The sequence below is a fragment of the Hemiscyllium ocellatum genome, chromosome 35 (assembly GCF_020745735.1).
Source record: "Hemiscyllium ocellatum isolate sHemOce1 chromosome 35, sHemOce1.pat.X.cur, whole genome shotgun sequence".
NCBI lineage: Eukaryota > Metazoa > Chordata > Chondrichthyes > Orectolobiformes > Hemiscylliidae > Hemiscyllium > Hemiscyllium ocellatum.
In genome coordinates this window covers 28,797,881-28,869,969 of record NC_083435.1, presented here as the reverse complement: position 1 = coordinate 28,869,969, position 72,089 = coordinate 28,797,881, and the positions used below count along the sequence as shown (strand labels likewise).

The window sequence follows — 72,089 nt, the reverse complement described above, 5'->3', positions numbered from 1 at the left end:
ATTGGATTCACAGTTTCATTATGTGGGGATATGTACTGCCATACAGTCATCTGAAAAATCATAATAAAGCACAGTTAAAATAAACTGAAAAAATACGGAAACCCTCACAGAGGGAGACGAAGCAGCAACAGTACAACAACAAAGTACCAGACATCGTCCAAAAGAAACACTTGATTGAAAAAACAAATGAAATGGACTTAAAGACGCCGGATTTGTTTGCAATTGTGCATAAAAAATGCCATTTGTATTTGGATTTTTATTTCAGAGCGTAAAGCACTGGAGCAGAATTAGGCCATTCAGTCCATCTTGAAGCTCTGAATTCAGTGAGATCATGGCTGATTGCCCACTTCTACTATGTCAATGATATGTTTTTGAAGTCATTAAAGTGAAAGCAAACCTCTTGAATCATAACTTGTGTACAGGCACGAATATGCTTTCATTCGTATCTACGTGGATACACAAGCATGTAAGACAAATTTTCCAGGTTTCTCTGGCTCCTCTTGCTTAATCTTTCTATCTCTCTATGAAACAGAGCAAAATTCAGTGGACGCTGAAAATTTCCACGAAAAGCACATAATGTTGGTGATATTCAAAATTCAGATAGAATCTGTGGCCAGGATTTTGATAAGTTCTTGCTTTGGATACTGATAGGAAATGTTAGAGCACATTGCATCGAGGGAAATTTGGCACATTCGAATCACAGGTGGCTAAGAGAGAGGAAGCAAACCCTTCCAAGATGATGCTGAATTAGGATTCCTCAAGCGAAGCTCGTCTGCTCCATTTGTTTCTTTTTGTTTTCTTTTTTCACTTTTTCTTTCTCGTTTTTTGTAAAATGTGACAATGAAGATTGATGAAGGCAGAGAGTTTGTCAATTGGAAACAGGCAATAGTGGTGGAACATTACTTTTTAAACTGGAGGCCTGTGACCATATGTGTGTCACATGGTTTGGTATCGGTTTAACTTTTTTAAAAATCATTTATATAAAGGATTTGGATTTGGATGTAGGAGGAATGGTTAGTAAGTTTCCAGATAATGCCAAAACTGGCAGTGCAGGCGACATTCCCACAGACCTCCCCTTCACTGAGAATGAACATTTAGACCTCAGCAAAGGCCTCAGCTCCTAGATTAATAAGTTTGATACTCGTCGTGACCTTGAACATTTCTACTATCACCTCCGCCTCCGGGCTCACTTGTTAAATCAAGACTCCCGCCCACCAACCAAGGACAATTTCTTGGCCTTCAACACACCCCATGCACGTGGACAGCCCGTGCTGGCCTTTACCTGCTCTTGACCTCTTCATTTCAAACTGCCTCCGTGTCATCGACCGACTCAACCTGTCCATCCCGCCCCCCCACACTCCAACCTCATACCTCACAATACACAGCCCTCCACAGTCCCATTCCAACCCCAACCACAGCATCAAACCCACAGATAAGGGAGACGCAGTAGTAGTTTGGTGCACCAAACTCTACACTGCTGAAGCCAGGTGCCAACTCGCAGACAACTCCTCCTACTGCCTCGTCGACCACGACCTCCCTTCCCATCACCAAATCATTATCTCCCAAACCATCCAAAACCTCATTAGCTCTGGGGTTCTTGCATCCAGGGCCTACAACCTCATTGTCCATGAACTGTGCACTGCCGTGTTCCGACAAGAACTTTGCAAACCTGACTTCCCAGGTCGACCTAGTGTCTCAGCTTGCGCCTGTCCCACTGAATTCATCTCTGCCTACCTTGACACCATCCAGCCCCTCTTAGTTCACGAACGCACCGAGAATTTGGGAAACCACCCACGCTCTTCACTTCGTCCAAAATGTTTATTTCCCTGGTCCCCAACAGCTCATCTTCACCATAGAGACAGTCTAGGTGCACATCAATCTGCCACAACGAAGGTCTCCGAGCCTCCATTTCTTCCTGTCATGCCATCCCATCCAATACCTTTTCACCAACACACTCATCCACCTGCTGAACTGGCCCTCAGCCTCAACAAATTCTCCTTCTAATCCTCCCACTTCCTCCAAGCCAAAGGGGTAACAAATGGGAACCAGCTATGCCTACCTCTTTTTCGGGTACATGGGACAGTCCATGCTTTACCTCTTCCTCGTCTATATCGATGATTGTATCAGTGATACATTGTGTTTCCACGAGGAGGTTGAACAGTTTATCAACTTTAAATCACTTTCCATCCCTTCATCAAATTTACCTGTGCACTTCCTTCCCCTACTTGGACCTCTCCATCTCCGTCTCTGGTGACCGACTAACTACAAATATCGGCTACAAGCTCTCCAGCTCCTACAGATACCTAGACTTCACCTCTTCCCACCGCACCTCCTGTAAAAATGGCATCCCTTGTTCCCATTTCCTCTGCCTCCACCGCATGTATTACCAGGATGACTAATTCCACCTGAGAATATCCCACATGGCCTGTTTCTTCCAAGATCGCAATTTCCATTTACACATGGTTGGCAATGCCCTCCAGTACATCTCCTCCACTCCCCGCATTACCGCTCTTGAACCCCACCCCTCCCAACACAACAAGGACAGAACCAGCAATCCTCCCCTTCCACCCCAACAAATTCCGCTTACATTGCATCATTCTCTGACACTTCCACCACCTCCAAATAGTTCCTACCATAAGAGATATTTTCTTCTCCCCATCTCTGTCAGTATTCCTGAGAAATCATTCTCTCCACAACTCCCTCATCAGGTCCAACCCCCCACCAGCCCACACCGCATTACAGGCAACCTTCCTTGCAGGAAGTGCAAACACTGCACCCAAAATACTTCCCTCAACTTTGATGAAGGCCCAAAATGATGCTTCCCCATCCGTCATAAATTTATCTGTTACTCTACTAATGTCTTCCACTGCATTCATTGCACAAAATGTGGTCTCCTTTACATGAGGAGACAGGATGCCTTCTTGACAATCATTTCAGAGGAACATCTCTGGGACACCTGCACCCACCAATACCACCAGCCATACCACCCCGTGGCTGAAAACTTCAACTCCCCTTCTCACTGCGTCAAGTGCATGCAGGTCCTGGGCTTCCTCCATCGCTAAACCATTAACACCCAACACCTGGAGGAAGAACGCCTCATATTCCACCTTGGGACCGTGCAACCACACGGGATAAACGTGGATTTCAATAGTTTCCTCATTTCCCCTACTCGCACATTGTCCCAGTCCCAAGCTTCCAATTCGGCACCGCCCTCCTGAAATGTCCTTTACCTTTCCCATCTATCTGCTCCAACACCCCCCTCACCCCGATCAATCGCATTCTCCAACACCTTCATTTACCTCTTGCTTTCTCAGCTATTTTCCAGCCAACTCCACTTATTTCGCAGCCTCGTGGCCCACAAGCCTCATTCCTGATGAAGGACCTATGCCCAAAACATCACTTCCTTGCTCATCGGATGCTGCTTGACCTGCTGGGATTTTCCAGCACCACACTCTCGACTCTAATATCGGCGACAGTCAAGAAAGTTATCACAGAGCAAAAAGTGATTTTCATTAACTAGGCTATGTGTCAGCGACTCGCAGCTGGATTTAGATAAATGTGAGCCGTTGCATTTCAGCAAGGCAATTCAGGGCAGGACTTGCATTATTATAATAGGGTCCTGTGGATTTTTACCGGACCAAGAGTTCTTGTGTTTTGGATTCACAGTTCCTTGAAGGGGAATTTACATTTACACAGGCTGGTGAAGAAAACATTTGATCCACCCGCCTTTATTGTTCAATGCATTAAGTATAGGAGTTGATATAGAACACATATAATAGAACATTACAGTGCAATACAGGCTTTGATGTTACACCGACCTGTGGAAACAATCTAAAATCCATCTAACTGACACGATTCCATTCTCGTCCATATGCCCATCCAATGGCCATTTAAATTACCTTAAGTTTGCCGACTCCACTATTGCTGCAGTAGGTACATTCAATGCCCCTACAACTCTAAGGAAATAAACTACCTCTGACATCTGTCCTATATCTCTCACCCCTCAATTTAAATATTTCTGCTTTCGTGCTAGCCACCCCTATCCGACGAAAAAGGACCTCACTGTCCAACCAATCTAAACCTCTGATCATCCTGTATGATTCAATTAAGTCAACTCCGAAACTTCTTCACTCTAACGAAAACATCCTCAAGTCCCTCAGCTTTTCTTCGTAAGACCTTCCCTCCATACCAGACAACATCCTAGTCAAGCCCCTCTGAACCCTTTCCAAAGCTTCGACATCCTCCTATAATGTAGTGACCAGAACTGTACGCAATACTCCAAACGTGGTTACACAAGAGTTTGTACAGCTGCACCATGATTCATGGTTCCGAAACTCAACCACTCTCCCAGTAAATGCCAACGCACCACAAAAATTCTGAACAACCCTATCAACCTGGGTGATAACTTTCAAAGATCTATATACCTGGGCACCGACTTCACTCTGCTCCTCTACACGAACAAGAATTTTACCATTACCCCAGCAATCTGCATTCATATTACATCTTCCAAAGTGAATAACCTCACACTTTTCTTCATTAAACACCAGTTGTCACCTCTCCGCCTAGCTGTTCAGCTTATCTACGACTCTGTGCAAGCTACAGCATCCTTCATCACTATCCACAACTGTACCGACCACAGTATCATCCGCAAATTTACTAACTCTTTGTTCTATACCATCATCCATGTCATTTATAGCAATGCTAAACAACAGTGGAACCAAAACAGATCCTTGCTTACTCCACTGCTAACTGAACTCCAGGATGAATATTTCCACTCAAGCACCATCCTCTGTCTTCTTTCAGCTAGCCAATTTCTGATCCAAACCGCTAAATTATCCTCAATCCAATGCCTCCGTATTTTCTGCAAAAGCCTCCATATAAACGCATCAACTGGTTAATCCTCATCCACCTTTTTGGTCACCATCTCAAAAAAGTTTGAAGCACGACTGACCCTTCCCAACCCATGTTGGCTATTCCTAATCAACCTATTCCTTTGGAGATGATTATAAATCCTATCTCTTATAAACCTTTCCAACACTTTACTCACAATCAAAGTGATGATCATAGGTCTATAATTTTCAGGGTTTTCTCTACTCCCCTTCTTGAACAAGGAAACAATATTTGCTATCCTCCAGTCTTCTGGCACTCTTCCTATAGACAATGATGACATAAAGAACAAGGCCAAAAACACGGCAATCTCCTCCCTGGCTTCCCAGAGAATCCTAGGATAAATCGCATCTGCATAGGGGACTTGTCTATTTTTATATTTTCCAGAATTACTCCTTCTGCACCTCAATCCCATCTAGTGTGGTAGCCTGTATTTCGGTATTCTCCTCGACAACATTTTCTTTTATTAATGTCAATACTGGCAAAAAAGTATTCCTTTAGTACTCCCTGTATCCCCTCTGAGACCTCACACAACTTCCCACTACAAGGCATGATTGGCCCTAATCTTACTCTCGCCATTTATTTTTCCTGATATACCTAGAGAAAGACTTGGTGTTTCCCCTGATCCTATCCGCCAATGACTTCTCATTTCAACTCCTGGCTCTTCTTAGCTCTCTCTTTACGTCTTTTCTGGCTATCATGTAACTCTCCAGCGCCCTAACTGAGCTAACATCATAACATCTGCCTTCTTATTTCTCTTGAAGAGCGATTCAACATCCTTAGTTAATCACAGCTCCTGTGCTCAACAACGGCCTCCCTGCTGGACAGGTACATGCTTATCAAGGACCGGCAGTAGTTGGTTCTTGAATAAACTCCACATTTCAATTGGACCCACCTCTTGCAGTTTCCTTCTCCATCCTGCGCATCTTAAATCTTGCCTAATCGCGTCATAATTTCTTTTTGCCTAGAGATGACTCTTGCCCTACAATACATACCTATCCGTTTCCATCACGAAATTACACATAATCGAATGGTGCCCACGTTCACTAAACTGCTAATCGACCTCCAAATCTAACCCCTGGCCGGGTTCATTACCCTGGACCAAATCTAATGTGGCCTCACCCCTTGTTCGCCTGCCTACATACTGTGTCAGGAGACCCTCTTGCACACATTTTACAAATACTGACCCATCTAAGGCCCATGAATTATAGCATTCCCAGTGAATATCTGGAAACTTAAAGTCCCCCACAACAACTCCGCTGTCACTCACGCTCCTATCAAGGATCATCTTTGCTACCCTTTCCTCTACATCTCTGAAACTATTTAGAGGATAACAGAAAATTCCCAACAGGTTAACCACTCCTTTTGTGTTTCTAATATCAGCCCATACTACGTCAGTAGACGAGCCTCAAACATCCTCCATGCAACTGTAATACTGTTCTTGAATAACAATGCCACACCAACTCCTCTTTGAACATTTTCTCTATTCTTACTGAAATCTAAATCCCAGAACCTGCAGTAACCATTCCTGTCACTGCCATACCCATGTCTGAAATGGTCACAACATCGAAATCCCAGGTACCAACTGATGCTGTAATTTCTCCCACATTATTCCAGATGCTCTTGGCATTAACGTAGACACACTTCTAAACAAATTTGTCGTTTGCTGGTGCCTTCTTGCCATGTTGAAATCTTTGTTGACTTCACTACTCTCAACCTCTCGGATACGTGAACGATAAGTTCAGTTCCCATTCCCTTGCTGAATTTGCCGAAGAGCATTGGCAAATTCGGCCCTCCCCACTCCCCAGGATATTGGTGCCCCTCTGATTCAGCTGAAGATCATACTGCTTGTTGAGGTCCCAACTACCCCAGAACGAGCTCTAATTATCCAGGAATCCAAAACCCTCCTCATTGCACCGTCCCTGTAGCCCAGTGTTCAACTCTTCTCTCTCCCTGTTCCTCGCCTCGCTAGCATGTGGCATGAGAAACAAATCAGAGCCAACACCTCTGTCTGTTTCACCTCTCAGCTTCCACCCCAACGCACTGAATTTCAGCATTAAATTCCCATCTCCCTTCCTACTTATGTCAATGGTGCCTATGTGGACCATGTTTTGGGGCTGCTCCCCCTCCCCATCAAGGATCCCAAAAACATGATCAGAAACACCATGAACCTTAGCACTTGGGAGGCAACACACCAAACGTGAGTCTTTCTCGTTTCCACAGAACGTCCCATCTGTCCCCTTTAATATGGAGTGTCCAATGATTAATTATCTGTTACTCTTTCCCCTTCCTTTCTGAGCAACATGATCAGACTCTGTGCCAGAAAGCTGTGTCCCGTTGCTTACTCCTTTTAAGTCAACTCCTCCAACATTATCTAAAACACTGTACTTGTTGAGGGGAATAGTCACAGGTGATCCCTGCACTTCCTACGGTTCCCTTTCTGTTCCCTGACTGTAAGCCATCTGCCTTCATCTTTTACCTGAGGTGCGACTACCTGCCATTTTGAGGCTGCATTAGTTCCATCACTTTTGGAATTTTGTGTTCATCTCTGGTATCACTGCTCCAGCAAAGATGTATTTTTGAAAGATTAAAGGAAATATTGACAAATATTTTTCCCGGGCCAGAGTATTTGAGCTATAGACATAGGCTGGGGTTATCTTCCCTAGAGTGCTGAAAGCTGAGGGGTGACATTACAAATTTAATTAATTCATCAGGCACGGACAGTGTGAATAGCCAAGGTCATTTTCGCAGGATGGAGAGTCGTATTCGATAGGGACTATGTATAATCTGAGAGGGGATCTATATAAAAGCGATCGATCATTTATGGAATGAACTGCCAGAGGAAGTAATTGAGGCAGGTACAATTGCAACGTTCAAAAGACATCTGGATGCGGACGTGAACATGAACGGTCGATAGGCTGGTTATTGGACGTGATTAACTAAGATATCTGGTCAGCATGGACAGTTTAGTCCGAAGGATTTGGTTCCATACTAGCGAACTCTATGACTTTCCGACTCTCATGTGTGATTTCTTTTTCGTTCTTTCTTTTCATCGACGTCCTGAACTCATTGCTTCAGCATGGAATTGGACTCTCGACCTCAACGCAGACCTAACATCTCGAACTCAGTGTGGATGCAGTATGGAGATCACTTGGCCTGGCTTGGTCATTATCAGCTCAATGTACTGTCTTTTAGGATGGCGTGGTAACCTCTCAGTCCGGGAGGCAGCCTCCCAGCCCGGTGTGATCGTCTCTTGATGGCCCAGCATGGTGGTCTTTCAGCAGACTGGGATGGCGAAGGTTTCTCAGTGCTCAAGTGTGGTGGTCTCTCGGCGGTTCCGCGTGGTCTCAGCATAGACAACAAGCCTGGAGATGATAGTACAGCAATCAATCCAATATTCCAGCCTCAAGTCTCTCGAGGAGCAGCCCAGTGCGGTCTAGGTTCAATACCTACTTTTGAAGAGAGGCAAGGTTCAGTTAAGAATGGAGTTTGAAGGACAGTCATTCCCAACTTTGGATATTTAAAACTATTCTTATGATCTGTAGAGTTGAAATTACTATTCAGTTATTTTGTCTGTTTTTGTCCGCTGAGAATTTCTAATTAGCAATCTAGACCTAGATACATTTTCATCTCAGATAAAATATTAAGTGGCGATTTGTAAACTTTTCACAGCATTCACTTCTGTGCACGTGAAAATAAACCTAACTCTAATTCTGATTTTAAGCAGAGGCTGACGATACAGTCTGGTTTTTTCCAACTGGAAGTTTGTGCCCAGCGTTTTCCCTTGGAGGTACTGTTGATTCCCTTGCCGAGTTGGTTTATGGAAATGTGTTAGACTTGAGTATATGTTTTCACGTATGAGAAAAATAGGTGTGCTGATAAATCGTGAACAAGATAGCCCACAGGGGACAACGTTGGTTCCCTTGCTGTGGTTTATAGAAATGATTTGCACTCGTACACAGGTGGGATCATCACTAAGTTTGAACACATGGAAAATAAATTCGTGAGTTGGTACATAATGATCAGAATAGTTTTGGATGACATCAGAATGCAGATGCGCTTGTCAGATGGACCGATCAGTGGCAAATGGAATTCAATCCGGAAAAAAAGTGAGCAGATTCATTTGAGGAGGACGAGAAAAAGTACAAAGGAATAAATGAAAAAAAACGACGAGACCCTGGGAGGCAACATCGATCATAGAGACTTAAAGTGCATGTACACTACAAACACATCGACCTGGACCCAATTTACCGGCCACTTCAGCGGACAGCTGGAACTGACAACCGGAAGTGGCAGGGAAAACCAGTATAAATGCCGGAGGAAACAACACATAAGCGCTTCACAGGAGGCCCCCAAGCACTCAGGATGTCACCTAGACAGGGGACGAAACGTCTGCAACACAAATTCCCAGCTCGGCGAAAAGAACCACAACAACAAGCACCCGAGCTACAAATCTTTTCACAAACCTTGAACGGGCCATAGATTTAATAACGTGGCAGAAGTTTTAAATAAGATGCGAGGAATAACTCTTTCAATTAGAGGGTGGTGAGAATCTGACCTCATTGAACTAAAGGTTGATCGATGCTGAAATCCTCAGAACATCTAGATATTTACTTGAGTTGCAAAATCAAAACTTTTGGAGTCCATGTGATGGACAGCTATGACATAGAAAAAGCCCTCCAGTCCATTCCGTACATAGTGGACAAAAGCAACAACCTAAATATTCTATTGTCATTTTCCATCACATGAACTCAAAGGTTTTGACCTTGCCCCTCAATTAAATATCCAGGAAAAGCTCACTGGATATGAAATGCAAGCTCCGGTTCTCTTTGTCTCGATGCTGGCCCACCTGCTGAGGGCCTCCAACATTTTGTTTTGTATATTCTACTTGACCTTCCCATTATTCATTGAATTTAGATTCTAATTTTGGGGTAATCCATGCAGAAGGAGCTACAAATCGCCCTAAACTGCAGCTTTCTGCAGCCTTTTCCTTTTAAAAAAATCTTCAGCCTTCTATTCCAGCGAAAAAGCATGCCATCACATTCTCCCACTTAATTTTCAAAATCCACTCTCTCAAACTAATGCAACCTTGAAAACCATATGTTGCACAACAACTAATTAATACTGCCTTATCAAAGAGTGAGCGGGTCAATTCAAATGCAATTGTGGACTATCAGAGAATCGTAACTGAGCGATAGCTACACAGTAGAATGTTCACTAATTGTCCAAGAGGCCGGACAGAGAGTGAACTGAACTGTTAATGACTCAGTGCTGAGGGAGAGCCGTAGACTCAGATGGTAAACATTAAGTGAGTGCTGCATTGTCAGAATGTCAGTGTTGAGGCAGATGGTCACTGCTGAGAGAGCACTGCAAATTCAGAGGGTAAGTACTGAGGGTGCGCTGCTATATCGGGACTAAAAATGTACTGCCTATTCAGGATGTTTTTGGACTGAGAGTATGTCACTGCCAGACTCATCATTGAAGCAGTGCTGCGCTGCCAAAGGGCCAGTACTGAGGAACTGCTTCACTTCCATAGGCTGAGTACTGCAGGAATGCTGCACTGACATGCGGTCAGTTCTGAGAGACAGCTGTTTTTTGAGGATGTATTTAATAAGGAAGAACCAGAGGACCAATACTCAGGGAGTATTGCAGGGTCAGATGGCTAGTACTAAAAGAGTGACAGAAAATCACACTGTCAGTGTCAATTCAAAAGTTCTGCACTGTAAGGGTTTGAAGAGAATGTCAGCTACACTGTCAGATTTTCAGGACTGAGGGACTACTGCACTGTTGCTGTCAATATTGACGGACAGCTGCACGGTCAGTGTCAATGCTGAAGGAGTGTTGCACTGCCAGGCGTTCATTAGAGAGTATATGCATCGTGGTTACTTATACAGCATTCATGCTGTGCGGCGCATTCAGAACGGAAGTACTGAAGGAAACCGGGTTGTCAGAGGGTCAGTGCTACACGGTAAGATGATACCTAGTGGTAGAGGGCCAGAGGATCCCATTCTCAGAGGGTCAGTAAGAAGGCTGTGCCGCATTGTCAGAAGGATAGCTGAAATGTTGTGCTGCACAGCTAGAGGACCAATATTGAGGGACGGTTGCAATGCCGAGGATCAGCGTTGAAGGAGTGAGGAGTACTTCTCGGACAGATGCTTCGTAAAAGGAGTGTGGGTGACGGTCTAACTGACAAAGGTTCAATTCTAAAGCAGGGCAGTACTGTCGCAGGGTCTTTAGAGAGGTTGTGCAATTCTGTTAGTGTGTCAGGAGGTATGCTGCAGTGACTGAGGGGCCTTACGGAGCCAGTGCCACACTGTCGGGGGGCGGGGGTCAGTTCTTAGGAAATGCTGCACTGCCAGAGTTCCACCACGGAGTGACATCGAGAGAGACAGTACAGAGCGTGTGATGAATTATCAGAGTTTCAGAACTCAGTGATTCAGAGGCTTTCTCATGATCACGGTACTGAGGGAAATGATGAACTTTAAGATGGTTCGGAGAGAGTGTGAGTTGCACTGATAGTCTCGTAATCAGGGTCCGCCACTCTATCTGATTGTCCGTACTGGGGAGTGTTGCAAAGCCAGAGAGTTCATAGTATGGAAGCGTGGCACTGTCATAGAGTCAGTGCTGAGTGTTACACTGTTAGTAGAATGCATGAAAGCAGTGTAACCCTGTCAAGCAATCAGTACTGTGGGGCTGCCAGTCTGTCGGAGAGACAGGAGAGAAGGAATGCACTGTTGGTGAGTCAGCATTGAGGCAGTACTGCATTTTCAGAGTGTCAGGACAGAGGGAATTCTGCCCTGCCAAAACAACAGTACAGTGTGAGAGCGCTGTCATTACTCAGGGATGGTCATTATTGAGGGATGCCACTCTGTCAAGAGACCATGAGGGAGAGAATGCTGCTGAGTAATGCAGCAGTCTGCTCTGTGAAAGAGTCAGTTGTGAGCGAGGTGTGCATTATCAGAGTTTCATTACTATGGGAGAGTGCCTCATGGTCAATGGCAGTAACGAGGGAATGCCGCACTATCAGAGGGTTAGGAGAGAATGTGAGTTGCTGCAGTGTGTACGTTTGAAGAGTATTGACTCTATATGATTGTCAGTGCTTGGAGATTGTTAAAAAGCCAAATGGACGTGACGAAGGAAACGCTGCACTGTCAAAGAGTCTGTACTGAGTGCTGCACTGAGGGAATGTATTAAAGTCGTGCCACTCTGTCCGAGGACCAGTACTGAGGGAGTGCCATGTCTCTGCAGGAGTCAGGACAGAGGGAGTCATGCACTGTTGGTGAGTCCACACTGAGGCAATGCTGCATTTCAAATTGTCAAGGAGAGAGGGAATACTGCATTGCCCGAGAGACAGTATAATGTGAGATACTGTCATTACTCCGGGGGTGCTGCATTTTCAGAAAGTCATTCCTGAGGGAGTTCTGCGCTGTCAGAGGGTCAGTGCAGACGCAGGGCCGCATTGCTAGACAGTGAATATTGAGTGCACAATCAGAATCAGTATTGAGAGAGTGCTGCACAATCAAAGGATCAGTATTGCGTCATAATTAGAGAGCCAGCACTGAGGCTGTTTGACACTCTCATAACGTAAGTACTGAAGGAACGCTGCGCTGTCAGAGGGTCAGGACTGAAAGACTATTACACGGTCAGACCATACCACCAACAGAGTGACAGAGGATCCCACTCTCCGAAGACTAGTACTGAGTCTGTGCCACACTTTCAGATGGACAGCTGAAACGTTCTGCTGCACAGTCAGAGGCTCAATACCGAGGTACAGCAGGACTGCAGAGGATCAGTACTGAAGGAGTGCTGCATGGTCAGATGTTTATTACAAAGACAGTGAGTGACAGTCTGACTGCCAGGTGGTCAGTTCTAAGGTAGTGTCGCACTGCTAGAGGGTCTTTCGAGAGGTTCTGCTGTTCTGTTAGTAAGTCAGACCTAAGGGTCAATGCACTGTCAGCAGGAAAGTGTGGAGGGAGTGCTGCACGTTCGGAGGAACAACTGAGGGAATAGTGCACAATAACACCAGCAGTACTAAGCGAGTGATGCATTAACAGAGTTTCAGTCGAGATAATATTTTCAGATAAGACATTGCTGCGGGCGAACCGCTCTGTCAGGGGTCAGCAATGAGGGAGTGCCGCACTGTCAGAGGGTCAGGAGAGAATGTCCCATTTTGAGGGGATCGGGAGACAGTACTGCACTATTACGATCTAGTACTAAGACGGCAGTACTGATAGATTGTTAGCATTGATGCAATGCTCCACTGTCAATAGTTCAGGACTGAGAGTTTTACACTGTCAGACGGACAGCATATTGTCTGTGCTGCACAGTGAACGAATCAGCACTGAGGCAATGCTGCACTGTCTGGGATTCTTAACTGAGGGAGTGATGCACTGTCCGAGCTTCAGTACTGAGGCAGTTCCAGCACTGTCAGAGAGTCAGCAGAGAATGTATACTGCACTGGTACAGAGTTTGCAGTAAAGAAGTGCAGCACTGTCAGTGTATTAGTACTGAGGGAGTGATGCGTTGTTACAGTGTGTGTAATGAGAGAAAGCTACTCCACCTGATGCTCGCTAATACGGAATGTTGCAATTCCAGAAACCAGTATTGAGGGAACTCTGCACTGTCACATGGTCTGCACTGAGCGAGCACTGCACTGTCAGAGGGTCAGTTTGAGGGAGTATTGCATTGTCAGCCTTCCTGAGAACCAGTACTAAGGAAACACTGTCAGTGGTTCAGTAGAGAAAATGTTGCACCCTCAGAACGACAATACTGAGTGAATGCTGCACTTTCAGTATTGATGGAGAGCAGAGGGCAAGTATTCAGAGAATGCAACACTGCCAGCACATCAGGACTGAGGCAGTGATGTTCTGTCGGAACATCAGTGGTGAGTGAGACGTGCATGATCAAAGTTTTACTTCTGAGGAAGTCCGATTTTCAGAACTGAGTGAGTCAAAGAGCGGCTGAAAGTCATGGGGTCAGTACTGAAGGAGTACCACAGTGTCACAGGGTCACTACTGAGGAATTGCTGCACTGTCAGAGTGGCGGGAGAGAGTGTGAGTTGGCAGTGTGTATTTTTAATGGTGCACCACTCTATCTAATACTCAGTGTTGGTTTGGGTAAGCTGCAATGCCAGGCAGCCAGCACGTGGGAAAAACTGCACTATTAGTAACAGTGCAACACGCATCATCTACTGAACCTCTGATACTGAGGCACTTTTAAGCTTGAATAACTACAAGTGCAGCATTCCGGCAGTACTGACAATCTTTCTCCAGACACTCTTACAGTGCAGCCCACTCTCATTACTAATTCTCTTCAAACAGCGGTGATCACTTAATAATTGTTCTTCACCAATGCAGCACTTCCTCAGTACTGACCATCTGACAAAGTACAATCTCCTCAAGACTGGCTGTCTGGCATAGCAGCAATCCCGTAGTACTGCTTCAGATAGAGTGACACCCCTTTATTATATACACTGTGACAATTCAGCACTCCCTCAGTACTGATGCAACTGACAGTGCTGCACTTCTTCACTGCAAACTGTGTACCAGCGCAGCACACATTCTCTACTGACTTTCTGACAGTGCAGGGTTTTCTTCAGCACAGACCCTCGCTCAGTGCAGTACTTCCTCAGTTAAGAATCGCTGACAGTGCAGCACTGCCTCAGCGCTGATTCAGTAACAGTGCAGCACTGAATCTTTCTGTGTCATGCCCTCTCAAAACTAATCCTTCTGATAGATCATCGATTAATTAATAGTTTCTCTGACACTGCAGCATTCCCTCTATACTCACTGTCTGGCAGTGCAGCGTTCCCTCAGTACTGGCTTTCTGACAATGAAGCACTGTCCCAGTACTGACTGTACTTAAGGAGTGCTTCATTGTCAGAGGGTCAGTATTGATGGAGTGCTGCACTGTGAGAGGGTCAGTACTGAGAGAATGCTGCACCGTCAGAGCGCCATTACGGAGTGACTATTGCACCATTGGAGGGTCGGTACTGAAAAATTGCTGCGCTGTTGGATGTAACTCTTTTTGCTTGAAATATCAAAGGAAGTTGACCAGTCTCTGCTCAGGTCAATGTTAGTATTCTTATGACAGCACATCAAGGAAGATAATGGTACATTTCATTTGTGCACTGCTGAATATTTGTCTTTTCATTAACATCTAGCGTCATTCGTCTGATCTTCTGACATTTCCTTTGTTTTCGTGCTGTACCTCTCTATGACTCTAAATGGTGCTCTTGCTCACTGAGGAACTGTGTACATCTACAGACTTATGCAGGAAATCATAGAACAGAATACATACTCATTCCATGTGGAATGACTGAGTGGAAAACTATTTCAGGGAGGAATGTCGAAAATGATAACAGAATACAGATAATGCGCAAGCAAGAATGGAATATGACCATAACAGGGCATAATGTTTACTATACAAGTTCAAATCACCTTCATCACAGGCAACTGCTCTGTTATTGCTGGCCTCCACAGAGACAGACAAAAGAATCAAACCCACCTTTCTATCTCTGTATTCATAATAAAGTAACATGAAAACTTTCACAGACCCTCAAAATTGGCTCAAATATTTCCAACGAGAAAGTGAGGACAGCAGATGCTGGAGATCAGAATGGAGAGTATGGTGCAGGAAAAGCACAGCTACATCTGAGGTGCAGGAGAATCAACGTTTCAGGCATAAGCTCTTCATCAGAAATGATGCTTGTGGATGGGGGCTAAGGTCTGATGGGGCAGTGATGGACGGGCCTGGAGGGTGGTGCAGATTTGGCGGCTTGGGACTGGGATAATGTTGGATAAGGTGAAATGAAGAAGCTATTGAAGTCCATATTTATCCTACGTGGTTACAGGGTCTCAAAGTGGAATACGATGCGTTTCTCCCCCAGGTAACGGATGGTAATTGTTTATGCTGGAAGAGGCCCAGAACCTGCATGTTCTTGATGAAGTGGGAGAGAGAGTTGAAATGTTTAACAACGGGACTGGTGGGCTTTGGTGTCCAAGAGTTGCTCTCTGATAAAATCTGCAAGAAGACATCCGGTAGAGAAGACTACAACAGGTGTGGATGCAGTAGATGACATTGGTCGAGGTGGAGGTGAATTTCTGATAGATGTGGAAGGATCCCTTGCGGCCTTAGATGGAGGTGAAGGGAGTGGTGTGGGTGCAGATTTGGAACTTACTGCGTTGGCAGAAATATGCCAGGAGTGGCCTGTGGTCTGGTGGTGGGTGTAGACATGATGAGGGAATCAGGGAGGGAATAGTCTTTTTGGAACACTGATAGGGGTGGGTATGGAAATATATTTCTGATGACTTGTTCCGTTTTGAGGCGGTGGAAGTGGCGGTGGATGATACATTATCTGCAAAGGTTGGTGAGGTGGAAGATGAAAACTGCGGACCTCTGTCCTTTTTGCATTTGTAGCGATGGGGTTCCAGGGCGGCAGTGCGTGAAGTGGAGGAGATGTATTGGAGGGCATCGTCAACCACATGAGAAGGGATGTTGAGATCGAGGCAGAAAGAGGCAATGTGGGACTTTCTGAGGTGGAATTGGTCATCCTGGGAACAGGTGCGGCAGAGACAGAGGAATTGGGCAGAGGGATGACGTCGGGTGGGAGGAGGTGTAGGCTAGGTAGCTGTGGGAGTTGGTGTGCTTGTAATATATGTCTTTGCTTAGTCAGTTTCATCGTAAAATAACTTTATTAGGGCAAAATTAAACAACACAGTAATTTAATCGATCGATGCTTTAAACACAAAACCTTTGTTTTCAGCCCCTTTCACATAAAATTGAGACATACGAACAAACACAGTTAAGGGATAAGTAAAAGAAATTAACAAAACTGTTAACACTACTGAAATGTTTTTTTTTTCCAGAGGTGTTGTTCCAAAGACATAAAATATCTCTATCAATGTGATCTTTTACGTTCTTTTAGCTAAAAGCAGAGACACTTATGATTTAGTTTGCATTCTCTAAGCATCCAGGAGGTTAGGATGTTTTATGTGAAAGGGGCTGAAAACAAAGGTTTTGTGTTTAAAGCATTGATCAATTAAATTACTGTGTTGTTTAATTTTGCCCTAATAAAGTTATTTTACGATGAAACTGACTAAGCACAGACATATATTACAAGCACACCAACTCCCACAGCTATCTAGCCTACACCTCCTCCCACCCTACGTCATCCCTCTGCCCAATTCCTCTGTTTCATCTTAACATTGTAACACCCGCAGCCAGATAGACTTTTAAAGGAAACGTGGTCCAAAAATGGAAGTCACGCTCTGACCACACCCTGCCAGACTGAGCGTCTACCACAAGTGTTCTCATGTATCACTTAATATCTTCCATTTGTTTGAAATTAGTGTTTCTTTCAGACTGTTTGGAACAAATGATTGTGTTGTATCCTCAATAACTGCCGATTTATTTTGTTTATTTAAACACAATGCTCCTCAACAATGGTGAAGCATCTGGAGAACCTTCTGATCAGTGAACAATCTACAATTTATCCAGGCCTGGATTCGCGAATACATAAAGGCTTGTTTGGTCTGTTTTCTTTTTTTTAATGCAAGTTTTTACCCCTAAAACAAACGTCATCTTTAGCTTGCAGTTCGAACTTCACAGATCTGTACCAACATTGATTTGTAATGCAAAAACAAAAACAATGACAACCACGGTAGGGTTGGGAGTTGGGGCTGGGATGGGGGTGGGGGGGTGGGATGTGGAGAAGCATGAGAAAGACATGGTTGATGGCGAGTTTTACGTGAGGCTCACAATAACGCAAACCTGGGGCGAGTTTTGGAAGGCAGGAATGTATAACATGTCCACGTCTAATATTCAAAGACCCTAAATGTAAATTTAAATATCTATTTCAATATTTAAATGTGAAAATGAGTTCAATGGGTATACTTTAAGTGCAATTATGATCAGGGAGCTTCAGATTAAAAATATTTAGTTACTGAATTTCTTTAGATGGGAACATAAAATTATGTTGGTAAGAAGATAGATCAATGTTACCCTTTTCTTTTTTAAAATTACAGTGTCAGCCTTTCTTGATTCGCGGCAGTTCTTGATCATTTTCCTCAGTTTCTGATTATACTGAGAAGTCGGTGACATAAATTTCATTCAGCGTTCTCAAAACATTACAAAATGTTTTGAACAAACCAATGAACACACCACAGTAGGAAGCCTATTGTCAATTAACCCTGCTCAGAGTGTTGAAAATCCTCAACCAACCAGGAATGCACTTCTCAGTGATTGTAGACATCCTCAAACTTTGTTCGTAAGAGTTCATCCAAGATGCAGAGTTAGCAAACACTTCGGACTTTCCACTGAAGAACAAAGAAAGAGCAAAGAACAAAAAAAATTACATCCCAGGAACAGGCCCTTCGGACCTCCAAGCCTGAACTGATCCAAATGTACTGTCTAAACCTCTCGATCAATTCTGAAGCATCTGTATCCCTCTACTCCCCATCAACTCATGCTTTTATCCAGACGTATATTAAATGAAACTGCCGCGCATGCCTCTACCACCTCTGCTGTCAACACGTTCCAAACTCCCACCAGCCTCTGTGTAAAGTACTTGCCACCTGTAACCCCCTTAAGCTTTTCACCTCTCACCTTGAAAGCGTGACCTCTCGTTACTGAACCCTCCACCCTGGGTAAAAGCTTGTCTCTGTCTATCCTATCTATACTCTTCATGATTTTGTAAACCTCAATCAGGTACCCCCTCGATCTCCGTTTTTCTCTAATGAAAATAAATCTAACCTACTGAACCTTCCTTCATATCAGTACCTTCAATACCAGGCAACATCCTGATCAACCTTCTCTGCACCCTCTCCAAAGCATCCACATCCTTTTGGTAATGTGGCACCCAGAAATGTACGCAGTATTCTCAATGCGGCCGAACCAATGTCTTGTACAATGTTAACATGAATTACCAGCTCTTATATTCAATATCCCGCCCAATGAAGGCAAGGATACTATATGCCTTCTTGACCACTCTATCTATCTGTGCAGCAACCTTCAGGGTAAAATGGACCTGCACTCTCAGATTTATCTGCTCATCACTTTTTCCCAAGGCTCTTCCATTCACTGTATAATTCGCTCTAGAATTAGTCTTGCCTAAATGCGTCACTTCACATTTGTCTGAATTGAAAGCCATCTGCCACTTTTCCGCCCAACTCTCCATTCTATCTCTTTCCTCCTGTATTCTCTGACTGTCCATTATGCTTTCTTCACCAATCTTCGTGTCATTGCAAACTCATTGATCATCAGTGCACTCTTCCAGATTATTTATGTATATTACAAACAGCAGTGACCCCTGTGGAACACCACTGGTCAACTTTCTCCATTTAGAGAAACTCTTCATCTCCTGGTGCTCAACCAGTTCTTTATCCACCTCGCTAGAACATCCTGCACATCATATGACTTCACTTTCTCCATTAGTCTACCATGGGGAACCTCATCAAACGCCTTACTAAAGTCCATGTTTATGACATCAACAGCCCTCGCTTCATCTATCAACTTGGTCACTTCCTCAAAGAATTCTATCAAGTTGGTAAGGCACGATCTCCCCCGCACAAAACCATGTTGCCTATCCCTGATAATCCCATTATTTTCTAAATTTAAATAGATCCTATCCCTCAGTACCTTCTCCAGCAACTTTCCCACCACCAACGTCAGGCTCAGTAGTCTTTAGTTAACTGGGATATCCCGACTACCCTTCTTGTACAGGAAGACAACATGAGCAACCCTCCAGTCCTCCAGCATCTCACCAGAAAGATATTTGTCAGGGCCACGGCTATTTCCTCTCTCGCCTTCCTCAGCAACCTGGGATAGATCCCATGTGGTCGTGGGGATTTGTCTACCTTAATAACCTCTAGCCTACCCAACACATCTTCTCTACTTATGTCAACTTGATCCAGACTAATCAAACTTCTATCTCTAATCTCAACATTCATCATATTCCTCTCCTCAGTGAACACTGATGCAAAGTAATCATTCAGAAAATTGACCATTCTCTCAGGTTCGAAGGACAGCCTTCCTTCGTTATCCTTTAGTGGTCCAATCCTTTCTCTAGTTACCCACTTGCTTTTTATAGAAAAATAAAATGCTTTGGGATTCATCTTAATTTTGCTCGCTAAAGCTATTTCATGACGGCTTTTAGACCGGTTGATTCTTCGTTTAAGACTTGTCCTACTCTTCCGATATTCTGTCAGGGTCGTTCTATTCTTAGCTGTCTCGACATTATGTGTGCTTCCCTTTTCCTCTTGGCTCATCATACAGTTTCTCCTGTCATCCACTGTTCATGAATCTTGGCCTTCCTATCCTTTGTCTTCAACGGGACATGCTTATCCTGCACTACTGTTAATGTATCTTTGAAAGCCTCCCACATCTTAAATATTGGCTTCCCTTCTATTACCCAATTTTCCATCTACAAATTAATTTAATTTCAAAGCACGAGTATTTGGTGTTTTTCACTTCCTGGTTTCCTGCTGGTGATATTAACTCAATGTAACTAGCTGCCCATTCCATTTGACAACAGCACACATTGAACTTGGTAAAACGTTCTGCTAACTTGAAGTTGCGAGACGGGAAATTCATGCCACAGTGTATCACCGCGCCCTTCTGAGCTGCTTTCTGCAATTTTATTCTTAGTTGGATATATATCATGATATGACATTTCTTTAAACCGAGGATGACAAGATAGTTTCGGAGACTTCTTTGGGAGGAATGTGTGGAGTAGCATCCTAGGACGGATCGTAATCGTGCTACTTGACAAGACTCAAGCTGAGCATGTTCTGATTGTTTCGGATGTGAAAGGGTGGATCTTGGCCCCACATCGGCCTTTGACTGAAACATTATTTTTTTCTGAGGAAAGGACAACACTGGCACACGAGTTATTTTTCAACATTTACCAAATGATCTGTCTATTCACTGTTTACGTGAGATTATAGAATTTTTAAAAATGAAAATATTCACTCATGACCAATTACACAGCAATTAATAGATAATTAAACTATTAATGATTAATTAATTACAGATGAACAGCTAATTGGTCTAAGAGACCGATGAAAAATCCTAATTTAAAACGATTCCTTTTGGCAAAAGTGTTATAAGAGCAGTTGGATTTGCATGCACTTGCTGTTAAATGATCCATAAGTGGCCAGATGACATTTAACTCCAACATGTCTGAAGCCTTGCTCCTCCTAAATATTCATGTTCTTTTGTTTTCCATTTGGGCCTCCTCAGTGCTGTACATTAGAGTGAAATAATGGAAAACCCAAGAGAAACGAATGGATCTCTCAGTAACTGGACAGAGTTTCTTGAAACTCAAAGATGGAGTTCTTACAAAACGGGCGAAGTAATCTTCATTGCGATTGTAACGGGATCTCTGAGTGTGGTAACCCTCGTGGGAAACGTCCTTGTATTTATTTCCATTAAAATAAACAGGCAATTGCAAACTATTAACAACTACTTCATTCTCAGTTTAGCCTGCGCTGATGTCATCGTTGGAGTAACGGTGAATCTGTTCACCATTTATAGTCTCCTTGGCTACTGGCCTCTGGGTCCAGTGATGTGCGATTTATGGCTTGCTGTCGATTACGTTGTCAGCAATGCCTCTTCCATGAATCTTCTTATCATCAGCTTTGACCGCTACTTCTGTGTGACCAAACCCCTTAGCTACCCTGTAAGGAGGACACCAAAGGTTGCAGGCCTGATGATCGGAGCCGTTTGGGTGGTGTCATTTATTGTATGGGCTCCTGCCATTCTCTTCTGGCAGTTCATTGTCGGGCAGAGAACTGTTAATGAAGGATAGTGTTTCATACAGTTCTTCTCCAATCCTGCTGTAACTTTCGGCACTTCAATAGCTTCCTTCTATCTGCCAGTCACCATCATGGTGATTTTATATGTGTATATATCACGGGCTAGCAAAAGTCGAATAAAGGTGGATGAAAAAGAGTCTGGAACTAATAAGGAACAAGTTTCCCCTAGCTTTGAGGTGGGTAAGGTACTGAAATCGAATCAGAACAACATATCAAATGCTTCTGATAGGCTTACACAAGTGAAATTGCCAAAAGGGACAATAACTCATGGAAGAATAATTGATCATTTCGATGAAAGAGATGAGGTGTGCTTGGGTGAGTCAACTTCTTCCATTATGAGTCCATCAAAAAAAAGTTGGTAGGGTTTATCAGTGAGCATGGAAATGTCTGCACTGTGATGGATAACTGCAAAGTCTCCTATACAAGGATGGTTAATCAACGACAAAACAGCAATGACCATTGAACCACACCTGGAATCGTTGCAGATCTTCGAAGCAATAACGGGAAGGACAGGGAGATCGCAGAAACCCAGAAAACGAGTGTAACAATTCATAATACTGCTCAGAAGAGAAAGATCAATGTAACGAGAGAAATGAAAGTGACTCGGACTATTTTGGCGATTCTCCTGGCATTTATCATCACTTGGACTCCATGCAATGTCATGATGCTCATTAGCACGTTCTGTCCCATCTGTATTCCAAGCACAGTTTGGGATATCGGATATTGGATATTTTACATCAATAGCACTGTCAATCCAACCTGTTATGCACTCTGTAATGCTACTTTCAAGAAAACCTTCAAACATCTTCTCTTGTGCCAGTTTAAGCGCTATGGTGCAAAAAGTTAAAGAAAGTAAGCTACAAGCAAAATATCATGAACGCTCCATGGGAATTGATGATGATGACTTTCAAATATGTATCTAAAACTACGAGCATGTGGTGTATTTATTGTGTCAGAAAAGACTCAGGTAGACCATATTACTCGCCATTTTTGAAGCACACTTTAGTTTTATTCAATTAATTCGTAATTTCTGTTATCAAGGATTGTCTGCTGACGAGACTTGGAGATGAATTGTCCAATGTCAAAGTTGCATAAAAAATTTGAATGGTTGGTGAGAATTGTTCATTATTAATGGAAAAATAATTGATCTTTGTGGTGAAGGAAAGCAGATGAAGTTCACTATTTTCCTCATTAACCAATTTTAAAAAATAATAAATAACTGATTTCTCGTATAAATTTAGCACAGTCGGGTGGACAGCACTTAGCATTGTTAGACAAGTGTTATTGATATGGGGTTATGGACAAACGAACTCGATTAGAACCCCTTTTTATTTGATTAGATTACTTACAGTGTGGAAACAGGCCCTTTGGTCCAACAAGTCCACACCGACCTGCTAAAGCGCAACGCACCCAGTCCAATTCCCCTACATTTACCCCTTCACCTAGCACTTCCGGGCAATTTAGCATGGCCAATTCACCTAACTTGCACATGTTCGGACTGTGGGAGAAAACCGGAGCACCCAGTGGAAACCCAAGCAGACACTGGGAGAATGTGCAATCTCCATGCAGTTAGTCGCCTGAGGCGGGAATTGAACGGAGGTGAGTGGCGCTATGAGGCAGCGGTGCTAACCACTGTGCCACCGTGCACCAATGTGGAAGACTCAAGGTCGGTGTCCATGGTTTCCAAATTATTAAAAATAAATAGCATATCTCACCGTTAAATGAATAACAGTGTAAATTAATGTAACATATTTATTTAAATAATAAAATGCCTATCGTGTTTCCAGTGCACCTGACCTCTTTTATTGGGTCTTATCAGGTCCATTTAGTTTATTAGATACTAGCTTATTCATTGTTGCGAAAATAAAGAAAACGATTCCTGCTTTTAAGCCACAGATGTTTCATTTAAAGACCCAGGAACTCACTGTCGTGTATCCAGGCTGATACCAAAGCAACAAACATATGCATTTCATGTGTTTAAGATCTATGTCAGCATTGAAACATAATTAATATGAATATTACTTTGGCTTCATTGTACACTGGATAATTGGAGCCCACTGTCTTTGCGGATTTTCAACAGGTGGGATTTGACTACTTCGGTCTTTTCCACCCACATCTGCTTGGTTGGAGAGCTTCTTTTCCTCACTCTCCATCCACCACTCATTTTCTGTACAACTCGGGTCAGTGCCATCCCTCAGATCTGCAGCAGGAACATCAGGTCGGCGGATAATCTTTCAGTCTTTCACAGGTATCTTTTACATTCCTGCAAACTGTAAAGACCAAATTGAAACAGTGCAAATTGAGTACAATGTACAATGCACTGAGTAGATTTTATTCTCAAATCGGCTTTCTTAGGCACAATGAATTTCTCACACACATTCACGTTGGTCAGGTTTGTGGCCCAAACGTCTGGCAAGGATTTGAGTGATGACCCAAGAAATGTCCCTGGCCTTCCTTCATGTCAAATGGTTGAGATTTCCACAGCAACGAAGTGCTGAATTTCCAAGTGAAAGTGTTAACTTCTCAATTAATCCGAAATTCCCAAATATTGATGTGCATATTTCAAGCTAACCTGACATTCTCTCTCCTTTGACTCAACACCTGGTTCACTAGAGAAATGCAATTCAGTATCAGAAAACAAAAATGAGCCGAATTATGTTGCAGATTCGTTATTATATTCCTCATCGACCCCTTGGGGAGACATTCAATAACAACTTGCATTTGTCTCGGGTGTTTAGTGGAGTTCTAAAGCACTAAGCAGAAACAATTGCAAAATATTGTTCAGCAACATTGGACGACAGGAAAAATGACTTTGCTACCATATAGGGTAAAGAGGGATATGAAAGGGATTTTGCAGCTGGAGGCACTTTATTCTGGATTCTGTTGGGACGGGGAAATTGTGCAAGAGAGTACCATCTAGGTCGCAAATGCAAGAAGTTGTATTCCAACCGTGAAGAACACTGGCAGCAAAAGATGGAAAGGGCAACAATATCACGGCATTCACGTCTGTCCCAACAAGGAGAAATTATGTGAGCCTGCAAATGGGCTCCGCAGCCACGTTGGAACAGACTATAGCTAACTCTTCCCACACAGGAAACAGTCAAAGTAGGATAACCAACAAAACGAGGCGGTGGGAGGAGAAGTTTACAGGGTAAACACTCAGGGTAAATAATTTTCAACGTAAACAGAGTAAAAGATTGGGGGAAAATATAGAAAAGACAACATCAGTCTTAACTAATATTCCATATTATGGAACACAAGATGGGTTTCGACCAGTATCATCATTTCATATGTTAATGAGATTCATTCTTTCCATCCTTAGTTTTCTACATTGTCCTCGCCAGTTGCATTAAATAGATCTTCCGCTGCTTTTCCCACTAATCCAGATCTAGTAATACCAATATAGCCTTCCGTCTTGTTTATCCCAGCAGTGTTTCTTGCAATCTGACTCCATGTTTCCCATTGCCTCTTCTATCATTTCCAATGGCCTTCTTGCTATACAAACAAATGGGATGCGACCTCTGGCCTTTCATGCCCTTCCTTCCCACCACCCATGGTCCCAAAAGAAATCAGTGCAGTTGAAGTATTGACTGCTTTTTCTTTCTCCCATGTGATCAACTATATTTCCTGCACAAAATGGTGTCTCCTCTCCACGAAAGACATCAAATGCAGACTGAAATGATTTTTTTAGGATACTTCTATTTCGTCCTCAGTCTTTATCCTTAGCTTCCAATAGCTTTAACGTTTTGCTTCTCACTCTACGCTCTCTACCCTCAGTCTCCGATACTATTAAATCTTTCAGCTCAAATGAAGCATGCCATTTCATATTTTGTTGAATTTGCAGCTTTAAAACTCGCAAAACTCTGTTCACAAACTTCAGGTCATAATTACTACTTTCATTCTCCTGGGCGGTACATTCATTTATTGAAGTATGGTTATGCACAGCCACTGAGATAGTGGGAATGTTTTTCTGTTTTTGCAGGTGAGGATTGCTTGATGAGTTACCTGCCTGTGAGATCGTCCAGACTTCTGGAATCCACTTTTTTGATGAATCTGGGAATAGCTGGGCGTGGTTTCTGAGATGGCGTCAATAGTGAATAGGACATTTGACTGGCTGACTGGTTTGCTAATGCAGAGAAATGCTAATAAAATAGTTTCAATTTCTGGAGATTCCGAGGAATGTTAAGATTCAAGCACATTGCTGTGTATCTGGAGTCACACGTAGACCAGTCCAGGTAAGGACAGCATTTTCTTTTCCTAAATGACACACATAAACAAGATGAGTTTATTCAAGAACTGACAACAGTTTCATCGCCACCATCTGATTATTCACAACTTCATTTTCTTTTGTGATTGAATTCAAATTCAGCATCTGCGATGGAAGAATGCAAACATAAGTTCATCGAACACTACTTGGAATACATGGATCAATAGTATTTTTTTTGAATTTGTATTGAAGTCTTTAATTTACTTTTTAAATTTAGTCCTTCACACTGCATTATTACGGAAAGTGTTTTAGTCGTTTCCTCCATTCAGATAGAGACAAATTATTGGATTTGTTCTTTGACTATTTCCTTGCACCTGATTTTAAAATCTTCTGTAATGGAACCACGTTGGTATTTATTTTGTTAATCTTTACCATTATGAAAATTTATAGAGGATTTTACAATCTTTTTTAGCTAGTTTTCCCATTTGTACCATTTTACTCTATTATTTGAGAATGAGTGTCAATACACTCCTCAGGCAATCTTTGGTAACTTGAGATGACATGTTTTTGATCTGATACAATCTTCATTAGCCACAGATGGAAACTTTCCTTGTTGAGTTTTTGAGCATGGTGGAAATGTATTTTCATTGTGAGTTGTGTATTAGTTCCTTAGATGTTAACTATTGCTAGTCCACCATCAGATATTCCATTGCATTTTCCTCATCCACCATCACCACATCTCCCCTCTGATCGTCATAGCACACTTTGTTTAGAATTAATGCTGTGGTTTCTGATTTTAAACTTAGTATATCAATATTCATGTTATGGTCACTCCTTTGTAAACTATATTTTGTAACAAAGTTATCAGTTGCCCATCTTTCTTTGCATAATACACAACCTAAAACAAATCACTGCCAAGATGGTTCCCTTATGTACAGCTCTAGAAACATATTTCACATGCATTTGAGAATTTGTCCCATACAAACTGTGCTAGTATTAATTAGGGTCACGAGGTTCATATATCAATTGAAAACTTGCGTGTTTATTCTGTCATCCTGTCACAAGCACGTCGAATTTCCAAAATAAAATTTACTTTCTCACTCCTGTATGCTAATCTTTCGTGAACAGAGCTATACCACCACCATTTTCCAGCATCCTGTCATTCTGAATATCACTAATACAGATTTTCAAGTCCAAGCTTTCATTTTCTTTTTGCCACACCTCTATAATTGCAATCGAATCATGCTTATGGATTTCCATTTAACTTGACAATTGATGACAAGTACTGCAAGTGCAAAGCACAAATTTCTTAATTCAGCTTTCTTTATTGTCTCTTTTACCTTTAGCCATATCGGTTAACATACTTTTCTGTTTTCGTTCATTGTATTTCCTACTATTCTCTGACTATTATTTTAATTTTGCCTTGATCTATTACTGTATCCTCTCGCTTAAACTTATGGAACCATCTATATAGGCTCCCTTATTGTCCAAATCAGTTACAGCCTTTGTATCTACAATTCAGGTGACTTGCCCTGAAGACTGACTCCAGCACTGTTCAATTGATACCCATCTCAACAATACAGCCACATTTTTCCAGTACTAGTGTTGAATCATCACAAACTAGCAATCAGTATTCTCACATCAGCCATTGAATCACACATCAATAACTCTAAACTTTTTGATCAAATGCTATTTTTTACGTAGTTCAGTTTTTGCATCAAGGATTGCCTCATTAAAAGTTCTTTTTAGTTCTGTGGCAGATCCTCATACTTGCAATGCAAAACCTCTCTATTAGACTACCCATGTCATTGGTACCTGCAAGGAGAAATATGACTGGATCGTCTCGCTTCACCTGCAATCTCTTATCCAGCAGTAGAACTGTATATTAAAGTAATTGGATGTGCTGTTGCCTGCATGAGCAGTTGTATTGATTGAGGACTAAGACTGATCAACAGTTGTATCCATGAAAAAGTTGGAATCAGATTCTGTCAGCCTAACTCATGTCCTGAAGAAGATTGATAGTTTTCCTTGCCTTGTTAAATACAAATAAATTAGGTTTATCTTGGTTCTAATTTCGTCAATTGACTTGCAAGATTTTAACCACTGATCAATGAGTAATTTTCAAGCTTTCCCACCCCACCACTACCCCCCCCCCCCCCGCAATCCCCCGCCCCCCCCACCCCCGGCCTTCTCTCTCTTACAGTCAATCTAGTGGTAATTGTCATCCTATCATGGCCTCTCCACTTGTACAAATTACTACCTGATGGCTGTGGCAACAGCAGGTCCACTTGTCATCTTCTCTTCGATCTTATTGGATCAACTCATTTCCTATTTTTTTCCCAGTATCTTTTCTGGAGATCACTCCTGTGTATAATATCATATTTATCCTTCTTGATGTATGTACTGAATGCTCTGTCTGGTTTGTTGTCACTTTCTCACTTGATCGATTTGTAGCCATTTGTTGCCAGAAGTTGAAAACAAAGTATTGCACTGGCAAAACTGCACTTGAGATTCTATCAATCACATGCATTGTGATTTGTTTAAAAAGCATCCCATTCTACTTAACAGTTGTACCCAGAGACATCGTTGATTGTGTTCCTTAATTTTGTAAGGAAAAGGCAAGCTATTATACAGATCCTGCATGGGTGGCATTTGATTGGTTTGATACGATTTTCACACCATTGATCCCATATACCTTAATACCTTTTGTCAATGTGCTCACCATCCGATACATTTTCATGATTAGATGAGTCCGAAAGCAACTCAGGAGTACTGGAGAAAACTGCACTGACCCAGAGATTGAGAGCAGAAGGAACTCTGCAATTTTATTCTTCACAATATCAGGCAGTTTCATTTTCCTTTGGCTTTTATTTGTTATAAACTTCTCATACTTTACAATTGCAGGCAATATTCCTGAAAATTACAATTATTCCTTCGACATCTTTGCAAATGTTGGCAACATGCTGGTGGATTTAATTTGCTGTACACATGTATTTACTTATGGTGCCACTCAGTCCAAGTTCAGCGAACAGTTCAAGAGTGTTGTGAAACATTCATGTTCATCAATGTCACATTTTCTTAACTAGTGCTGGGAGCCCCATGTTTCCAGTAACATTCATCCTCGTTTAACTAGAGGTTTCCATTGGTAGAACTTGAGCAGTGTTAGTGGAGTGGGGACTGTGAGGGAGGATCCCAGTCAGGTAACATGAGTAGTGCGGATTTTGGAGGGGAAAGTCTGAACTCTCATTGAAATGATTGTGTAAAGGAGTGACTGCAGTCTCTTCTCCTTATTTATTATTTCTAATCCTTAGGAAAGAAAAGATCTGTTTAATAATGAAGATAAATATGTATGAATAAAATCACTTATGTCAACAATCTGCTGTTATTTGAAGTTATTTCTGATTATACTTGACTAAAGGTGCCTCTATTTCATTCTGTCATCTGTTTTTCGCAACACTAGCGTGGTAGGGAGTGCTAAGGGCCTGAGACCGTATACTTTGAGTCAGTCACATCCTTCTCTCCCTCTCTCGCTCTCTCTCTCCCTGTGTCCCTCTCTCTCCATCAATCTCTGTCTCTTGTCTTTCACCTTCTGACATTGTTGGGAAACATGAGCCTTGTCGGTAGTTTATGAGCATCACCAGTTTCAGTACTGATCGAAAAAACCTGGCTTCGGCAGGCTGGTAGCTTGAACTCATAATTTCGCAGTCCGTCCGCTATGGAGTGGCCTGATGCCCACAGTAGCCCTGCAGTAGGCTCACATAGGAAGCAGATAGGTCATCATTGGTGTTTGATGCTCAGTTGGTCGTCGTCTATAGCAGAGCTTCACGCGCAGAGCAGAGCTGTGTCCGTTGTTCAGCATATGTTTGAGTTCAGCACCGACAGGACGTGACGTCCTGGACACTTTTGCAGGCAAGGCCTGGCGACATCAAGAGGCAAGGTCCAACGTGTATTGCTTGAAAGGCTATATATATATATATATACACGTATTTCAAAATTTTTCCTAATATTTTGCATTTAGTTAAATGCTACCAAAGTTGTCACTGAAAGTGGCACATTTGTAAATGTTTCATTGCACTCATTTGAGAATTGCGACAATAAAACTCATTCTATTCCCACCCCCTCAGTCTCTGTTAGGAAGTGGGTTTATCTCAGCAAAGGACAGCAAAGGAGCTTACATTAACATATGAAATAGTAGAAGTAGATCATTCAGCCATGGAACAGTACAATGGCTCACTTATTTGTGTTCCAAATTCTATATTCCAACATAGCCCAATAAGATTTGATTCCTTACTAACAAGAACCTAATTATGTTAGCTTCAAAAGCACTTGTTCAATGTCTCAATTTCCACTGTTTTTCCAATGAAATATTCTAATTTTACATCGTGTTGAAAAGGGAAGATTCCTCCCATCTTTTTCCAAAAGGTGTGACATTTAGTGATTAAAAGTTGGGTTTCCCTAATTCTGGACTGCCTCACAAGAGGTCACTTTCTATCCTCATCCATGTCAAGGATATTTACGAGTCAAGAGTGTGGTGCTGGAAAAGCACAGCAGTCAGGCATCATCCGAGGACCAGGAGAATCGACGTTTTGGACATAAGCCCTCCATAAGGAATGATGTTTATGGGAACGTGTCTGAAGGATTTCATTCTCTCAGGATATTCAGGACACAACACAGTTTGATGAAGTCACCCCCCACTTTTCTGTACTCCAACGAAGAGATGTCCAGTCACCCCCAACTTTCCTCTTAAGACAACATATGTATTCCAAATATGAATGTGCAAAACCACCTTTGAAAATCCAACACGCGCATTTATATCCCTTCTTAAATAAGGCAAGTATTCTTGTTCTAACTATTCAAGATGTGGTCTTGTTACTGCTCTGTAAAATGGGAACATGACATCCTTAGATTTTTGTTTATTTTTCCGGTGATGAAGGGCGTGATGCTGAGAATGTCTCTAGCCTTAAAACTTGTCCTTAAACATGAAGATTAAAATGTAGTAATGTAGATTAAAATGGAGTAATAGAACACATTTGTTGCACACTAGAAAAAAAACCGAAAGGCAGAGAGGGTTAGACCACAAAAAGGGAGAACCCAGTTATGCAGAAGATAAAAATATCTGTTCTCACCAACATCTCAAAAATATCTCCTCTGACCAAGTTATAATTTCCAATCTCGCATTTTAAGTCTAACAGAGAAAACTGCAAAGGTTTTTTATTATTATTATTGAATTCTGGGTTTGCACTCTTAAGTTTCCTATGTTAACCTGAGGAAGTTATACTCCTTACTGTAATTCATTCCCAGCTCTTCCCTTAGATACCTAACTGCAGAGAGTCATTTGATTATTGTAATCGTTTTCTTGATTCAGTGGATCCCTCACTAGTCCATAAATCTCAGCATAAGTTGATCAGAGGTCTTTCTTTCATTCCGCCAAACATGCTGGCATTTACTTGCTGCCCAAGAATGGCGGAGCAGAGAGGACAGTGCTTTCGCTCATATTGTATCAGCACTGGATAAAGTCACTTGCAGACAATTCTCACTGCTCACTGGCATGTGACTCATTCTTTGAATTTACCTCTGCACAAAGTGTCTTCTATATCCAGGGCACATTTGATGAATTAACTCTCCCAAAGATCCCCCGAATCTTCCATCTCATCACATGGCCTGGTAATTCCAGCCTATAAATGAACATCTTGTGTTTGTTTTCATTATTTGAGCACTTGATCATACACCTCCTAGTCCCAATGCTTTTGATTGTGTATGGAAGTAATTCTCTACTCCAGATCATCAATTTTCTTTTCCAGGTTCTGTGCCAATTTCCTAATTCATTGTATTTTAAATCCAAACATAAGGCTACAATCCTCTATGTACCACACAGCAAAAACGGCGTGGCCTTGAGTCATGTTATGCAACAGAAGGATCTTGGGGTTTAGATATATAACTCTTTAAAATTTGCATCAGGTAAAGACAGGATGGTTAATAAAACGTTTGGCACTCTGTCTTTTAATATAAGTGTTGAGAGGTAATGTCGAGGTTGCACAGGACATTGATGGAATATTTTGTCCATTCTGATCGCCCTGTTAAAAGATTATTATTAAGCTGGAGAGAGTTAAGAAGAAAGTTGCCAAGATGGTGCGGGGATGAAAATTTGATATATAAAAGGCTAGATAGGTTACTTAGTTCTGCTACCTCACCGTGCCGGAGACCCAGTTTAGTTTCCCGCCTTAAGCAAATGTCTGTGTGGAGTTGGCATTTCGGCGTGGTGATCACCTCCAGGTGATCCGGTTTCCCTGACAGTCAAAGATATGCAGGTTAGGTGGATTGACGATGTTAAAATTAATCGTAGTATCCATGGATGTGCAAGCCAAGTGGGTCAGCAATAGTAAATGCAGGAATGCAGGATATGCAATACTCTTTGCAGAGTTAGTGCAGACTGATGGTCCTGGTAGCATGTATTTGCACGCTGTGCTTTCTATAAGTAAAGGGAACAACATTCTTAGAGTGTTGCTCAGTATGTCGAGTAGCTTTCATGTGAAGTTAGCGTTCATAATGTCTCTGGGAAAATCGAGGTCAAAGCTTCAAATCATTTTCAATAAGATAATTGAATTTTTCAAAGCTGTGCAAGGATTTGGTCAGTCAACAGCCCAATATAGACCTGCACGTGAATAATACAGATCATGCCACATAGATCATACATGTGTTACCTTATTTAAGTGTTCCGAACAACCCCCAGATAATTCGGATGAGAGGCATCTTACTTCACGCTATTGGAACTCTTCAACAATATTATTTGCATTGCATTCCAATCAATTTCTTCCTAAATCTCCCTTGTCAAAGGTAGTTTACGATGTTTCAATATTCTAGCTTTGCTGATGATTTTTAAATCCCACAAGTTTTCTTTTAAATGGCACCCTGCAGTTTGTTATTGTATTGCATTTGTTTGTAATAATGCATTAATTTCTCAATGGAAAACTGCATTACCTTGATCAATTGAAGATTTGAAGATCCATATTCACAAAATCACAGCCCAGAATATGGTAAAACCACGAAGTCGGAGAAAGTGAGGACTGCATATGCTGGAGATCAGAGATGGAAATGTGCTGCTGGAAAATCGCAGCAGGTCAGGCAGCATCCAAGGAGCAGGAGACCCTACGTTTGGCATGAGCCCTTCTTCAGGAATTCAGCCATCCCTGAATAAGGGCTCAGGCCCGAAACGCCGATTTTCCTGCTCCTTGGATGCTGCCTGACCTGCTGCGCTTTTCCAGCAACACATTTTCAAATTCACGAATTAGACAAGTCGGATTTGAGATCGAATTACTAACTGAACACAGCGGAATTAAATTATCCCTAACGCACTGTGATTGATTTAAACACAGACCAGGTGGTGCTTGAAACATCATCATTGCTGACAGGGCATTACTCCCTATTTTCGTTACTTATCCAATGCACGCATAAGTGCTCAATCCTTACAGCTGTCTCATTCAATCTGAGAACTAAATATATTTCACCTTAAGTTAACGTAGCTTGTATGAATCGATATCTGTTGTTTCTGTTTCAAAAGCAAGCCAAACCTGTATTGCAAGATGTTGTAAGCTGAATGTCCCTGTGGAGATCATTCAGGTATAAATTAAAGGCTGTAATTCTGTTTCCCTTCAAAGTTTTAATTAGAGAAAGTGCCTGCAGCTAAACGGGGCGGTTTAAATAATACATAATAATATGGAATTATTTCTCAATGTCAGGAAAATATACTGCATGACTCTTGCTATCGTTGGTGTCCCTGGTAAGTGATAAAGACTTGAAAATCTTGAAGATTTGCATATGAACTGCTGTCTGCTTTGACTGTGTTACTGTCACAGTTACTCACTGATCTAGATAAAACATCAGGGAAATCAAATGCCCTGAATTATTATTGTCATTTTAATTCCATTACATTACCTCAAACTAAATATTTTTGTAACTCAGAAATATAACAGGTTACTGCAGTTACGAGAATATTGTGAATCAGTTATCAGCACATTGAGGGGGTGTCAGGCAAAGTGGACTTTCTGAGGTGCAATGGTGATATTCGTGCCTTTGAGACAAGAGACCAAGGTTCAGGTTCCATCCATTTCAAATGTGGATAACAGCATCAATGAACAAACTGATTAAGAACAAATGTAGTTACTGAAGGTAGTTGGTACTTTGTGCATAGCACTGTGGAATTGTTTCGAATGCGAATCATTACTTGGCTTGAAACCTATAACCACAGTGATTATGTACGACTGGGAATAACAGCCAGGGTGGGACTGCGCTGAAGCTGACACACTAACTGGAGTAGAATTCATTGGCTTTTTGCTTTGTAAATACTCAAGGAAACTGGTTTCTCCATTCACAGTGTTATCACTGTCTGAACGTAATTCATAGGATGGAGAATAATTTTTTTTTTCTCTGCTTGTTGAAGTAATTTGTTAAAAGATTCTAAATATGAATTGGACAACTGTAAGGGTTGAGCAATTTTGCATGCATTGGATAAATATTGAGAATAGGGAACAACATCCTGCCAGAAATTATGTTAATGTTTCATGTACCACTAGTCTATCTTTATATAATCACAGTGTGCCAATGATAACTTAATTCCGCCGTACTCATTTGGCAATTCAAACTTTATCTATGTTTGTCCTAAAATGCGCTAACAGACAAATTGTAACTGTGTTATGGACAGCTGAAAAAGACGATGTATTTTTTTCTACCATTTCCAAACTTTTGTATAATGGCTCAGGTTTACACAAAGCGGACAGTCAGGGTAAACATGATTAGCTTTAACACTCATAAGTCACAGTGGCAAAGTAGTGATTTCTTTGGACCAGTGAATGAAACGGCCAGGCAGCTTTCTGGGGATGCTGCTTCAAATCAGAAAACAAAAGAATGTCGTATCGAAATTAAAATTTCATCTAGTTAAAGAAGATCATAAAACTATAATTGATTGTCGGAAATGAAAATCTAACTAATTGCTTTCCTGGAATCAGGGAAATTTGCTGACTTTGTTTCGTCTTTACTTCATGTAATTTCCAATCCACGCTGCCGTAATTGGCTCTGAAGTAGCCTTATAGGTCACTGTGATGGTAATCATGAGCAGGTGCAAAAGAACTGATCTTTCAGCACGTTCCCAGAAATCCCCTCCACCAACATTGTTCTCGTAAACTGTGACCTGGAGTGTGGGGATACGTTAGTACGGCTGATTCTGTGCTTGTATATTGTTTCAGACGTTAGCATAGCCTTTATAACAAAGGGGTCGACGTGTTCCAGTAGGATAATTCACGGTGAGGATGATCTTTATGAACAAAATGGCTGCTAAGCTGCAGAAAATGTTGGCTTTAAGCATCTATGTCTGTCTTCACTACCCATGCACAATTAAAAACCTCTTGTCAACTTGATGAAAATGGTCAGAACATTTAAACTTAGGTGCATAATGCAGACATTTAAATAGGGTGTAGGCTTTCTAGGTGCCTCGATTGGTCAACTATATCCGTCCTTATTTATAGGTAATATGGATTATTTTCCTGGCGTCCTATTGGAAACGTTTTTTATCCCATTTTCTGTAGCATCGATGCAAGTAATTTGAAATGTTTCATGTGGATGTTCACAGTTGCTTATACTGTTAAAATGGTCTCTTGAAATGCAGCTGAAAAATGAGTTGCTGGATAAGCGCAGCGGGTCAGGCAACATCTAAGGAGCAGGAGAATCGACATTTCGGGCATAAGCCCTTCTTCACTTTAACTGCAGACAGTCTCGTTAAAATGAAGTGTTCTGAAGGGGAAATAAAGGTCAGAACTCCAATGAAATGAAAGATAGGCTTTTGCCTGAGCTAACGAGGAATAGATGAGGATGGCTACAGACGACTCTAACCTATTGCCAATAAATGGGGCTCTTCCAGGTTGTTTGCCAATACAGAACAAGTCAACATCAGTGATGTATTTTGAAAGTTCAGAGATGTTGTTCCTACTAGTTGTCGTGGCTCCCCACGACGTAATTTATTTTTGCTTCACAGTTCCATTTCAGAGTCAGAAGAGGGAAGGCGTAGCCTGTGCTGGCAGTAATCAAAGAATTTTAGAATTTTGAGGCTCAAGAAACATTCGCATTGTTTTCAGTCTTTTCAGTTAAATATATATAAAGAATTTGCTGACAAAAATACTTCTTAAGCTTATATTCATCAGGGCATTGCGCAAGAATCAAATAGAAGAAATTCTACTTGACTCATAATCCGTAGCTCAGCATATCTTGCAGGTTTTGCACAATTTGGGATCCCAGTGTGACAAATTGAGAAATCATCACAAGTGCATTCGAAGTAAATTGTTTTATACATTAAGTATCCTGAAAACCTACAATAACTATTTTTCATTTAATGATCTTTCAATTCACAAGAATGAATGATACACTGCAGTTATTGAATTGCACACCATGTGATTGACTAATGTTTGGCTGACTGATAATTATCACTGATTTGGATGTAACCTACCAAGGTTTCTGTTCTACTCTCAGCGGTGCACCTCATTCAAAAAAAAACATGAGTTTCAAGAAATGGCGGTCAGTCCAGAACATTAATATATCATTTTATTAAATTGTGCATAATGAAATAGATCGTTTCGTTAGGCGACAAAGCACTTCAATATATGATGTATTTAGCAACTGGTGATCAAGACAATATAATGAAGCAGTTATTCAGAATGACATTGAATTTTAAGCATTGGATAAAACCATTAAGGCAATTTCTGACAACATACTGTTTCGTATGAATACTTCCCCATCTCTATTATTGCAACCTAGTCATCATGACATTCTACTTGTTTATAAATCATGTCTTTAACTATGTTGACCTTAAGTACATTTTTGATTCTTTCGAAGCAATTCACAGCAAGTATATGATTCTGGTAAGATCACCATTTATTGCCCTTTCAAAATAGTCCTTGAGAATGTGATGGCCAGCTGCCAGGTCTGAGAGGTTCAAGGTGGAGTGCCTTTAGAATGAAATCGTCAGGATTTTATCCGAGAGGCAATAAAAGACAAAGAGTCAGGCTCTGATATTCAAAGTGGTGTTGACATTTTCAGTGGTGTCAGACGAGCAGACATCCATGAAACTGGAAAGTATTTAATGAGTTGCGCAGTATGGACATGTTTCGGGGAGTAAGGAAGTGAGTTAAATGCCACAGAATTCCTAACTCCTAGATTTTAGCTATTGCGTAGATATATGTTAAGATTAACATTGTTCCGTTGAAGCAAGTTTTGGAAAATTCCACCTTCTCTACCTAAAGGTGCTGCTCCTGAATGCAGTCACAGATTTATTGTGTTGATCTCACATTCATTAATTTTAGAGAGACAATAAAGTTGAATACATTTTCTCTGCTGACACGATCAAAAGCTCTCACGATTTTACAAACTTCTTTTGGTTCTCTTTGCCTTCTTGGAGGCGAAAAATAAAAGCCGTAAACTGTCTGGTCAATATCAATCAGTTCAAAAATCGTCCTTGTCGTGCATTTGAAACGTATAAATGCTGCTCATGTGGAGGAAAGACGAAAGACGCTGGAATACTGTTGAGAAACAAATAGGCTAAGCTACAGATCTCAGCCCGTATTTGATCAGAGAGTCAGCACGATCAGAGCATTTAGTGAGTGCTGTTAGTGAGAATCATTAAGGGAGTGCCACGCTGTCAGAGCATCAGGACTGATGGAGTGCTGCATTTCAGAGATCAGTGTAGAGAGATGTTTGCGAGCACTTAGTACTGATGGGGGAGCCGTTGACTCAGACGGTAAACGCCAAGCGAGTGCTGCATTGTCAGAATGTTAATGTTGATGCAACTTTGCACTGTCAGGTGGTCAGTGCTGAGACAATACTGCAAAGCCAGAGGGTAAGTACAGAGGGTGCACTGCTATATCGGGCCTAAAAATGTGCTGTGTATTCATATTTTTTTCCGAATGAAAGTGTCTCACTGCAAGTGTCATCACTGAAGCAGTGCTGCACTGTCAGAGGGCCACTACTGAGGAACCGCTTCACTGTCATAGAGTCGGTACTGCAGCAATGCTGCACTGACAGACTGCCAGTTCTGAGGGACAGCTGTTATTTTTTTCAGAACGCACTTAATAAGGAAGATCCACAGGATCGATACTCAGGACATACTGCACAGTCAGATGCTTAGTACTAAAACAGTGACAGAAAGTCACACTGTCAGAGTGTCAATTCAAAATTTCCACATTGTAATGGTTTGAATAGAATGTCAGTTGCACTGTCAGAGTTTCAGTACTGAGGGACTGTCGGTGTCAATGCTGAGGGAGTGTTGCACTGCCAGAAGTTCAGTAGAAAGTATATGCTTCACGGCTAAATGTTCAGCATTGATTCGTAGTGTATTCGTAGTGAGGTAGAGCTGCATTGTCACAGAGTGTGTGGAATGAGAGAAAGACACTCCATCTGATGCTCAGTACTACGGAATGTTGCAATGCCAGAAAGCCAGTATTGAGGGAACGCTGCACTATCACATAGTCAGTATTGAGTGAATACTGCGCTGTCAGAGGGCCAGTCTGGGGGAGTGTTGCATTGTCAGCCTTCCTGAGAACTAGTACTCAAGAAACACTGTCTGAGTGTCAGTGCAGAGAGAATGTTGCACTTTCAGAACGACAATTTACGTGAGTGCTGCACTGTCAGTAATGATAGAGAGCAGATGGAAAGTATTCCAAGGTTTGTGGCATCGCAGCACTCCCGTAGCATTGTTTCTGGTGGAGTGGTACTCCCTTATTATACACACTGTGACAATTCAGCACTCCCTCAGTAATGATGCAACTGACAGTGTTGCAATTCTTCACGACACATTCTCTACTGACTTTCTGACAGTGCAGGGATTTCCTCAGGACTGACCCTCGCTCAGTGCAGCATTCCCTTGGTTCAGAAATCTCTGATAGTGCAACACTGCCTCCGTGCTAATTTGGTAACAGTTCAGGACTGACCCTTTTGGTGTTGGGCTCCCTTAAAATTAAAATCGTCGATCACTTAACAGCTTGTCTGATGCTGGACCATTCCTTCTATACTGATTGTCTGAAGTGCAGAGTTCCTTCAGTACTGGCTTTCTGACATTGCAATACTGCCCCTGTCCTGCGGGTGTTTAATTGTCAGAGGGTCAGTACTGAGGGAGTGCTGCACTGTGAGAGAGTCAGTACAGTGAGAATGCTGCATTGTCAGAGCTCCATGATTGCACCACTCTCTGATCAGGTCAATGTTTGTGTTCTTATCAGTATTTCAAGGAAAGTAATGTAACATTTGTGCACTGGCTCTGATTTGTTTTTTTCAGCAGCATCCATCAACATTTGTCTGTCCTTGTGAAATTTCCCCAAATGGTGCTCTTGCTGACGGAAGAACTCTATATCTACAGATTTATGTAGGAAATCATAGAACAGAAAGAATCCTTATTCTATGTGGAATGAAGGTGTGAAGGACTGCTTTAGGGAAGAATGCTGAAAATGATAACAAAATATTGATAATGCACAAGCAAGAACGAAGTAGGATAATAACAGGGAATAATGCTTAATATACCAGTTGAGATCACCATCATTACAGGTAGGCAACTACTAAGTTATTAATGTTCCTCCACAGAGACAGACAGAAGAATCAAACCCACCTTTCTACCTCTGTATTCATAACGAATTAAAGTGAAAACTTTTAAAAGAGCCTCATAATTGGCCCCAATAGTTCCAAACTACACTTTATCAATAACTGATCTCAAACTGCAAGTAATCTGTTCTCGATACTAGTTTGAGGTTTCAACAAAATACCTAGTTTTTTTTTCATTGTACAATAACTTTATTGGAGCAAAGTTAAACAACACAGTAATCTAATAGGTGTATGCATTAAACAAAAAACCTTTGTTTTCAGCCTCTATCACATAAATTAGAGACGTACAAAAATATTTAAATAAAATAAAATAGCAAAATTGTTAAGATTACTGAAATGTTTTTTCACATGTGTTATTCCACAGACATAAAAGATGGCCTTTTGGTTGATTTTTCTGAAGCTATCTATCAAGATAATGTTTTACGTTCTTTTAGATAAAAGCAATAACACTTATGATTTAGGTTTGCATTGTCTCAGCAACCAGGAACTGGCAAAGGAGGTTAGGTGGGAGGCTTTCACTTTAACATTGCAATATCCGCAGCCGGATTGATTTTTAAAAGAAACGTAGTCGAATAATGAAATTCAAACTCTGACCACGCCCTGCCAGACTGAGCGTCTGTCGCAAGCATTCTCACGTACCACTTAATATCTTTCATTTACTTGAAAATAGTGTTTCTTCCAGACTGGCTGGAGGAAATTCCCATGTGCCTTACTCATTAACTGGCGATTTATTTTATCTATTTCAACAAAATGCTGAAGCGACTGAAGAACCTTCTGATCAGGGAACCATCTACAATTTATCCAGTCCTGGATTCGCGAATAAATAAAGGCTTGTTTGGACTGTTTTCTTTTTTTTAATGCAAGTTGTTACCCATAGACCAAACGGCACCTTTAGCTTACAATTCTAATTCACAGCTCTGAACCAACATTGATTTGTAAAGCAAAAACAAAAACAATGGCAACCATGGTGGGGGTTGTGGGGGTGAGGCATGAGAAAGACATGGTTGGTGGCGAGTTTTACGTCAGGCGCACCATGACGCAAGCCTGGGGCGAGTTTGGGAAGTCAAGAATATATAGCATGGCCACCTTTAATATTTGAAGACTCTAAATGTGAATTTAAATATCTATTTCAATACTTAAATGTAAAAATGAGTTCACTGGGTATACTTTAATTGCAATTACGGGCAGTAGGCTTCTGATTCAAAATATTTAGATGGGAAAGATAAATTATTTCGGTTAGAAGATAGATCAATGCTAACCTTCTCTTTTTTACAATTACAGTGTAAGCCTTTTTGCATTGATGACAGTTGTTGATAATTTTCCTCAGTTTCTGATCATACTGAGAAGTCGATGAAATAAATTTTCTTCAGCATTCTCATAACTTTACAAAATGTTTTGAACACACCACAGTAGGAAGCCTATTGTCAATGAACCCTGTTCAGAGAGTTGAACATACTCAACCACACAGTAATTGTTGACATCCACAAACTTTGCTCGTAAGAGATCATACAGGGTACAGCGTTAGCAAACACTTTGCACTTTCCATTGAAGAGTGAAAATAAAATACTTATTTTCTTCTGCTGGAAATATCACAGGATCTGTGTATTCAATGCCAACGGCAGATTCCGTTTAAAAAGAAATGTCACAGGTTTTGCAGCAGTAAAATCCATTGAAACAGAGTTGAAATACAATATTTAATGACTAGGAAGGTTTCTTCTGACGGTATAGAATGTTTTACAACTATTAATAGACACACTCATAGCTATTCAAACAATTGTTTTCTTCACAATTTCAAAAAATTAACACTTTTGATCCATTTGTACTTTAACATATACCTCTCTGAGTATCTTCATTTTTATATTTTCCATCTATCAATTAATTTAATTCCAAAGAACCGGTATTTGGTGTTTTTCGCTTCATGGTTGCTGCTGGTGATATTATCTCAATGGAACTAGTTGCCATTCCACTTAATAACAGCACACACAGAACTTGGTAAAACGTTCTGTAAACTTGAAGGTGGGAGACGGGAAATTCATGCCACAGTAGATCATCGAACCCTTCTGAGCTGTGTTTTGCACATTCATTCTTTGTTGGATCAACATCATGACATAACATGCCTTTAAATCGAGGATGACAAGATGGGTTTGGAGATTTCTTTAGGAGCAAGGTTTGGAGTAGATTCCGAGGACGTCTCTTAATCGTGCTACTTGACAACACTCAGGTTGAGCGTGTTCTCACTCTTTCAGATGTCAAAAGGTGGATATTTGCCCCACATCTGCCTTTGCCTGAAACATTTCTTTTTCTGAGGAAAGGACAACACTGCACACGAGTTAATTTTCAACACTACCCTCGGTGATCTGGCTATTCACTGTTTTCGTGAGTTTGTAGAAAAACAATGAAAGTCGTCATGACCATTTACACAGCAATTAATCGTTAATTAGACTATAAATGATTAATTAATTACATACTAACAGCTAACTGGTCTAAGAGACTGATGAGAAATTCCTAATTTAAGATGAATCCTTCTGGCAAAGGTATTGAAGTTTAAATGAGCAGTTTGATTAGCATGCACTGGCTGTTGGAGAATCCATAATTGGCCAGATGACTTTTAACTTCAACATGTCTGAAGCCCAGCTCCTAATACATGTTCATTTTCTTTTGTTTTCCTTTTGGAACACCTCAGTGCTAACTGTACATCAGGGTGAACTGATGGAAAAACCAACAGAAACGAATGGATCTCTCAGTACCTGGAAAGGGTTTCTTGAAATTCAAAGACGGAGTTCTTACAAAACCGGTGAAGTAATCTTCATTGCGATTGTAACGGGATCTCTGAGTGTGGTAACCCTCGTGGGGAACGTTCTCGTTATTATTTCCATCAGAGTAAACAGGCAATTGCAAACTATTAACAACAACTTCATTTTCAGCTTAGCCTGCGCTGATGTCACTGTTGGAGTAACGATGAATCTGTTCACCATTTACAGTCTCCTTGGCTACTGGCCTCTGGGTCCGGTGGTGTGCGATTTATGGCTTGTTGTCGATTACGTTGTCAGCAATGCCTCTTCCATGAATCTTCTCATCATCAGCTTAGATCGCTACTTCTGTGTGACCAAACCCCTTAGCTATCCCGTAAGGAGGACACCAAAGGTTGCAGGCATGATGATCGCAGCCGTTTGGGTGGTGTCATTTATTGTATGGGCTCCTGCCATTCTCTTCTGGCAGTTCATCGTCGGGCAGAGAACAGTTCGTGAAGGAGAATGTTATATACAGTTCTTCTCCAATCCTGCTGCAACTTTCGGCACTTCAATAGCTGCCTTCTATCTGCCAGTGACCATCATGGTGATTTTATATGTGTATATATCACGGGCTAGCAAAAGTAGAATGAAGTTAGATAAAAAAGAGTCTGGATCTAATAAGGAACTAGTTTCCCCCAGCCTTCAGGTGGGTAAGATACTGAAATCGAATCCGAGCAACATATCTAATGCTTCTGTTAGGCTGCCACAAGTGAAAATGCCAAAAGGTACAATAATTGATGGAAGAATAATTGATCATTTCAATGAAAGAGAGGAGGTGTGCTTGGGTGAGTCAACTTCTTCCATTACGATTCCATCAAACAACCAGTTAGTAGGGCCTATCAGTGGGAATCGAAATGTCTGCAATGTGATGGATAACTGCAGAGTCTCCAATACAAGGATGGTAAATCAACGACATAACATTAATGACCATGGAACCACACCTGGAAACGTTGGAGATCTTCGAAGCAATAACGGGAAGCATAGGAAGATCACAGAAACCCAAAAAACGAGTAAAATAATTCATAATACTGCTCAGAATAGAAAGGTCAGTGTTACGAGAGAAATGAAAGTGACTAGAACTATTCTGGCGATTCTCCTGGCATTTATAATCACTTGGACTCCATACAATGTCATGGTGCTCATTAGCACGTTCTGTCCCATCTGTATTCCAAGCACAGTTTGGAATATCGGATATTGGATATTTTACATAAATAGCACTGTCAATCCTGCCTGTTATGCACTCTGTAATGCTACTTTCAAGAAAACCTTCAAACATCTTCTGTTGTGCCAGTTCAAGAGCAGTGGTGCAAAAAATTAAAGAAAAGAAGCCACAAGCAAAATACCACGAGCACTCCATGTAATGTGATGATGACGACTTTCAAATATATATCTATAAGTGCAGGCCTGTGATGTGTTTATTGTATCAGAAGAGACTAAGGTAGACCATATTACACGCCATTTTTGAAGCACACCTCAGTTTTACCCAATTAATTCATAATGTCTCTTATCAATGATGGTTTGCTGACGAGACTGGGAGATGAATTGTCCAATATCAAATTTGCACAGAAATTTCGAATGGCCGGTGAGATTTGTTCATTATTAATGAAAAAAATAAATCATCTTTGTAGTGCAGGAAAGCAGAAGTTCATTATTTTCAACATTATCCAATAAAAAATGTTGATACAAACGGAATTCTTGTATAAATTCAGCATGCTCGGGTGGACAGCACTTCGCATTGTTGTACAGTCGTGTTTATCTGGGGTTATGGAAAAACACACTCGATTAGAACCTCTTTTTAATTTGCTGAGGAAGAGTCGACGTCGGTTCCCATGCTTCCCAAATTATTAAAAATAAATAAATGCCTCACCACTGAATGAATATTAGTGTACATTAATTTAACATATTTATTTAAATAATACCATGCCTATCGTGTTTCCAGCGCACCTGACCTCTTTTACCGGGTCTTATCACGTCCACTTAATTTATTAGATACTAGCTTATTCATTATTGTGAAAATAAAGAAAACGATTCATGCTTTTAAGCCATAGATGCTTCAGCTAAAGATTGAGAAAGTCACTGTCATGTACCCAGGACGATATCTGAGCAACAAACTCATGCAGGTCATGTGTTTAAGATCTGTGTCACCAATGAACCAACATTAATAAGAACATAGTCTTGACTACAGTGGACTCTGGATAATTGGTGTCTACTGTCTTTGGGGATTTGAAACAGGAGGAATTTGATTACTTCGGTCTTTTCCAGGTACATCTGCTTGGTTGGAGAGCTTGTTATCCTCACTCTCCATCCCCCTCTCATTTTCTGTACAATTTGGCTCAGTGTCATCCCTCAGATTTGCAGCAGGAGCACGAGGTCAGAGGCTAATGTTTCAGTCTTTCACAGGTATCCTTTCCATTCCGGCGGGTTTCTGCCAACTGAAAAGACCAAATTGAAACAGTGCAAATTGAGTACAATATACAATGCACTCAGTAGATTTTAATCTCAAATCGGCTTTCTTAGTCACAATGGATTCATTGCAAACGTTTACGTTGTTCAGGTGCGATACCCGAACTTCTGGGAAGGATTGGAGCCATGTTGCAGGAAATGACCCTGCCTTCCAGCATGTTAATTGGTTGAGATTTCCACAGCTACAATGTGCTGAATTTCCAAGTGAAAGTGTTAACTTCTCAACTGAGCCGAAATTTCCAAATGTTGATGTACATATTTCAAGCTAACCTGACATGCTCCCTCGTCGAATAACAACTGGTTCACTGGACAAGTGAAATTCAGTATCAGAAAACATCAATGTGCCAAATTATGTTGCAGACTTGTTATTATATTCCTCATTGACCCATTGGGGTGACAATAACAATTGCATCTGTCTTGAGCGTTTACTGAACTTCTAAATCACTAAGCAGAAACAATTACTAAACATTGCTCAGCAACATTGGATGATAGGAAAAATGGCATTGCTATCAGATAGGGTGAAGAGGGTCATGAAAGGGATTTTGCATTTGGAGGCACTTATCGCTGGATTCTATTGGGGCGGGAAGATGAACGTAAACTGTGCAAGGGAGTACAATCTAGTTCGCAAATCCATGAAGTTTTTTTTTCAACCGTTAACAGCACCAGCAGCAAAAGATGGAAATGGCAAAAATAACAGGGCATTCATATCTGTCCCTTCAAGAAAAATCATGTGCGTTTGCAAATGGGTTCCACAGCCACTTTGGAACAGACCATTGCTAACTATTCATGCACAGGAAACAGCTAAAATAGGAAAACCAATAAAGGAAGGCGGTGGGAGGAGGAACTATAAGCGTGAACACTCAGGGTAAATAATTTTCAAGGTAAACAGAGTAAAATGCTGTTGAAAAGTATCGAAAAGGAAATATCAGTCTTAACTAATATTCCACATTATGGAAAATAAGATGAGTTTTGACCAGTACCATCATTTCATATGTAAATGAGACTCATTCTTACCAGACCTGGTTTTCTCCCTTGTTCTTACCAGGTAAATGAAATAGATCTTCCGCTGCTTTTCCCATTAATCCAGATCCAATAATACCAATGGATCCATCTGTTTTGTTTATCCCAGCAATGTCCCATGCAATCTGACTCCCTGCTTCCCATTGCCTCTTCTATCATTTCCAACAGCCTTCCTGCTGTACAAACAAATGAGATACAACCTCTGGCCTTTCATGTCCTTCCATCACACCAGCCATGGTCCCAAAGAAATCAGTGCAGTTTAAGTACTGACTTATTTTTATTTCTCCCATGTGAGCAACTATATTGTCTGCTCAAAATGTTGTCTCCTCTCCACTAAAGACATCAAATGCAGATTGAAACATTAATTTGGGCACTTCTATTCAGTCCTCAGTCTTTATCCACAGCTTCCTATTGCTTTGACGTTTTGCTTGTCACTCGACGCTCTCTACCCTCAGTCTCCGATATTATTATATCTTTCAGCTCAAATGAAGCATGCCATTTTATATTTTGTTGAATTTATGACTTTAAAATGCTCAAAACTGTTCACAAACTTCAGGTCATAATTAGTGCTTTCATTCTCGTGAGCGGTACATTCATTTATTGAAGGATGTTTATGCACAGCCACTGAGATAGATGGAATGTTTTTTTTTCCGTTCTTGCGGGTGGGAATTGCTTCATGAGTTACCTGCCTGTGAGATCGTCCAGACTCCTGGAGTCCAGTTTTGTGATGAATCTCGGAATAGCTGGGTGTGATTTCTGAGATGGTGTCAGTTGAAAATATCATATTTGACTGGCTGACTGGTTTGATAATGCAGAGAAATGCTAATAATGTAGTTTAAATTCCTGGAGATTATAATGCGAACTGTTCAGATTCAAGCACGTTCGTGTGGTTCCGGAGTCACACGTAGACCAGTCTAGGTAAGGACCATGTTTTCTTTTCCTAAAGACACAAATAAGCAAGGTGTTTTTTTTTCAACAACTGACAACAGTTTCATGATCACCATTAGATTATTAATTCCATTTTCTTTTGTTGTTGAATTCAAATTAGCCATCTGTGATGGAAGAATGCATACGTAAGTCCTCAGAGCATTGCTTGGAATATATGGATCGACAGTAATTTTTGAAGTTGTATTAATGTTTTGAATGTACTTTTTTTCATTTAGTCCTTCACACTGCATTATTACTGGAAGTGTTTTAGTCCTTTCCTCCATTCAGATAGAGACAAATTATTGAATTTGTTACTTGACTATTTGCTGACACCCCATTTTAAATTCTCCTGTAATGCAAACACATTGCCTTTTTTTAAACAAATCCTTGTCATTATAAATATTTATAGTGGATTTTAGATTTTTTTTTGCCAGTTTTCCCATTTGTACAATGTTATTATTTGAGAATGACAGTGTCCATATTGTCCTCAGGCAAACGTTGTTTGGTAACTTGAGTTGACAGGTTTTTGATCTGATACAATCCTCATTAGCCACATTTGGAAACTTTCCGTGTTGAGTGTTTGTGCATTGTTGTAATGTATTTTGATTGTCAGTTTTGTATTAGTTCCTTAAATGTTAACTATTGCTGGTCTACCATCAGACATTCTAGTGCATTTTCCTCATCTACCATCACCAAATCTTCCCTCTGATCTTCATATTTTATTTTGTATAGAACTAAGGCTGTGGTTTCTGATTGCAAACTAAATATAACATTATTCGTGTCATGGCCACTCTTTCATAAACTATGCTTTGCAACAAGGTTTTCAGTTGCCCATCTTATTTTGCATAATGCACAATCTAAAACATTCTACTGCCTGATGGTTCCCCAATTTGCAGCTTAGAAATCTATTTCACATGCATATGAGAATTTGTCCCACACAAACTATGGTCGTATTAAGCAAGGTCACGAGGCTGATATGTCAATTGAAGTCTTCAACATTCATTGTGTCATCCTGTCACAAGCACCTCCAGTTTCCAAAATGCCATTTACTTCCTCACTCCTGTAATCTACTCTTTAGCGAACACAGCTACACCATCACCATTTTCCAGCATGTTGCCATTCCTGAATACCACTAATTGCTATCGGATCATGCTTATGAATTTATATTTAACTGAACAATGATGAAAATGATTGCACTTTCTTAATTCAGTTTTCTTTACCCACTCTATAACTTTTTTGCCCTATCTGTTGACATACTTTTCTGTTTTTCTTCATTGTATTTCCTACAATAGTATATGCTACTGTACTCTGACTGTTATTTTACTTCTGCCTTTCTCTATTATTGTTTCCTCTCGCTTAACTTATGGAACCGTCTAGATATGCTCCCTTCTTCCCCTATTCAATTACAGGATTTGTATCTCCCAATTCAGATGATTAGCCTGAAGACTAACTCAAGCACTGTTAAATTGAAATCCATCTCAACAATGCGGCCACATTTTTCAAGTACGAGTGTTAAATCATCACAAACTAGCAATCAGTATTCTCACATCAGCCCTTGAGTCACACATCAATAACTCGAAACTTATTGATCAAATGCTAATTTTTACGTAGTTCAGTTTTTGTACCAAGGATTGCCTCATTGAAAGTTCTTTTTTAGTTCTGAGGCAGATCCTCATATTGCAATGCAAAACCTCTTCATTAAACCAGCCATGTCATTGGTACCTGCAAGGAGAAATATAGCTGTATCGTCTCCCTTCAACTGCAATCTCTTATCCAGCAGTAGAACTGCGTATTAAAGTAATATATGTTGTGTTGCCTGCATGAGAGTTGAGCTGATTGAAGACTAAGAATGATCAACAGCTGTATCGACGAAAACGAACAAATAAGATTCTGCCAGTATCACTCATGTATTGAAGAAGATTGATAGTTTTCCTTGCCTTGGTAAATCCAAATAAATGAGGTTTCTCTTGATTTTAGTTTTGTGACGAGTTTGTAAATTTTTTTTACCACCGATCAGACCATAAAAAAAAACATAAGAATTATTTAATGTGTAATTTCTAAGCTTTTCTTTTTTCCGTCTCTCTCTTACAGTCAATTTAGTGGTAATTGTCATCCTATCATGGAAGAAGTGTGGCCTCTCCACTTGCACAACTTACTACCTGATGGCTGTAGCAACAGCAGATCTATTGGTCATCTTCTCCTCTCTCATATTGGATCAACTCATTTCTTATTTTTTCCCAGGATCTTTTCTGGAGATCATTCATGTGTGTAATATCATACTTATTCTTATTTACGTAGGTACTGAATGTTCTGTCTGGTTTGTTGTCACTTTCTCACTTGACCGATTTGTAGCCATTTGTTGCCAGAAGTTGAAAACAAAGTATTGCACTGGCAAAACTGCACTTGTGATTCTATCAATCACATCCATTGTGATTTGTTTAAAAAACATCCCATTCTACTTCATAGTTGAACCCATAGAGATGATTGATGATGTTCCTTGGTTTTGTAAGGAAAAGACAAACTACTATATAGATCCTGCATGGGTTGCATTTGAATGGTTTGATACGATTTTCACACCATTGATCCCATATTTTTTAATTCTCTTTGTCAACGTGCTCGCTATCAGACACATTTTAATGATCAGATGGGCCCCGAGACAACCCATGGGTACTTTTGGAAACTGCACTGACCCAGAGATTGAGAGCAGAAGGAATTCTGCAATTTTATTTTTCACAATATCAGGCAGTTTCATTTTACTTTGGTTTTTATTTGTTATAAACATCTTATTTTGTATCATTGCAAGATATATTCCTGAAAAATACAATGATTCCTTAAACATCTTTGCAGATGTAGGCATCATGCTGGTGGACTTAAGTTGCTGCACACATCCATTTATTTACGGTGCAACTCAGTCCAAGTTCAGGGAGCAGTTCAAGAGTGCTGTGAAAAATTCATGTACATCAATTCCTCATTTTCTTAGCAAGTGTTGGGAGTCTCATGTTTCCAGGAACACTCATCCTCATGTACCTAGATGTTTCCATAGGTAGAACTTGAGCAGTGTTAGTGGAGTGGGGATTGCGAGGGAGGATTCCGGTCAGGTAACATGAGTAGTGCGGATTTTGGAGGGGAAGGTCTGAGCTCCAATTTAAGGGGATGGTGAAAAGGAGTGACTGCAGTCTCATCTCCTTGCTAATTATTTCCAATCCACAGAAAACAAAATATCTGTTTAATAGTAAAGAAAAATATGTATGTATAAAATCACTTGTGTCAATAAAGTGCTGTTATTTGAATTTATTTTTGATGATAGTTAACTGAAGGTGCCTCTATTTCATTCTCTCATCTGTTTTTCACAGCACTCGCATTGTAGGGAGTGTTAAGGGCTTATGCCCATATGGTTTTCGCTGGTCGCATTCTTCACTCTCTATCTTTATCTCTCCATCTGTCTGTGTCTCTCCATCTGGCTCTTTCTCTTTTCTTTCACCTTCTGACATTGTTGGGAAACATGAACATTGTCGGCAGTGTATCAGCATCAGCAGGTGCAGTGCTTATCAAAGACTCCTGGCTTCAGCAGGCTTGGAGCCTGAACTCATAATTTGGTAGACCTTCTTCTATGGAGGAGCTTGATGCCCTGCAGTAGGCCGACAGTTTGAGTAGATAGGTCATCATTTGCGTTTGATGCTCAGTTGGTTGTCGTCTACAGCAGAACTTCACGCGCAGAGCAGAGCTGCATCCTTTGTTCAGCATATGTTTGAGTTCAGCACCCTAAGGATGCGACGTCCTGGCGAATTTTGGAGGCAAGGCCTGGCGACATCAAGAGGCAAGGCCTGGCGACATCAAGAGGCAAGGACGAGCGTGAATTGCTTGAAACGCTGAAATTTTTTTTAATATTTCAAAATTATTCCGAAGATTTTGCTTTTAGGTAATTGGTAACAAAGTTTTCACCGTAAGTGGCACATTTGTAAATGTTTCACTGCACTCATGTGAGAAAGTGTGACAATAAAATTAATTCTAATTCAATTCCCACCCCCTCCCTCTCTGTTAGGAAGTGGGTTTATCTCCGCACAAGTACAGCAAAGGAACTTAGATTAACATATGAAATAGTAGAAGTAGATCATTCAGCCATGGAACAAAATCATGGCTCATCTATTTGTGTTCCAACTTCTACATTCGAAAATAGCACAATAACATTTTTTTCCCTGCCTAACAAGAACCTATTTGTGTGAGCTTGAAACGCATTTGATCATTGACTCAACTTTCACATTTTTTCCGATGAAATATTCTAGAGTTACATCGTGATGTAAACGGAAGATTTCTCTCATCTCTTACCAAAAGGTGTGACATTTAGTGTTTTAAAGTTGGGTTTCCCTAATTCTGGACTGCCTCACAAGAGGTCACTTTCTATCCACATCCATGACAAGGATATTTACGAATCGAGAGTGTGGTGCTGGAAAAGCACAGCAGATCAGGCAGCATCCGAGGACCAGGATAATCGACCTTTTGGGCATAAACCCTCCATCAGCAATGAGGTTTGTGGGCTGTGGGTCTGAGGGATTTCAATCTCTCAGGATATTCAGGACTCAACACAGTTTGATGAAGTCACCCCTCACGTTTCTCTACTCCAATGAAGAGATGCCCAGTCACCCCCAACTTTCCTCTTAAGACAACATATTTATTCCAAATATGAATGTACAAAACCAGCTTTGAAGAGCCAAACGATGCATTTAGTCTTTTCTTAAATAAGGCAAGTATTCTTGCCCTAATTATTCAAGATGTGTATCATCTTGCCCTAATTATTCAAGATTTTACTGCTCTGTAAAACGGGAAAATAACATCCTTAGTTTTATGTTTAATTCTTCTGGTGATGGAGGGCGTGATGCTGAGAAAGTCTGTAGCCTTAAACTTGTCCTTAAACACTAAGATTACAATGCAGCAATGAATTATAGAATACATTTGTTGCACACTAGAAAATAAGCCGAAAGACAGAGAGGGTAAGGCCAAATAAAGGGAGAACCCAAGCTATGCAGAAGGTAAAATCATCTGTTCTCACCAAGTGATAACAGGATGTTCTAAGGCAATTAAGATTTTTTTTCCTTTACATCAGTGAATCCATATAAACAGGACACCATTTGATAACATTCACGGCTGTTCCATGTGAAATTAATGACAGTGTTTGATTCTGACCTCGAACCGAAATTCGATATCTTCAAAAGCCTTGCAAATAACAGTCGGGTCCCATCAATTATAATGAATTCTTTTCACCCTTTAATCTAGGCAGACACAGAACGAAAAGCATCGTTTCTGTTACAAGTCCCTGAATTGAGAGTACAGAAGAATACGAGATAGATAGATGGATAGATAGATAGATAGATAGATAGATAGATAGAGAGAGAGAGAGAGAGAGAGAGAGACAGACAGACAGACAGACAGAACGAGAGAGGGAGAAAGAGAGAGCGTGAATTTTAGTACTGGGACTGCCGAAGCCAGTACAAAATTAAACTCTCTGTGCTTACTTGCTGTGAATTGAACTTAATTGCACATTGGGGACTTTATGATGATTTTGAGTAGCCATAGCTGATTATGAAATGAAAACTCTGTGAAAGCCAGCTTTGATGAAGCTTTAACTTACTTGCTGTTCTTGCAGACCACTCTACAATCCTTACAGACTTCCCCACTGCCAATTCTATCGAATCAGATCTTATGTCTTATTCGAATTTGAATCACAACCTTGAAAAGAAAGCATGTTTAATTCAAGACTAATGCATCAGTTTAAATGCAACTAAACAGTAACATCTCAGCCTCAGGTACAAAATGATTCTGTGCGAAGATAAAAAGCAGGACTCTGCTCCCAGCTTAAAATTACTCTAAACCTTACATTGAAGAGATTCTGACACAATCTGTTGGGAAGGCATTTTATGATCAAGAGTTTGCCCTACTTGTTAAGAGTCCATTTTATTAAAAAAATGTATCAGACATGCGAGCTATGCCAGAATACGTCATGAAACCTCCCACTTAATTTAGACTGGTACTTACTTATAGGAACCTAGCTTGCCAGCAGACCCCTAACCCGTGTGGAATTTTTTTCCCCACCTGAGGGATATCTCAAGGCCAGTAGAAGTGATCAATCAAGCGCACACAGATCTGGCAATTGACTTGTTTTCGTTATTAATTATTGTCTTTCACAGTTATCTGTTTAATTATGAGCATGCAGTGTTTTTGTGAACATTTTGCAAAAAGGAAGCCACTTTGTGCCAGGACAGTAGAATAGCCTGCGAGGGCTCTTAGAGGAAGAGCAATATCCTACTCTTCTGGGTTATTAGAACATAGTTAGTTTTGCTAAAAGATATCAGTGTTATGTTGTAACAGTGATGTTATTGGTAAATAAAGGGGATAACAAAAATTAAACTAAACTGTCTGTAAGTTTTTTTTATATTCTAGATTAACAGTATGACCTCTGGGATGAGCCAAGAGAAGTTTACAGGTTGAGTCCACAAAGGATTCCCTGGACCGTCTCAAATCTGTACTTTTATAATGCGAGGTCAGAGGCTGGGACCAGGGTGACACAGGATAAAATGTTTTATACCTCAACTTGCTAGCTACTTGTTTTGTCCTGGCAGAGTCCCTCCCAGCATTCCACGACTGGTAATCGTGATGAGTTTTCTCTTTGCACATTCTACGCCTCACTTCTGTAAAACTTACAACATCAGTTCTCTCTTTTGAGACAAGCGAAGACTCTAACAATGCCACCTTTATAGTAACCTATTTTATTGACTTCGAGCAAGAGAGCTGCAGAATTTAAAACGATGGCAGGAAAGTCAAGTTCTCCAAGCTGATCATGAGCCGTGACCTTTGTGAACAGTATAAATAGCTCCATTTGTGAAATAGTTCCTCATCATCTTATTAATGATCCTGTTTGGTGAAGTAACAGTTATCTCATGCTAACATTTTCAACGACCCATTCAGAAGGGATTATTTCATATCAAACAAAACATTAAAGGAAAAGCAAGGACAATTGAGTCAAAGCTTGCTGAATGACTAGGATTTTAAAAGTGAAAGTAAAGGATGATAGAGTGAGAGAGCAAGAGAAACAGTGGCATAGAGAGGGAGATAGAGACACATAGATGAATAGATAGAGAGATACAGGCAGAGAGGGTCAGGTACAGTTCTGAACCTTATGATCCAGGAAGCTAAATGCCCAGCCTAATCACGAACTGGACTGGACTCTCCATATCTACTCTGTAGCTAGAAAAACAGGCCAGAAGCTGGGAACCCAGCACCATGTAATGAAACTCCCTTCCTCCTCAAATCATGTTCACCACCACCAGGACACAAGTCAGCCGTGTATTGAAAGCTGTTCAGTTGCCTGGATGGATGCATCTTCAACAACATTCGAGAAGCTTGGCGTCATCCAGATTAAAACAGTCCATATGATTAGCAAGCCGTCTATCTCATTTAATATTCAGTCCCTCCATTATGGATATGCAGAGGCAGTACATGTACCAAGTATGAGATGTATTCAGAAATTAATCCCGGCTCTGTTGGCACCTTCCAAATTCTTGAACTCTATCACTTCGTAAATCAAACAGTAGATGCAGGGAAACATCACAATTGCACGTTCCTCTCCAAGACATGCACCATTTCATTTTGGATACATACCACTTTTCTTTATTGTCACTGTCTCCAATCTGAGAGATGGCTTTTGTCACAGCACTGTGGGTGGCAGTATGGTGACATGTACTGCACAGATGAGAGAAGATTGCAGATTGGGAAAAATGGAAAGTTTAAGGAAGTTAAGACACATGTGAAGGAAGATAGAGCTGGGAAGGTAATAATAATAGGGACGATTTTTGGGAACAAATGATAAAGGGAATTAATTATGACCAAATAAACCAAAGAACCGCAAATGCTGGAGGTCTGAAAATAGAAACTGCTGGCAAAACTGAGAAGGTCTGATATGTCATGGACCAGGTCAAATCCCCTCAAAATATTTCAAGAAGGCAGTCCAGACCCTAACTTTTCTAGTTGTTTTAAGCAAGTGAAAAGTGTTTATCGCAGCAGTGATGCAGCTAGCCAAACCACTCAGTTTTAAACAAATAGAATTTTTTTTTGCAGATGTACAAAAGAATATCGAATTTAGAATGGCATAACTATTTGACAACATAACCAACACGAAAATTCATCTTAATGATGTCAAAAATGACACCACACCATATTATAGCCGAGCAGATTTACTTGGAAGCACCAGTTTTCAGAGTGGTGCTCCTTCATCAAGTGGTTGTGGAGTATGTAATTATAAGACACAGAATTTATAGTAAAGGTTTACATTACAGCTCCAAAAACCAATGCTTCGAAACAAAACTGTTGGGCTATAAACAGGTGTAGTGTGATTTTTAACTTAGTACACCCAAGTCCAACACCAGCTCCTTCAAATCACAAGTTAATAATGCTGTTTTAAATACTTGCAACATCACCAGAAATATCTTCTAGGCAAAAAACGTAAAAAAAAAACAAACATAGGTTCTTACAGGAGAGATGTCAAATAGAAATTTTATTTGTTCCCAGACAAAACTTGACTAGCAGCTGCCAAGAAAAAAATAGCATGCTGAAACCAAATCAGACCGAACTCTGAAATGGGAGAACTGGCCACAGCCCTTTCATTGTGCAGGTGTTATAAGCAAACACATTTAAAAGCTTCTTCAAGTAGTTAAACCAGAACATATCCGAAATTCTGAATTTATGAACTGACCGACAAAAAAAAAATCAAAGGCAAAGTAGCCTTGTTGAAGGGGCAGAATTATCACTGGCATCAACTGCCAGAAGAAAATTTTGAGAACTGAATAATTGTGGAGCACGCACTAGTCCCTGTGAAAGTCCCTGAAATAATATTTGCCTCCAAAGTCTTTCATACAGGAAATTACTTCAAAGGCACTCTCCACCTAACAGCAATGCGGGTGTAATGGCACCACACCGAATACAGCTGATCTTGGAAATTAGAAGTGGGATGATAGTTGCAAGTTAGCCAGTGGCAAACACAAGATAATAGTCTGATTTCCATCACTGTGAGAAGCAATTGTGAGGAAACAACAATTCCTGGTCTTTCCAGCAAAACTCACCTCCTGAGGATAAATAACAGCTGATTTGAGTTGAGACTTATTTGTAAATTAAATGACATTGCATGTCCTCAGGATGCACCTCCAAAAAACATTATTGTATTTTTCTCCTCAGATGTGTCCCTACACCCCCTCCTCATTCTCAAAATCCAATCCTTGGTCTTCCGTTGACTCTGTTGGACTGCTACAGAGACATAATGACTACAAATGGAAAGTCATTGGTAGACTGAGAATAATTTGGTGTGTAAGACTGACGGAAGGTACCACACAGAAAATGATGACAGTGCAGGAACAGGATGATAATGATGATAGCAGAATTAAGAGGGTTGCTCCAATAGGACGTATTGACTGACGTGAAGCTCTCTTCGCTGGCAAGAGAAGGTTGGAGGGTTGCATCGTAAAACCTTTAAAGAAATGAAAGTGGTTGGAGGTGGTTACAGAAAATTCCATTAATATTAAACCAGAGAACACAGAAGCCAAGGCCATACATATAAATTAACCACAAATCAAATCAAAAATACATATAAAACAATCACAAATCAAATCAAAAATGATTGATTTTGAGTATATTTTTACGAGTGCAGACTCAATGGTCCAAAGGGTCTCTATTGTACTCCACCAATAGATAATAAAAAGAATCTTTGGGACTGTGGAATGTTTTTGTTTTATTTATTCACAGGATGTGCACATCGCTTTCTAAGCCAACATTTCATGCCCCTTTCTAACTGACCTAGAAAAGTAGAGTGGCTGCCTTTAGCTATTTTGTTCAATGAGATGCAGAGACATCCACAAAGCCGAGGAGGAGTTATGATTCAGTGACAGTGAAGGAATGTAGACATAGATAGTGTGCGGCTTGGAGCAAAACATACATGCCCTCGTGTTGCCATGTATCTGCTGCCCTTCTCAAGATTGTAGAGCTTTTGGATTGTAAAGCACGATTTAAGAAGATTTGATTTCATCATTCTGAAGTGTTTACTTCCTACTGCCATTGTGATGGAGAACCTTTAATGCTACTTTATTTCGGGGGGGATGTGAAGTGTTTTGGGGACGGAAGTGGGATGGGGAGTTGGTTAGCTTCTGGAAAGCTACTTTGCAACATAGAAATAAATGGTAGTAAAGTTTCTATTCCCTTATTGGTTGAGATCACCATTAAGCTTCTGCCTTCTGATACTCACCCTTTGCCTGGGACTTGGTGACTTTCAGACTAACATTGCTGTCAATTGTCCTGAAACAGTATTGCTTGCAGTTACAGTGGTGACACTTCTGATACATTTTGATAAGTACATGAATGGTGAAGTTTTGAAATGATGTGGGCCAAAGGCAGGTAGGTGGGACTAGTTTAGTTTGGGAATACGTTTGACTGGGATTACTCAGACAAAAGGATCTGCTTCCATGTTATATGATTCTATGTCTCTACATCAGGCTAGTCACAATCTGCCAACACAAGGAATATCCAGTTCTGCTTACTTTCTGTCAGGCAATTAAGAGTCCCTGTCACTGCATTACTTCCAATACCATGGGCTTGAACATGGTAACTAATCTCCTGTGCAGAACTTCAACAAAAACCTTCAGAAATTCAAAATGTACAAAGTCCATTCTGCCAAAACACCTTCCAAAATTGAGAATAGGTGAACGACATTCAGCTTGTCAATGTGATTTTGACTAATCACCTAATTCAGTTCCCTGTTTCCATTTATCCTCCATACTTTTTAATCTAGTCAAGCCTAAGGTCTATATTTAGCTCCTTCTTGAAAACATCCAATATTTTATTTTCAACTACCTTCTGTAACAGAAAATTCCATAGGCTCACCACTCTCTGGGCAAAGACAATTGTTCTTACCTCAGTTCTCAATGGCCCATCCCATATCCTTACACTATGACTCTGGCTCTGTACTTCCCAGTCGTGGGGAGGACCCATGACTCACAATTCTCTCACAATTCTATAGATTTCTGTACAACCCTTCCTCATTCTTCTAAACGCCAATGAATATAGTCCTAGCCAATTAAGTCCAACCACTTCACTAATCAGACTGGGAAACAGATTTATCAATGATGCTTTCCCATTTTCAAATCCATGCTGACAATATTGAATCAGATATCATTTCCCAACTGCCCACTTATGCAGAATGATCATCATCAGTATAAATCTAAATTTTCAACTCTTCAGAATAGACTCCATAAGCCGAATTAAAAGAGTGGGTCAATTAAATGAGTATTGAAGCAGGTCGTTTTCAAACTGTGGATATCCATCCTAGTTTAGGTGCTAGAGAAGTACATGTGTCAATACGAGAAATAATATCACATTAATCTGACAATATTTGAACTCTGATCAGGTTTAGAAATAATAATAAATATAACTCATTTCCAATAAGACAATTATGGTGAATGGCAAGATGACGAAGGAAAGAAAAGTCCTTGAACAAACCTTATGACCTTAATACAAATATGAGATGTAGGAGCCGAAGATAACCAATCAGCTCATTGAGTCTTCTCCTCCATTAAATGAGATCCTAGCTCGATCTGAGCATTCATAAAATCACTTTCCTGTCTTATTCCCATAATCCTTGATTCCTGATCTGCTTAAAGATATGTAATTCCTCTGATTCAGGAATCCAAACCATGTGATCACAGTCAAAGGGTAAGTACTCAGCCATTCTCCAATGAACTGGGGAGAAACAACGTCAATCGATACCGTGAGAAAAATTGGAGTTCACGATTTCAGGGGGCTGAAGATGCTCAGTTATTGAGCATGTTCAAGACACTGTTTGATAGATTTTTAGATATTTAGGGAAGTAATGGGATCTAAGGATCGGGCACTAAGATGCAGTTTTAAGTCCAGCATTTATTGATGGCAAGAGAGGCGCGCAGATCTTAATGTCCTCCTGGTTCTTTCTCTAACAAATGGGGTAAATTGAGAAATTTGGTAGAGTGAACCTTTTACCATTGATCAGCTTAGCTCTTCCCGTAACTACCTGCACTACACTTCCTTCCAGCCAATATCCTACAAGAACGCCATCCCATTTTCCCAACTCCTTTGCCTCCACCGTGCCTACTCAGACAAGGAGACATTTCACTCACAAGCATCCCAGATGTCCACCTATTTCGAACACTGTGCTTTTCCCCGCTCTGTCATCGAGACAGCCCTCCACCACACCTCATCCACTCTCTATTCCACCGCTCTAAACAACCCCACTTTCCAAACTCAAAAAATACTGGGTCCCCTTGTCCTCAGCTTCCACCACACCAGTTTCCACATGAAACTTATTATCCTTAATCCTTCTATCAACTCCAAAGATAACTCATCACCAAGAATATCTTCCCCTCCCGCCTCCATTGGCAATGACCATTCCCTTCGCCAATCCTTGATTTGCACCATTCTCCCCATCAACACACCGAACCCTCAGGTAGTACTCCCTGCAACCGTAAAAATGCAAAGCCTCCCACACCACCCCTCTCACCTCTCTCTCTCGAGGGCCGCGAACAATCCTTCCAGGTGAGACAAAGGTTCATTTGCCTCTTCTGCAATCTCGTTTGCTGTCATCAGTGCTCCTGAAATGGTCTTCTCTGCATTGGACAAAGCAAAGTCAAATTCAGGGCACGTTTCCCAGAGCATGTCAGCCGGACTTGCAAGAGTCGATCTGAAACCCTAGTCACCATCCATTTTAGTTCCCCTCCCATTCCTCCAACATGACCATCCTCAGCCTCTTCCATTGCCAGAGCGAATCAGACATCAAATTGGAGGAACAGCAACTCATTTTCCACCTGGGCAGCCTACAGCCTGGACAACATAACATTGAGTTATCTAATTTCAAGTGATCTTCCTAACCATCCACCAACTTCTTCTTTAGCCCATCCTCTTCTCTTCCATTCTTCTGATCGACCCTTCCTTACAGCTACCAACTAGAATCAGTCCTCGCATCGACCAAGCAGGTCATATCTTTTACCTGTGTTCGCCCATACCCACCTCACGATTGTTCTGCTCTCCCCATCCAATACCATTCCCTACCCCCTTTTATTTGCAAATCCTCTTATAGTCACATCTATCTCTGAAGCAGTGTCACATCCAAAATGCTGATTTCTCCAATTCTTGATTCTACCTGGCTTGCTGCGTTCTTTCAGTCTCCTGTTTATCTACCTTGGATTCCAGCATCTGCAGTCTTTTTTGTCTCGAACTCTTCCCATCATCCCTGAAGTTTGAGCTGCTTTTATTCAGATCTCAGCTCACAGTATTACTGTATATAACTGATCCCAGAATGAAAGGTGGATTGATTGTCCAGAAGCCTTAGATTTTTAATTTGATTGCCATGATACTTCATATGTGAAGATATTCTCAAAAGGCTGCCGAAGCGCGTGAAATAAAGGAAGATCAAAGTTTATCAGACAAGTTATCAGCATGGTGGCTCTGTGGTTAGCACTGCTGCCTCACAATGCCAGGGATCCAGTTTTGAATCCATTCTTGACGACTATTTGTGTGGAATTTGCACATTCTCCCCGTGTCTGCGTGGCTTTGCTCCAGGTGCTCCGTTTTGCTCCCACATTCCAAAGATGCATAAATTACGTGGATTGAACATGCGAAATTGCCCATACTGTCCAGAGTTGTGTAGCTTAGATGTGTTAGCCCGAGGATTACAAGGATTATCATATCCATGGATGCAAGGGTAGTGTCGCAATTCTCTTTGAAGGTTTTGAGTTGACTCATGGGGCTGATTGGCCTGATTCCACTTGGTAGGAATTCTATTCTATTCTCAAAAAGATCAGATAAAATACAAGCTATCTGGCATCATATAGGAAGTAGTTCAAAAAGTCCTTAATCTGCATACGATCCGGCTAACCTCGAGGAAGTGCAGAGCCGGTAGTAGGCATTATTGTTCATAAATAGGACCTGGACATTCCACTTCAAACAGAGTGCTCGGGTTGAAATGTCAGAAAGTTATTCCAAACTTGTACCAAACTGTGGTTAAATCATGTTTACATAGTGCATGCAGCGCTGTTCACTGTATTATCAACACATTAAAAATTAAAGAAATTCAGAATTACCCATGTAAAATTACAGAGCAGGCCATGTCAAACTGAGATCAAAGAAATCGCTTACTGCATCCACCTGGACACCTCGCGGTGACCTATTACCTGCCCTCGACCTCTTCATTTCCAACTGCTGCCGGGACATTAACCGCCTAAACCTGCCTGCCCCCCTCCCCCACTCTAACCTCTCACCCTCACAACGTGCAGCCCTCCAATCCCTCTGCTCCAATCCTAACCTCACCATTAAGCCAGTAGAAAAAGGAAATGCAGTGGTAGGAGGCGCACAGACCTCTACACCACTGAAGCTAAACGCCAACCCTAGGACACTTCTTCCTACTGCCTCCTAGACATTGACCCCACCCCCCCATCACCAAACCATCATCTCCCAGACCATACAGAACCTCATCACCTCAGGAGATCTCCCACCCACAGCTTCCAACCTCATAGTCCGGGAACCCCGCACTGCCTGGTTCTACCTCCTTCCCAAGATCCACAAGCCTGACCACCCCAGCCGACCCATTGTCTCAGCATGCACCTGCCCCACTGAACTCATCTCGACCTACCTCGACAGTGTCCTATCCTCCTAGTCCAGGAACTCCCCACATACGTTCGAGACACAACCCACGCCCTCCACCTCCTCCAAGAATTCTGTTTCCCCGGCCCACAACGCCTCATCTTCACCATGGATATCCAATCCCTCTACACTTCCATCCGTCATGATCAGGGCCTCGAAGCCCTCCGTTTTTGCCTCTCCAGACGTCCCCAACAGTACCCTTTCACCGACACTCTCATTCGTGTGTCTGAACTTGTCCTCACCCTTAACAATTTCTCCATTGAATCCTCACACTTCCTCCAGACCAAAGGGGCAGCCATGGGCACACGTATGGGCCCCAGCTATGCCTGTCTCTTTGTTGTCTACGTTGAACAGTTGATCTTCCATAATTACACCGGCACCACTCCCCACCTCTTCCTCCGCTACATTGATGACTGCATTGGCGCCACCTCGTGCTCCTGCGAGGAGGTTGAGCAATTCATCAACTACAGCAACATATTCCACCCTGACCATATATTTACCTGGATCATCTCTGACACCTCCCTCCCCTTCCTGGAACTCTCCATCTCCATTAATGATGACCGACTTGATACTGACATTTTTTTTACAAACCCACCAACTCCCACAGCTACCTGGATTACACCTCTTCCCACCCTATCTCTTGCAAAAATGCCATCCCGTATTCCAATTCCTCCGCTTCCGCTGTATCTGCTCCCAGGAGGACCAGTTCCACCATAAAACACACCAGATGGCCTCCTTCTTTAGAGACCGCAATTTCTTTTCCCACATGGTTAAAGATGCCCTCCAACGCATCTCGTCCACATCCCGCACCTCCGCCCTCAGACCACATCCCTCCAACCGTAACAAGGACAGAACGCCCCTGGTGCTCACCTTACACCCTACCAACCTTCGTAGAAACCAAATCATCCGCTGACATTTCCGTCACCTCCAAAAAGACCCCACCAGCAGGGATATATTTCCCTCCACACCCCTATCCACCTTCCGCAGTACCGTTACCTCTGTGACTACCTGGTTTGGTTCACGCCCCCCTACGACCCACCCTCCAATCCTGGCACTTTCCCCTGCTACCGCAGGAACTGTAAAACCTGTGCCCATACGTCCTCCCTCACCTCTATGTAAGGCCCTAAAGGAGCCTTCCACATCCATCAAAGTTTTACCTGCACATTCACGAGTATCATTTATTGTATCCGTTGCTCCCGATGCGGTCTCCTCTACATTGGGGAGACTGGGCGCCTCCTAGCAGAGCGCTTGAGGGAACATCTCCGAGATACCAATCAACCACACTGCCCTGTGGCCCAACATCTCAAATCCCCCTCCCACTCTGCCGAGGACATGGAGGTCCTGGGCCTCCTTCACCGCCGTTCCCTCACCACCAGACGCCTGGAGGAAGAACGCCTCATCTTCCGCCTCGGAACACTTCAACCCCAGGGCATCAATGTGGACTTCAAAAGCTTCCTCATTTCCCCGTCCCTCACCTCATCCTAGTTTCAAACTTCCAGTTCAGCACTCTCCCCACGACTTGTCCGGACTTGTCCAAAATGCCTATTTTCTTTTCCCCCTTATCCACTACACCCTCTCCTTCCTGACCTATCATCTTTATCTCCTCGCCCACTCACCCATTGTAATCTATGCTACTCTCTCCCCACCCCACCCTCCACTAGCTTATCTCTCAATGCTTCCAGCTAAATGCCTTTATACCTGATGAAACGTCGATTTCGCTGCTCGTTGAATGCTGCCTGAACTGCTGTTTCCTTCCAGCACCACTGATCCAGAATCTGGTTTCCAGCATCTGCAGTCATTGTTTTTACCCTCAGAGAGTAGTTAGCCTATGAAATTCTCTACCACAGAAAGTAGATGAAGGGGAACGAAACCCACTGAAAATGCTCAAGAAGGAATTAGATTTTTTTTATGTCTAAAGGGATCGAAGGGTGAATGGTCGAAGGGTGAACAGGAGACAGTTTAGGATTAAAAATCATGATATTAATGAAAAGTGGGGCAGGCTGCAAAGGTTAAGTGGCGTATTGACAGAATCTATTGCTCAGTTGCAGTTTACTCCTCAACAGTTTGTTGTTTGTTTTGTTCTTTGTGAAGATTTGTGAAGGTAGCTATCTCTGCTACCACCCCATTAAAACTTTCCCTGTGGAGGGAAACACCCTACACATTTATGATCAAAGGTGTTACACCACAGGGAGTGAAACACTGAACAGTGATAGTCCAAGGAATGGCTTTCCCACTGGTGACAGTTGTGAAGAGTATGAGGTGCAGGAGGTCGAGAATAAGACAAATGATATGTTGACCGTCATAGAGTGAGGGTTTGCGTGTAGGAGCAGAGATGCTTTAATGTAATTGTCCAGGGACTTGGTGAGATCACATTTGATACGGAGTGCAGTGTTGATGTTAACTGATGACAGATGCTTTGGCTATAGAGGGATTGTATCAAAGCTTTACCAAACTGATTCCTCGAATGTTGGAAAAATGTTTGAAGAGAGTGATTTAGCTAAAGTTACATTTATTGGAGTTGAGAAGATTGGGCTAGAGGGGGAGATCTTGTAAAAACCTATGAAATAATATTACAACTAGACAGGGAAAATATAAGAAGGATATTCCTGATGATCAGACCATTCAGAAGCATGGTTCATGCTCAAAGAATATGGGATAGACCATTTAGAATTGTACAGATGAGATACTTCTTCATTCAGAGAGTGGTGAGCCTGTAGAATTCTCTGCCACAGTAGATGGCTAAGGCCAAAACATGAAATGCTTTTGAGGAGTTATATTAAGCTTCAGCACTAAAGAAATCAAAGGTTATGGGAGAAAGTGGGACCAGAGTACTGAGTTGAATGACCAGCCGTGATCATATTGAATAACATTGAATAACAGCCTGATTAGCTGAATGAACTACTCCTGCTGCTATTTTCCATGTTTCTACACGTTTTTTCTTCGGGATATGTAAAGAACTGGAGATAGAATAGTGTGCACCTTCATTCAGAGAGAAATAATATGACTGATGGGTGGGTTAGAAAAGGTAAACGTGAAAGTTCTGTCAGAGTTTTAATTGCCTGTTAAACTTTGACCCTGAGTACTGTTGCCTCACTCTGTTTCACTGCTCAGTGGCAGATTTGTCCGAACTCATTATTCTTTGCCAACATTTTTTTTAATCTCTGTCTCAAAGTCCACTGTGCTCATGTTTTGACAGGAATAGTTGTTGATTGAAACTACCGCCATGCATAGGCTGATAAACTGCCAATTACACTTGAGATGCAATTGCAGTCATCGTAAAGGCAGATGCAGCATTATGTCACTGTTTAGCAGGTACTGAACACAGTTTGGTGAGGTCTGTACCGTGTTGTTGTACATCCCTGGCAATCCCTGCCGCAGTTCACAGTCTGAAGGTTGATAGCTGGCCAACTTCGTCCCAGTTTCACATTTTCCCTGTTTCACCCACAATAAAATGCTCCTATCAAGCAGATGATTCACATTGACAGGCTTTGAGTCACAACTGCATTCCATGAGGCACAGAATCATCTCCTGATTTTAAATATTTGTTCTCCTGTTTCATCAGGACATGCCACTAGATTTCATAGTCCTGTGCGCATGCTCCCTGGAGTCTCTGTCCCGATTATCTGAGTAGACCTAACTTCAGACGATCGCATATTAGTCAAAACTCAATGCCTATCACTGCAACACTTGCACATCCCTCTGTTGCATATCATAGTGCGTTACAGATTCACCTCGGGCTGATGACTCCTCAATGACCTTCTATGAGGAAAGAAAGGGCAATTGAATGTGGTCTGAGCGTTTGCACGGAGAAATCACAGATAGTGATGGATCAATGGGGGAAAGTGCTTGGAATAGATTTGAAGTGTCGTTTCTTTCAGAGATTTAATTACTCTGCAGTAATTCTTGCAAATTCAAATCCACCCACATAAAATCTGAACCTGAACAGTATTGCCTCAGTCTCCTGGTTTAATCAATTTCCTTACACTTTGAAACCAACTATATCATTTACTCACTGCCACTCACTGGACTTTATTTCCTTCTTGATGTATTCATCCTTCAATATCTGACACAAAGGTTGTAAACACACCTATAAATCTTCATTTGGTTTTTCACAGTGTTTCAATTCCCTTGTTTTCATCTGGCGAGCAGAACTGTATGCAATTGTCTGAAATGTGGTCTAAACGAGCCTGGATGCAGGTTTGTTCCAACGTCCTTACTCTTTTTCTCCAGATGTGGAACAGAATATTGCTTTAACTATATGGTTAATTTCCAACAGCATATAAGTTCAACTCCTCACAGCGTGTGCCAAGCATAGACTTGTCAGGGTGACCAGCCTCAAATTTTCTATATTCCAGGTATCATATTTCATGATATCTTAGTACTCAGTTCAGCCTTGTCATTCGGGGTCTCAGTAAATAGTCATCTTCTTGAAAGGGGCCCATAGTTTAAGATTCTCATCTCAGAGATATCTCACTGATCAGGGGAAATCAACTCTGAGTGACCATCATTGCCCAGTCAGCCTTGTTGCTCAAGGCTCTCACTGCCGAGGGAATCTCAATGCATAGGCAGTGTCACTACTCCGGAACCTTACTGGTCAGATCAAATCACTGCTCAGACAGTCTCAAGGCTCAGTGAGGTTCAATCCCCAGGGATTGTCACTGTTCGGGGGCCTAATTTATCAGGGCAGATCACTGTTCAGGGTATCTCACTGCTCAGGGACTACCAGCGTTCACTTAGACTCACTGCTCAGGAAGACTCAAGGCTCAGGGAGTCCCACTGCTCAGACCTACTGATCAGGGCAAATCACTGCTCAAGGAGTCTCATTGCTCAGGGCTAGTAGCGTTTAGTGAGTCTCATTGCTCAGGGAGACTCACTGCTCAGGGCGTGTCACTGGTCAGTGGGACCACAACGATCAGGGCAAATCACTGCTCTGGGAGATTGAGTTTATTGAAGAAGTGACAGGGAAGATTGATGAAGAGACAGTGGTGAAGCGTTTCTTTGTGGGCTTCAGGTAGACCTTTGATAAGGTTCCCATGTTAGATTGGTTAGCAAAGTTTGGTCACATGGGATCCAGAGAGAGCTAGGCATTTGAATGCAAAACTGTTTGAAGGTGGGAGACAGACAATAGTGGTAAAAGGTTGCTTTTCAAACTGGAAGCTTTTGACCAGTAGTGTCCTTTATATAAATAATGTAAATGTGACTATAGGAGGAATGGTTAGCTTCTTTGTAGATAACACAAATATGAACAGTGAATGTTATACCAGAGCACAGACCTTAATCAGATGGGTCAATTGGCAGAGGAGCAGTAAATGGAGTCTAATTTAGATAAGTGTGAGGTGTTAACGCTTTGCTAATTCAAATCAGGGCAAGACTTGTACATGTTATGCTAGCTTCTGCGAAGTGTAGCTCACCAAAGACATCATAGAGTGCAAGTTCATAGTTCCTTGAAGGTGGAGTCATGCATAGACAGAGTCGTGAAGAAGGCATTTGTTTAGTGCATTGAGTATAGAAGCTGGGAAGGCACATTGTGGCTGTGTAGGATAGTGGTTAGGCCACTTTTTGAATACTGCATTGAATTTTGGTCTCCCTACCATAGAAAAAATATTGTTGAACATGAAACCTTGTTGGAAAGATTTACAATGATGTTGTCAGGTTTGGAGGGTTTTGAGTGAAATGCAGAGACTGAATATGCTGGAGCTGATTTCCCTGGAGAGTTGGAGACTGAGGGGTGACCTTATAGAGGTTTATAAAATCATGAGGAGCCTAGACACAGTGAATAGGCAAGATCTTTCACGCAGAGTAGGGGAGTCCAAAACAAGACGGCATAAATTTAAGTTAAGAGGGGAAAGATATAAATGGGACTCAATGACCAATATGTGCATTCACAGAATGGTGTGCATAAGGATGGTGCGTATATAGTATGAGCAGCCAGAGGTGACATTGGTACAATTACCACATTTCATAGTCATCTGGAGTGGGTCATAGTTAGAAAGGTTTGGAGAATTTTGGCACCAAATGATGCCAAATGGGATTAGACTAATTGAGTACATCTGGTCGTCAGAGACAAGTTGGACCATAGGGTATTTTTTGTGTTATACAAATCGATGAATCTATGACTCTCACTGCTCAGGGACTCTCACTGCTCAGGGAGTCTCGTTGTTCAGATAATCTCATTGCTCCTTGAGTCTCAAGGCTCAATGATTCTCAAGGCTCAGGGATTCTCAAGGCTGTGACAGTTTTATTGCTCAGGAAGTCTCTCTGCTCAGTGAACCTTACTGATTAAGGCAAATTACTGTTCATGGAGTCTCAGTGTTCTCGGAATCTCACTCGTCAAGAGACCTAATCAATTAGGGCAAGTTTCAGGTTACTATGGGATCTTTTTCTGATGCATCGGTGGGTAAAGGAGTGACGGATCAAGCGTATTTTAGATAAGTGTGAGCTATTGACCTCTGTCACTATTTGTTGCCTGCTGAGATGTCTGTCAGGCCTTTTGGTTCCCTGCAGATACAGGACATCTCTCCGCATTTAAATCTGTTCCAACAAAAAACTTCATTGCAAAATCTGAAAACCTTATCGTACAATCAACCAGTTATGCTCAATCTCCTGCTGAAAGGCTACCATGCTATTCATGTCTAAAAGCAATTTACCTCTGTACAAACTTTCAAATCAACAAGTAAATCACTTCAGGACTATCTTATCCATGCTCTGTATACAATTTATACTTTAGGTAAATATTGTAAATATTCTTGACTTGGAACTAAATTGCTACTTCAGTGTCACAGCATCAAAATCACAGAGCTTCCTCCTGAACAACATTGTAGGTGTGCTAGCACCAAATGAAATGCAAAAATTAAAGAAAGTGCCTGACTACCTTTTACTGAAAGATAATTTGTGATACTTGCCCATTACTGAAGTCCATATTTTCTATCTAAATTTGAAAATGAAATGGTAGCTGGAAGATCCGCTAACTGATAGACAGTTCATGATATTTTCAAGGAGAAGTAGTAGAAGTTGAGTGTTTGTCTTGTGTGTCATCATCATTATGGTCAGAGCCCAATGACTCCCCATTGCATTGTTATGATTGCCATAGAGATATAGAATTCGCTGACTTGCTTCAATATCGACAGAAGTAATTAAAGAATAACATTTCATATTTTAAGATTTTTATTGTAGTTAAGAAAGCAATACCTCCACAGATCAAACATTAGTTGCTTGACAATCTGCGAAGAATAGTGTGAAAATGTATTTTATTACAAACTAAATGACGCAATGAAGATATTTCCTATGATCACCTTTTTGCTGTGCATAAAACATTCCACAGACTTGTAGTGTTGATGATGGAATGGCGAATATCTTTATTGCCAGCTAAGAAGGAATGGGCTGTTGCCTGTCAGGTGGTAGTTCTTTCTGGAAACCATGTCAGAATTCTTCATACTGGTCACAAATTCAAATAGCAGGTCAATTTGTTATCACAAGCCAAAAGTCAAAAGTGAGTTCGTGTCCAGGATTAGATAAAGATACAATGAAACTTTTCCAAAAGTATGGCATACAAACATGAATAGGTCATGTGGCCCTTTGTTACTGCACCTTCATTCATTATGATCATGGCAGATCGTCCAACGCTTTCCTGCTTTTCTTCCATATAGTTTGATCAGTTTTTCCACAACTGCTGTAACAACCTCCATCTGGAAATCCTAACATGATTTTGGTCTCGATTCCTTTCTGTATTCATGAACTCCACAGTCTCACCTGTCAATGGGTTAAGAAATTTCTTATCTCAGTCCTAAATAGCCTAAATTACACCCTTAGATTTTGACCTTTGGTTCTGGATTCACCCACCATCAAGAAAACCCATCCTTCATCTACCCTCTCTAGCCCTGCTAGAATTGTATAGGTTTCAATGGGATTATCATCCCCTTCCCTTAGTCTGCTGAAGTCCAGTAAGTAAAATCCTAATCAATTCAAGCTCCCTTCATATATCAATCCTGCCATTCCCGGAAACAGTCTACTAAACATTCACTGTACAGCCTCTATCGCAGCAATATTTTTCATTACATCAGGAGAACAAAGCTCGCATAGAATTCTATGGGTGTTCTCACCAAAGTCTGTTAAGTAGTGGCCTAACCAAATCATTCATTTGTCTACTTTTTATTCCAATACCAGTTTTCAAACAGCCATTGAGAAAAGGATGGTAACTCAGTAATTAGCACTGCTGCCTCACAGTACCTGAGACCAGGGTTCGATTCTAGTCTCAGGCAAATGTCTGTGTGATGTTTGCACATTCTTCCTGTGTCTACATAGGTTTCCTCCGGGTACTCCAGTTTCCTTCCACAGACCGGAAATGTGCAGATCAGTGGGTTAGCTATGAAAAATTACTCACAATGCCCACGAATATGCAGAGGATATGGATTCGCCATGAGAAATGCAGGGTTAGGGTGGATCTATGTAGGGTGCCGATCAGAGAGTCAGTGTGGATTCATGGTCTGATGACCTTCTTCCACACTGCAGGAATTCTATGAAAGACATCGTCCCTGAACTATGCTGCCCAGATCGGAACAATGATGTCCTATCTGAGGCACGTTCAGCAATTTATGAATGTTTAGCTTAACATTGTTGCTATTTTGGTTTGCTTATGAAACAAAGGGTTACACATGTTCTGATTGCAAAGATAATCTGGCAGTTTATTCATGATTTGGAATGCCACCTTCAAAGTTTCATGTAGATATTTGCAAAATCATCCTGCTCAGAAAGGATATTACACACGTGTAGAACAGGTAGGACTTGAAGGCAGACTCTCTAGCTCAGTGGCAGGGACACTAACATTGTGTCATGAAAGTGCCTCTGGAGGTCAATGCATATGTTCTAAAACTTGTTCATCCCTGCACTCTTTCTTAAGACTCTGACAATGAGTTTAAATTACCTCTTACGACACATCCTTTCAAAAATTCACAGATTGTCCAGGACCAGAAGCAGGGTTGAAGGTGAGATGGCATAATGGGGTAGAGTGATGCTGGAAAAACACAACAGTTCAGACAGTATCCGAGGAGCAGGAAAATCGACGTTTCAGACAAAAGCCCTTCATCAGGAATGCAGGCAGAGTGCCTGAAGGGTGGAGAGATAAATGAGAGGAAGGTGGGGGTGGGGGTGGGGAGTAAGTAGCATAGAGCACAATAGGTGATTGGGAATGTGGATTAAGGTTTTAGATCAGCGAGGAGGGTGAAGTGAATAGTTGGAAAAGATGATAGGCAGGTAGGACAGGTGATGGCGTCGGTGCTGAGCTGGAAGTTTGGAACTTGGGTGAGGTGGGGGTAGGGGGAATGAGGAAGCTGGTGAAGTCCACATTGTTGCCCTGGGCAGTGATCCGAGGTGGAAGATGAGGCGTTCCTCCTCCAGGCATCGGATGGTGAGGGAGCAGCGGTGAAGGAGGCCCAGGAGCTCCATGTCTTCTGCTGAATGGGAGGGGAGTTGAAATGTTGGTTCGCAGGGCGGTGTGATTGATTGGTGCGGGTGTCCCAGAGATGTTTCATAAAGCGCTCTGCTAGGAGGCTTCCAGTCTCCACAATGTAGAGGAGACCACATTGGGAGCAACATATACAATATTTGATATTGGTGGATTTGCAGGTAAAACTTTGTTGGGTGTACTCTTTGCTACCTTCCCCCACCCTCCTCCCTGATCTATCACCTTTATCCCCAACCCCACTCACTTATTGTACCCTATTCGACTTTCTCCCCACCCCCACCCTCCTCTCATTTATCTCTCCACCCTTCAGGCACTCTGCCTGTATTCCTGATGAAGGGCTTTTGCCCGAAATGTCGATTTTTCTGTTTCTTGGATGCTGCCTGTACTGCTGAGCTTTTCCAGCACCACTCTGTTCCAGAATCTGGCTTCCAGCATCTGCAGTCATTGTTTTTACCGGTGAGATGTCATAAGTTTGGCTTGTATTCCCCGGAGTACTCAAGGTTTATTATCCGTGTGATTTAACTCTCTGTAGGATAGAAAAGATTTGGTCGTGTTAACGAACTGAAGTTATATGGTGTTCTGGGGAATCAACACAAGAGGAAAAATTATTTTACACTTCAAGCTTCCGGGATAGGTCCAGAAACACGTTTGCAAAAATGTAAGACATATTTGAAACTTTCTCTCGAAAATTAGGGATGTCCAGACGATTGGTACTTTTAACTCTAAGACTGTTAGATTTTCAATATGCAATGGTATCAATGGAAATGGAACAAAATCAGAAATTGGAATTCAGACATATTTAGACAATTATGGAATCGTACAAGAGACTTGAAGGACAGAATGGCCTCATACTATCCTAATGTTCTTTTTCCCTTTGGCAACTAGGGTGCAAATGCTAGTGTTTCTCTGAGTAAAAATTGCTCACTTCCTGAGACATCAAACTCCTTGGGTATATTCTGCCTGCACCATGATGAACTAAATGCTGCCTTTTTCTTGATTGGTTTTTCAGAATGTTTGTGATCAGATATTAAAATTAAAAATCACATAAAACCAGGTTATAATCCAACAGGTTTACTTGGAATCACCAGCTTTCCAAGCGCTGCTCCTTCATCAGGTGATTGTGGAGAATAAGATTGTTAGACACAGAATATAAAGCAAAGAGTTCCAGGGTGATGTAACAATTTATA

At 41.4% G+C, this 72,089-nt stretch overlaps 1 protein-coding gene and 1 pseudogene across 1 annotated transcript; both read left to right on the top strand.

The window, feature by feature from the left end:
• The first annotated feature begins 21,148 nt into the window (after positions 1-21,148).
• On the top strand, positions 21,149-22,548 carry LOC132832598 (muscarinic acetylcholine receptor M2-like; annotated as a pseudogene).
• Positions 22,549-42,156: 19,608 nt separating this feature from the next.
• LOC132832597 (muscarinic acetylcholine receptor M2-like) lies at positions 42,157-43,647 on the top strand. Its single transcript, XM_060850684.1, has one exon. The coding sequence runs from the start codon at positions 42,157-42,159 to the stop codon at positions 43,645-43,647; it is 1,491 nt and encodes a 496-aa protein (XP_060706667.1).
• Positions 43,648-72,089: the final 28,442 nt, after the last annotated feature.

Excerpts from the sequence above, each read along its gene's own strand:
- LOC132832597 (XM_060850684.1), top strand. The coding sequence starts at position 42,157 with ATGTCTGAAGCCCAGCTCCTAATACATGTTCATTTTCTTTTGTTTTCC.